At 35.2% G+C, this 72,089-nt stretch overlaps 1 protein-coding gene across 1 annotated transcript; it reads right to left on the reverse strand.

Moving 5' to 3' along the window:
* Positions 1 to 33,171: 33,171 nt before the first annotated feature.
* Positions 33,172 to 54,303, reverse strand: LOC146882286 (uncharacterized). The gene is made up of 6 exons (XM_085667335.1): positions 54,227 to 54,303; positions 54,059 to 54,125; positions 53,895 to 53,924; positions 53,221 to 53,291; positions 52,898 to 53,109; positions 33,172 to 33,361 (listed from the first exon to the last, which is right to left on the reverse strand). Exons 1-6 carry the CDS (start codon positions 54,296 to 54,298, stop codon positions 33,172 to 33,174), a joined length of 642 nt encoding a protein of 213 aa, XP_085523461.1. The 5' UTR covers positions 54,299 to 54,303.
* Positions 54,304 to 72,089: the final 17,786 nt, after the last annotated feature.

Genomic DNA, 72,089 nt, shown 5'->3' on the forward strand with positions numbered 1-72,089 from the left:
CAGACTATGAGTCGCCTAGCGGCACAGGGAATCACCGCCAGGCGCTGCAACTCAAAACACAGTGAAATGCACACAATGGATGAGCCGCCTGGCGGCTATGTATAGCCCGCCAGGCGGTTTCTGGAAAATTTCCAGAATTCAACGAAAACATGATCCAGTCACAGCACATGTTTAAATTACATAGTATTTTTCATACAATCCAGACCAACAATCAATATTAACGTAGAAAGCTCCCCTAACCTGGTTCTCCTTCGCTTAAGCTTGACAATTTGTAGGATTCCCTTTGATCTCTCACCTTCTTTGCTTCCTCCCTATTCAGCCACGTAAATTCACCCAGACCTCTCACACTCTCTCAGATTTTCGCTCTCTCTTTTAGGTATAGTTAACAGCTTATCAAACCTTAGCCCTTACCCTAATTTTCCTTTTTAAAGTGTGCCTAAACTAAGGGATTAATTGCTAAAACGAAAATGGCATTGAATAAGACATAATGTGCCACTCAATCCCTCCCTTGGCTGCCCTTCCAGCCTCCTTTGGCTGCCCACTCACTTAGGTTTCCTCCCCACCTTTCCATATTCACATCAAAACCAAAAATGCCAAAAAAATATAAAGTTTAATGTAAGTTCTCCAAGGCTTGAACCCATAACCATGCAATTGTCAAATCAATATCAGACCATTTAACCATGCAAGTGTCGAGTACGTTTGTCATGTGTCTGTTTGTCTTGTGTCTTTTTTTTTTGTCTCTCTTGTTATGTTTGTGATGTCCTTGCTTTGCTTTACTCTTTAATTTTGCCCAGGAGTGCAAAAGGGTAAGTGTGGTCGATTTTGATGAGTCATTATTTTCTTCCATTTCACTAGCCTTTGTGTACCCATTAGACAGTTGATTAGTGCTTAATTGTTCATCATTAGAGTGTTTTTCATCTGTTGGGCTTTATTGGGCCACTGTTCCGAATTTGGACTAATTTCACATTATTTGGCCTAATTTTTGTTTTTAATTATTTTTAGGTATTTGGGTGAAGCAATTTTGGAGCTTGGACATTAATAATTAGTTGAAGAAACTTTCCACATCATTGCCACATCATTTCCATGTCCTTTCCACGTCAGCAAAGTCAATGGGTCAACATTTGAAGCCCAGAGTGGCATTTTTGTAATTCTGCGGCCCATAATGGCAGTTTTGTAATTCTGAGTGGCATGGGTGATATGACCACGAATTAGGTCTGCATGAGGAGGAGGCAGCCGCTCTTTCTTCTTCTCCACTCTCAAAAACCTCCATTTTTGTTGTTTTAAAGCTTTGGAAGGTGACCCATGGTGGCACACACGAATTTTTCACGTTTTCCATTGGTTTTTCACGTTTTATGAGTCTTGGACAGCACATTGAAGTTGTATTAACGTTTTCTACCGTTTGGGTAACTTTATATTGAAGCATTTTCATTTTTTTGGTGGCTGTTTTTGTTGTTCTTCTCTTATCCCTTGCCCATTTCGTTTGCTGCACCATTTTAAGCTTTCAATATCAATTTGAAGTCATTTGAACGGTTGAATTGCAATTTCTGTTTCAGATTCGAAATGGGTGATTGTTCATTTTCCATGTCTAGCTAAGTTTTTCGTATTGGTTCCTTGAAGAAACTGATTTGAAACCATGAGGTTGATGTTTTGCAGTGCACTCCAATTCCTAATTTCTCTTCATCCTATTCAATTTCGTAGCTTTGAATGAAATGGAATTTGTGATGCTTAATCATGAGTTTATGTTTTCCACAATTTCAGAATCCTTGTCATGCTTAGTGAGTTCGGGTTTTGGCCACAGTTGCTTAATCTGTGTGTGAGTGTGTGAAATTGAAAGAAGGATGTGTGCTATGCTTAATGGCATAATGAAGCTGTGTTAATTTTCGCATAGTTGATTAATTCGGATTTCATGAGAGTAAATTGGATAAGAGACTTGATTTAGTAACCTGTGATTGGTTGATTTTCAGTGGAATCAAGGGACCAGTACGTTTTGAATTGTGTGTTTAATTCAGTTTTGATTAGAATTTAGCAAACTTGTGTGAATCTGCCAAACCCCCCCCCCCTGTGTTTTATTGTTGTGTTCATCTGGAAAATTCGCTTTGAATGAAAATATTGGTCGTTGGGAGACGACTTGGTTCACTTTCATGTACTGCATTTAATATGATTTAATTTGGTGGGGTACGGCCTCTATCAGCCCCCAACTATCGCTTGGCGGTAGATAATGCACCGCCAGGCGATGTAACAAGTCCTGGAAACTTCCCAATTTTTCCCTTTGTGCGAAGAACCCTTACATTTTTCCCAACCCATCTCACTATTCCACTAGGCCGAACCCTTATGCATATCCAGAAAATAAAATGCACATAGATGGATACGAATACTTAATAATCAGACATATAAATCAATTCCTAATTAACTTTTCTCCACCTCTATCACTAATTCCATGGTTATGCCACACCTTTGATATGAAATTTTATCACCAAATCCCATTATTCAATTTGCATTAGTAAAATCAAACATAGTATACACCAACCAATTCCAGAAATCGCAATGACTTCTGCATCACAACACCACAAAAATCGTGTAGAACATCGTCGCACCGCGTAACGGTAGTTCATCATCGCCAGGTGGTTCATAGCAGAACCCAGAAACTGGGTCAATTCTGATGTGTCGCCTGGCGGCACATTCATGCCAGCCAGGCGGTTTTTGGGCAAAAACCTAGAGTTTTGCGGAAAGCAGCGTAAACAGAAGGGGATTTCATACGATTTCGTTCATACAAGGCACAATAGATAGGAAACATACTCATCAATCACACATCTATATATTATATACATACATTCACCAATCAAAGTCATACCAGCACTTAAGCATGTTAGTTTTGAAATGGTTGAAAAGCCAAGAAGGGTGGGTTTGAATTGGCTAGTTAAAAATTTAGGCTATCTTTGCAAGCTAAAAACCACCTTTAATTGAATCAAATAGATCACCAAGTTAGGATGCAAACAATACAGAACTATACACTTTCAATCGATCAAAAACAAAGTTAACAGATTGATTTTACTAAACAGATTCTCTTCTAGTATAATCAATCGATTGAAACTGAAAAAATAGTCGACTGAAATACTGGGAAAAATGCAGAAATGCGAATTTGAATTTTAAACTAGAAAAAATGCTCAAGAATGATCAAGACCAGTTCCAAATGATCATACAAACATGCTCAATGCTACAGATGCCATGAAAACATGCAAGAACATGAAAAAGATGATTAAAGCACAAGTTCCTGAAACTTTAAAATGGAAATACAAGAGAGAAAGGTTGGAGAAGAGAGGACACCACGAATTTTTATACTGGTTCACCCAAACCTGAGCTACATCCAGTTTTTCAAGGCAACCTTAGCTTGACTTTGCACTATTTCAAAAGTTTTACAAAGTTTTACAGTTTAAGACTATTGCAGCCAACCTTTTAACCTGTTGAAAAACCATTCAACAGACTAAAAGAGACATTTTAACCTGTTGAAAAACCATTCAACAGATTAAAAACACAATAAAGACCAAACTACTTTTCTATTGAAGTCCTTTTTTTACAATTTTTTTGGATTTTGAATTTCAAATTTTAACTTTGCTCCCATATTTCATAGCTTTTGAAATTTAGAATTTAAATTCAAACTTTATTACTATATATTTTGAATTTCAAATTTGACAATATATATCCTAATTTAGAAAAAAAAATATTGAAATCGACATTATTAGTGATTTTTATATCTTTAAAAATTTTAAGAATGTATAATTTTAACTTGTAATGATATACCAATGTCTATGTTATAAAAATTATTTTTTAAATTATTGTTTAAGTTTGTGTAAAATGTCAAAAAATATGTGAAAAATATTTAAAAATATTTAAAAATTCATATTTAAATTTTACAATTATTTATTTATTATTTTACACTATATTTTAATTATTTTTACTATTATTATTATATTAGGACTAATATGTTAATATATTATTATATTATTAAGAACCATAGATCTTTTGTTCCTAAATATTATATTACTTGTTTATTTTCTATATCATATTTTTAACTTTTATTGTTTTTAATTGTGAATATTAATGTATTTCCATTAAATTTTTTTAATTTATCATTTTTTCATATTTTGATAATATATAAAATACGAACCTTTCTTATAAGTTAAAAATATTTGAAAGTTGTTTAGAGACATTATAAATTGAAAAACCTATGCTATTTTACAATTTTTTTTAATGTTAAAATTTAAATTTTATTGGTATATTTTTTGTTTAATTAATCAAATAGTACCACTTTCATTCTAAAGTTTCAGTTTGGTAATTGTTTTTAGAGAAAATGTTACTGTATATACTCCGAATTCCAATTTTCACAATATATGAATTTTAATCTTGCAATAATATTGAAATTGAAATAGTTAATTATTTCCATATCTTTAAAAGTTTAAAAAATTTATAATTTATAATTTTTACCTTATATTTTAATTATATTAATATTATTATATTTTATATTTACATTGTTACATATTATTATATTTTATAATATATTATTATATCATGGGTCATCAAATTTTTTGAATATTTGAATTTATATATTTTTATCAGAAATATTCAAGTATTTATTACAAAAATTAACTTTTTGTATATATTTTTCATTTTAAATGTTAAATTTAATTTTTTTATCACATTCTATTTCTTTTACTGTCCGTTACGATTTCAAATTTGAATCCAAAATTTATTAATATTATTATATGTATTATGATTAATTTTTTACAACTTAAAAACGATATTATTTTCAATGAATTAATTTTGAAATTTATTCTAAAAACACACGGAAGGAATATATTACCTAATATTAGCTACTGCTTGATGTTTACAAAAATCAACTGTAAGAAAAGTTCAGTTTCAAAGGACATTAAATGAAAAAAATTGTTTCCAATGTAAATTCAATGTGATGTAATATTATATAAAAATATAAAATGATAATATTACATTAATCCTACATAAATATAAATTTATTCTTAAATTAATATTTAAATTTAATCATAAATTGATATAAAGTTAAGAATACAACCATAATTAGTATTATTAGATCAATCAGTTTTCAAACACGTTAATAGAAGAAGATTTTGGTTTCCAATGCAATATTTTAAAACCATAATTGATATAAAGTTAAGAATACAACCATAATAAGTAATATTAGATCAATCGGTTTTCAAGCATATTAATAGAAGAAGATTTTGCATTTTGTATTAATCATTAGCGATAAATAAAGAAGCATATAACATCTCAAAAAACAACATGATGATATAAAATTTTTATATTTTTTATATACTTAAAATTGATAAATAATATTTTTCGTGAATGTCTTAAACTCTAATTATGTGTTTGATTGATACTTCATGATTCATTGAGTCCCACAAATCATGATTGTTGTTGTTCATAATAAATAGTCATAATTCAAAATGAAAAATTCTTGGAAGACGAAAAGTTTTCCATTTATTCTGTATATTTTTTACATGTATATTGAAAGACGTAAGTGTTGATTTATAAAGTTTATTCAATAAGCTACGTTAAAATTTAAGAAGATTTTTCAAAACTATATAAAGCTCTCTTAAAAAGGTAGGTGGATTTTTAAAATATTTTCCATTTAAAATTTTAATACAATAAATTCATATATAACATTGCAATGAGAAACACAAAAAGTTGTTGGTTTCTAATATTTAATGTTATTTAATGACAAAGACATTCATCTTTGAGAAGCCGTAAAAATATATCTTGGAAGTAGGTTGGAAGAAACTGAAAAGTTCTTTAAGAAGTTGAAAAAATATAGCTTGGAAGTAGTGTTGGAAAAAACTGGAAAATTGTTTTAATTCTTAACATCTTTATATTTTTGGAAGATGAAAAGTAGATTTTGAAATATATAAATATATTTTTCAGTAAGCTAGGTAAAAAAAACAAAGTCTTAATTTTTAATTTGGTAATTAAATATATTTAAGGTAACTAATTTAAAGAAACTATTAACTGATCAGATTTTAAGAAAAGTGTAATATGTAATGACTATTTTTAAAATAAATTAATAAAATACATAATTTTTCTGTAGAAGAGGAGAAAATATTAATACTTATATAAAAAATATTTGTTAGTTATAAATCTTTCTTCTACTTTGAACTTTTTAAAAGTCTATGTTATCATTAATGAGACAAATTCATGGAGTCAGAACTTTATTTTAATTTTGTTTGTTCAAAAATTTAAAAACTTGGATTATGCCTTTATAATTTGTATTTATTATAAAAATAAAATGTAGTTTATGATTTGCATTTACTTCACTATAAAAATTCTGAAATAGTAAATATTATTTTATCAAATAAGATTTAATATTATATTTTAAAGTATTCACTCTCGATTCTACAAAACATTTCAGTCATGTAATATTCATAAATTCCACACAAAATCCTAATTAATTTATTATATTACGTTCTTTAATTAGATTTATTTTATAAAAATTAGCTACCATCTCCAAGAAACTTTGTAAAAGTTTCTAAAGTTGTTATTTTATCATATTTACTTCAAAATATTAATTATGAAGACCACCAATGATGTATATTTTGGGACAATGCCATTAAAACTCAAAACAATATTGTTAGCTTTGCAATTGTATATAATTATATATTAGATTATATACTATTAGAGATTTTGGTATGGGAATGTGAGAAGATTTTTGGATCCCGTATAAAAGTTTTTCAAGAAGGTATGTAGATTTTTTAAAATATTTTCCATTTAAAATTATAATACAATAAATTCAAATATAACATTGTATGGAGACACTAAAAAAGTTGTTGGTTTCTTCATAATTAATGCTAATTTAAATTGATTATAAAAATGTGTTGGAAGAGACAAATTTTTATCTTGAAAGTAGTGTTGAAAGAAACTGAAAATTTGTTTTTATTCTCCTAAACATCTTTTAATTTCTGGAAGATGAAAAGTATTTTTTGAAAAGTATTAACAGCATATCTAGCAAGCCAAGTAAAAAAAAGTTTTAATTTTTAATTTGGTAAATAAATGTATTTAAAGTAAATAATTTTATTTGCATTTTTTATTAATAAGAAATTATTAATTAATCAGATTCAAAAAACTGTAATATGTAATATTATTTTAAAACAAAAATTAAAAAAATAACTAATTTTGTCTATAAAAAAGGAGAAACTATTAATAGTTATATAAAAATATTTGGTAGTTATCATTATGTATTCTTTTAATTTTAAATTATAAATATTTTTTGTACTCTGAAATTTTTAAGACGTGGGACTGGAATGAGGAAGCAAACAAATATATTTCATTCATGGATTTAACTTATTAAACTTTAATAAATATTTATTGAAGCATGAGCTTTATTTCAATTTTGTTTGTTGAAAAATTTAGAAAATTTAGATTTTACCTCGATTTGCATTTATTTTAAAAATAAATTGTAACTTATGATTTCCATTTACTTCACTATTATAATTCTTAAACAGTAAATATTATTATATCAAATAACATGAAAATTATATTTGAATGTATTCACTCTCAAAACTACGAAACATTTCAGTAAATATCATGTAATATTTTGTAAATTCCACACCAAATCCTAATTAATTTATTGTATTACCATTTTTAGTTTAATTTATTTTAAAAACAATAGTTACTTTCTCTAAAAAAACTTTGTAAAGGTTCCTAAAATGTCATCTTATGACACTTACTGCTCCAAAACATTAATTATGAAGACCACCAATTATATTTTTTTGGGACATGACACTCTCTTACTATAATAAATGAATGTTGTATATTCCAATACATGTCTGGAAATCTGATCTACACATATGAACCCATATGAGTATCCTTGAAAGAAGACAAGTTGTAAATTGTAGACGTAGCAGCGATCTTTGAGTAGAGATGTCAAAATGGGTTTCAACCCGTGAGCCAACCCGGTTCACCACGGGTTCGAGCCGGGTTGGGTTGAAAAAAATTCAACTTTTTCAAAAGTGGGTTGAACTCAACCCGGCTCACTTAACCCACGGGTTAAACGGGTTCGAGCCGGATTGAAGGTGGGTTGGCCCACTTAACCCACCAACATTTTTTTACAAATTTTTTTTAAATTTTCTTTTAATTTTTTTTTAAATTATTTACTACTCCAATTATATTTGTTCACAATTTCATATTTTTAAATGCTAGAATGTTGCTTAATTATATTTGAATTATTTGAATGTTTAATTAATTTGATTGTCAAGTTATATATATGTTGATACTTTAATCTTTATATATATGTTAGATAAATTTTTTTTATAAACCTGATGTTAAATCTGTCGCAGTGAACCATATTAGACATGTAGCAATCCTAGAAAATACCATCATCGGAAAAAATTAGTTAGATCTGAGAAAATAAAAGAAGAATATGAGTTGTTCGCTTGAGAAAGGTCAAAATGAAAACGAAATCTGCGTAATAAAACCATATGTCTCAGTGAACCATATTAGTTCTGTAAAAAAACGAAAAATAGTTAGATCTGACAAAATATAAGAAGAAAATGAGTTGTTTGGTTGAGAAAACTCAAAATAAAATCGACTTCTGGGTTTAAACCTGTAAAAAAACGCATAAAAAAGTTAGATCTGACAAAATATAAGAAGAAAAATAGATGTTCGCTTGAGAAAACTCAAAATAAAAACGACTTTTGGGTTTAAACCTGTAAAAAAACGCATGAAAAAGATAGATCTGACAAAAAATAAGAAGAAAATGAGTTGTTCGCTTTAGAAAACTCAAAATAAAATCGACTTCTGTGTTCTTACCTGTAAAAAAGCGCATGAAAAAAGTTAGATCTGACAAAATATAAGAAGAAAATGAGTTGTTCGCTTGAGAAATTCAAAATAAAATTGACTTCTGGGTTCTTACCTGTAAAAAAAACGCATGAAAAAGTTAGATCTGACAAAATATAAGAAGAAAATGAGATGCTTGCTTGAGAAAAATCAAAATAAATACGACTTCTGGGTTTAAACCTGTAAAAAAACGCATGAAAAAGTTAGATCTGACAAATATAAGAAGAAAAATAGATATCCACAAAAAAAATGGACAGATGAACGGCAAATCTCGGATGCATGTCTTTGTAAGCGTCAGTTGAAGCCTGTAAAGAAAAAAAAATGATGAACAGAAGAAGATGAACAGAACAAAGCTCAGAAAAAAATATAAACCATCTCCATAGTCGTTTTTTTGCGATTTAAAAACAACTCGATGAAAAGAAGAAGATGAACAGAAGAAGATGTTAGAGAAGAAGCTAAGAAAGGCAAAGAAACCATGATGAACGCGGAGAAACAAAGATAGAGAGAGAAAGAAGTGAGAAGGCGGTGCCAGAGAGAATGAGAAAGAGAGAGAAAGAAGAAAGAAGGTGGTCGCAGAGAGAATGAGAAAGAGAGAGAAAGAACTGAGAAAGAGGAAGGTGAGAAGACTGAGGAAGAGAGAGAAAGAAGTTTTAATTAAAACTTTCGGTTTTCAATTTCTTTTCCATTTTTTTTTCAGACTTCAAAATGCTGAGAGATTGACACATCAGCGTTTTTACCCTTTGTAGATAAAAATTTGAATTGAGAAGTAGGTCAGATATATTATTCAATTGAAAATCTTGCCTTTTGTTAGTTCCCAATTGTATATAGTGTTAGATTTGTTTTACAATCAGGACACCACTCAAGGAACTCGTCATGTCTATGAGTTCTACATCGCATTGAAGACCCTTTGGGAAGAACTCAATAACTACAAACCCTTTTCTTCTTGCTTGTGTCTTGTCAAAAATTACCACCAACAGGATTTCATAATCTGATTCCTCAATGTTCTGGATGAATACTTCTTTGTTGTGCGTTCCCAAATCTTTTTGACGGATCCTCTCCTTGCTATCAACCGCGTCTTCTCCATGGTTGTCCAGCAGGAACGCCAACTCGTTTTATCTTCACCTACTGAACCCAACGCCTTTGTGAATTCAGCTAATCACTCTTTCTTCGGCAAAGGGTGTGGCTCTGGTCCTTCTTCCGCTCTCAAAGGGGCCTCCACTAAGAAATGCTCCTATTGTCACCGTCCTGGACATACCATTGACGTGTGTTGGGGAAAGCATGGCTATCCCCCTAGTCATCCTCGATACCCAGGGAGGCCAAAGTTCAATCGCGATGCCTTTAGCTCTTCCTCCATTAACAATGTAGCTGTGATCGAACCAACTGAGGGAGGCAACAGTTTCGAGAAGGAGGGAGGCCCCATAACATTAACCCAGGCCCAATATCAAACCCTAATGTCCCTGCTCCAACCACAACAACAAAAGAATTCTTCTGATGTAACAGGGCCCAACTCTCTCGTTTGGCTAATCTTCAATAAGGTCTCTATCATCTATAAGTCAACAAAGAAGCCAAGGTTCTTTCAACAAACAAACCTTCCATTAATGAAAGTGCTACCAATACCATCTCAAACTCCAACCTTTCGCATTATAGATTAGGACATATCTCGGGAAACCGATTAAATATGTTATGTGAACAATTCCCTTTTATTCCAAAACATATTAATGAAAATTGTGACATTTGTCATTGTCATTTTGCAAAACAAAGAAAATTGCCTTATTGCCTTAGTGATAGTAGAGCTTCAAAAAAATTTGATATAGTGCACATGGACATTTGGGGGCCTTTTTCTAAGGCCTCCATTCATGGTGAAAAATATTTTTTAACTATCTTGGATGATTTTAGTAGTTATGCTTGGATTGTCTTATTGAAATCAAAATCCAAAGTGAAAATACATGTTCAAAATTTTATTTCTTTAATTGAAAATCAATTTGATTCCAAAATAAAATGTATTAGGACGGATAATGGTCCAAAATTTTTTCTTAAAGATTTTTTTGCTTCAAAAGGGATTATACATCACACTACTTGTGTTTATACTCCTCAACAAAACGGGCGTGTTGAAAGAAAACACCAACATATTCTTAATGTGGCACGTGCTCTCATGTTTCAATCTCAATTGCCCAAACATTTTTGGTCTTATGCAATAAAACATGCAGTTTATCTTATTAACCGTATACCTTCACTAGTTACAAAGAAACAAACTCCTTACGAACTTTTGCATAACCAAAAACCTGATTTTTCCATGCTTAAAGTTTTTTGTTCTTTATGTTATGCATCAACCACTGGGCCCAAACAGAAATTTGATTCTAGGTCTAGAAAAGAAGTTTTTCTCGGCTATCAATTTGGCACAAAAGGTTATATTATTTTAGACTTACAAAATAAAGACATTTTTGTCTCTAGAGATGTTATCTTCTATGAGTCCCATTTTCCTTTTAATAACAAACCCGAGGCCCAAGAAAAAGAAAAGTTATTTCCTCCACAAACAAAGACCTTCCATGACATTGATCCTCTCCAACTTACACCTTAACACAATAATTTTACACCTCAGGACCAACTTCCATCAAAGACTCCCATTTTACCTCAAACCTTACCTTCCCCAACAACCTCATCCTCTCTACAAATTTCGCCATCTTCTTCTCCATCCTAGTCAATCTCGCCACATATCTCTTCCTCACCTCATCCAAACCCTATTCCTTTCATACCAAGACAAACCACTCGTAGCTCTAAACCCAATGTTCGACTTATAGATTTTGTTTGCTACAACCTAGAGACCAAACCAAATCAATCATCGTCAACGTGTAGGTATCCTATCCAATATGTTCTTTCTTCCATTAATGAGTTTGAGCATCATTATGTCATGAACCTAACTTCTGAGATTGATCCCCTAAGCTATCAAGAAGTAATTTTGAAGCCTTGTTGGAAAGAAGGCATGAAGGATGAAATTGAGGCTTTAAAGTTGAACAAAACTTGGGAGATTGTGGAAACTCCTAAGAATGTAAAGCCCATAGGATGTAGATGGGTTTACAAATTCAAAAGGAAACTAGATGGGAGTGTGGAGCGATATAAGGCGAGGCTTGTTGCGAAAGGATTCTCTAGTGGTTAAAATGATCACCATGTGAGTTATCCTTGCCCTAAATTCCATAAACAATTGGGAATTGCAGCAACTGGATGTTAGTAATGCCTTTTTACACAATGACTTGTCCGAGGAGGTTTACATGAAGATTCCTCAAGGTCTATATGGGTACGAATCCTTACAGTGTTTCAAGCTCAAGAAATCTCTCTATGGCCTAAAATAAGCAAGTCAAAAATGGTATGAGAAACTCTCTAACCTTCTTCTCTCATTTGGTTATTCATAATCACATGCCGATCACAACTTGTTTATCAAGCATGAAAAAGGGGAATTTACTGGTTTATTGATATACATTGATGATATTGTTTTAACTGGCAACTCTTCCACTGAAATAACAAAGCTCAAACATATACTTCAATCCAATTTTCGAATTAAAGATTTGGGGGAACTCAAATATTTTCTAGGATTAGAAGTAAGCTGGTTTGATGATGGCATCTTTGTATCTCAACGAAAATGCTGCCTTGGGTTGCTTTCAGATTCCACTCCTATGGATAGTTCTCTTCGTTTAACATAGGATAATTCGAGTCAATTACTTGATGATCGCCTATCCTATAGGCGCCTTGTTGGGCGTTTGATTTACCTCACAACGACTCGTCCAGACATCGTTTTTGCGACTCAATAATTAAGTCAGTTCATGGCAAATCCTACAAAGTCTCATTTAGGTGCTGCAATAAGAGTTCTTAAATACTTGAAAGGTTGTCCAACCAAGGGGCTCTACTTCAAACGGAATTATCCTATCCACCTAATTGGGTTTAGTGATGCCGATTGGGCAACTTGCATATTCACACGCCGATCAGTCACAGGTTATTGTTTCTTCATAGGGAACTCTTTAATTTCTTGGAAAACCAAAAAATAGAATATCGTGTCTCGTTCTTCCTCCGAAGCAGAATATAAAGCCCTTGCTACTACTACCTGCGAGTTGCAATGGTTAACTTACTTCTCCATGATCTCAAAATCCAGTGTTCTAAGTCAGCAACACTTTATTTTGATAATCAAAGTGCTTTACACATTGTTGCAAATCCAGTCTTTCATGAAAGAATGAAACACTTGGAGATCGATTGCCATTTGGTTCAAGAAAAGATACAAGCAGGATTAATGAAACTTCTTCTAGTTCCATCATCTCGGTAACTTGTTGATATCTTCACTAAAGCTCTTCCCCCTTGGCTATTCCATGCAAACTTGTCCAAGCTAGAGATGGTTGAAACTCCTCTCCAGCTTGCGGGAGGTGTAACATCCCTAAGGAATATTACTTAATTAAATAAATAAATAAAAAAAATGAAATTAATACGTCGCGATATTATTATTCCCAAATGCGAAAAAAGTTAAAATGTTTAATCATCGCGCCAAAATCTATAAGCAGTAATAGAAAAAAAACATTACAATCTCCAAAAATATGAAATCATAAAAACATAATAAAAATCCCTAACTCTAATCCTAGCTAGCCCTCACTCCGTCGCCTAAGCATCCTCAGCATCACCTGTATCATCATCTGCTCCCGTGTAACGAATCACATGATCATCGCCAATTGTAACATCCCGTCAGGATATTACTAATTTATAAATAAATAATTGGAATAAATAAGACAACATGTTTAATAATACCTCATTTTCCCAAAACGTGGGAAAATTTAAAGCTTTATTAATTGCCAATAAAACTTAGAACGTCCATCACATAATTAAAATCCAATGTTATTAAGTCACCCATCCGGGTTTACAAATATTTCCAAACAAAGTAATACAAGTAAAAAGTTTCCCCAAATCAATCCCCTCTCCGCGCCTAAGCTGCACCTGAGCCACCTGCATCACCAGCATCTGCTCCCGTGTACCGCGTACACGATCATCGCCACACACACGCAGATAGGGTGAGCTTAGCAGATAAAACACATATATATATATACAAAGCTATAAAAACATATATATATATATAAATCAGTATACATACACATAACATCACTTAAATTAACTTTCCACAATGCCCTATATTTTTATTCCCTCAATTCAATCTCCAATACGTTTATTCGTGTTCTACTTCGTCTGCTAATTACTTCAAGGTGACTTGCTGCCATACCTATCGGCCACAACCGATAGAGCACGTGCGGGAATACATGCTACGGATCATACACCGCAACGCCAGGTAGAGTTCCCACATACGAACAAAGTCCGTATCGTCCCAAGACTACCAAACTCGTCAGCCAACAACTGAGGAGGGCAATCTATCTGGACCCATCCGTACTGGCCACAACCAGCACACTCATACCGGCCACACTCGCCAACCCGAGCCACAACTCAAGGGTTTCTCGTGTTCGTCCGCCATCCCGAGCCACAACTCAAGAGATGCTATTCCGAGCCACAACTCAAGGAATACCACGTGCTTAACCCCTATCCCGAGCCACCACTCAAGGGATACGTTCCGAGCCACAACTCAAGGAACTCCAACAACCTCACCTCTGAAGCACTACCAGAAACCTTGTAGAACACCCTACGAAGTCCAACAACTAGGACTTACAGCAGCCAAATTGCCTAGCGGGGAACACGTACCGCTAGGCGCCACAGCTTCCAGACCGCCTGGCGGGGGACACGTGCCGCCAGGCACTAAGCGCCTCATAAATCACAAAGTCTGCAACTACCGCCTGGCGAGACCGTTCCCATCGCCAGGCGGACGCTGTTCCAGAGACCACGAGTTTTCTCCGCCATCGCCTGGCGGAATCCCCCTGCCGCCAGGCGCCTCCTGCACCAGAACCCCACTGTTGCCTCTCTACCGCCTGGCGGACCTAGTTCTGTCGCCAGGCGCCGTATCAGTGCTTATGCAGTACTGGTTTTGGTCAATTACGCTTTGCATCTTGCCCTCACACCCATCATTAGTCCATTATACTCCTAACTCAGTGCAGGGTATGGTCCATTTAGGCGAAACTGTACCACTCTCTCACTCTATTACAACTCTTTAAAAATTACAAGCCAAGAAACTCACCCATAATTAGGTGTCCTTCTTATTTTCCCCAATTTCATACTGACACGCAAATTATTAAAACTCTAGCAGTACTAGAATATCCCGTGACCTAACATACTCCTCAAGCTCCCTATTACCACTATCTCAACCAATTTACACACTCCTCAAGTTCGCTTGTATAGTAAGAGGGAAATTATCTTTACCGTAATGAAACCTCTACACTCCAATTTACCAAGAGGCCAAACATCAATTATCCTATCAACACCCTCCCAGACCAGAATAACCACAAGCGCCCACGTCACTGTACTAGCGCCTGGCGGCTAGTCTCGTGCCGCCAGGCGGTGCATCAGAATTCTGGTAAAATTTCCAGAATTCCCACACCTTCGCAGTCTCACTCTCCCTTGCTTTTCATTTCCGATTTATCTCCATCATATCTCTCGCCATCTTCTTTATATATCGCCTTCCTCGCTACCTACACTCATACCTATTAAAATTATTCCAGCATTCCAATCACCGACCACTCTCACAACATCAAACCCCAATTGTTCAACCCTAACTGCTTGGTCACTGTTCCATTAAAGTTCCATGTCAATTTCACTCGAAACCAAAACACTTCCATACCAGATCCACTCATAAGACTCACCCCTTGATTCCCTCCCGAACAATTCACGCCAAACACTCAAGAAAAGCTTAAAATGAGTAGTTCACCCGTGCCGCCTGGCGATCATAACCAATCCCGCCAGGCGGTTCATCCCAAAAAAACCCCCAGAATGGCCCAGACTATGAGTCGCCTGGCGGCACAGGGAATCACCGCCAGGCGCTGCAACTCAAAACACAGCGAAATGCACACAATGGATGAGCCGCCTGGCGGCTATGTATAGCCCGCCAGGCGGTTTCTGGAAAATTTCCAGAATTCAACGAAAACATGATCCAGTCACAGCACATGTTTAAATTACATAGTATTTTTCATACAATCCAGACCAACAATCAATATTAACGTAGAAAGCTCCCCTAACCTGGTTCTCCTTCGCTTAAGCTTGACAATTTGTAGGATTCCCTTTGATCTCTCACCTTCTTTGCTTCCTCCCTATTCAGCCACGTAAATTCACCCAGACCTCTCACACTCTCTCAGATTTTCGCTCTCTCTTTTAGGTATAGTTAACAGCTTATCAAACCTTAGCCCTTACCCTAATTTTCCTTTTTAAAGTGTGCCTAAACTAAGGGATTAATTGCTAAAACGAAAATGGCATTGAATAAGACATAATGTGCCACTCAATCCCTCCCTTGGCTGCCCTTCCAGCCTCCTTTGGCTGCCCACTCACTTAGGTTTCCTCCCCACCTTTCCATATTCACATCAAAACCAAAAATGCCAAAAAAATATAAAGTTTAATGTAAGTTCTCCAAGGCTTGAACCCATAACCATGCAATTGTCAAATCAATATCAGACCATTTAACCATGCAAGTGTCGAGTACGTTTGTCATGTGTCTGTTTGTCTTGTGTCTTTTTTTTTTTGTCTCTCTTGTTATGTTTGTGATGTCCTTGCTTTGCTTTACTCTTTAATTTTGCCCAGGAGTGCAAAAGGGTAAGTGTGGTCGATTTTGATGAGTCATTATTTTCTTCCATTTCACTAGCCTTTGTGTACCCATTAGACAGTTGATTAGTGCTTAATTGTTCATCATTAGAGTGTTTTTCATCTGTTGGGCTTTATTGGGCCACTGTTCCGAATTTGGACTAATTTCACATTATTTGGCCTAATTTTTGTTTTTAATTATTTTTAGGTATTTGGGTGAAGCAATTTTGGAGCTTGGACATTAATAATTAGTTGAAGAAACTTTCCACATCATTGCCACATCATTTCCATGTCCTTTCCACGTCAGCAAAGTCAATGGGTCAACATTTGAAGCCCAGAGTGGCATTTTTGTAATTCTGCGGCCCATAATGGCAGTTTTGTAATTCTGAGTGGCATGGGTGATATGACCACGAATTAGGTCTGCATGAGGAGGAGGCAGCCGCTCTTTCTTCTTCTCCACTCTCAAAAACCTCCATTTTTGTTGTTTTAAAGCTTTGGAAGGTGACCCATGGTGGCACACACGAATTTTTCACGTTTTCCATTGGTTTTTCACGTTTTATGAGTCTTGGACAGCACATTGAAGTTGTATTAACGTTTTCTACCGTTTGGGTAACTTTATATTGAAGCATTTTCATTTTTTTGGTGGCTGTTTTTGTTGTTCTTCTCTTATCCCTTGCCCATTTCGTTTGCTGCACCATTTTAAGCTTTCAATATCAATTTGAAGTCATTTGAACGGTTGAATTGCAATTTCTGTTTCAGATTCGAAATGGGTGATTGTTCATTTTCCATGTCTAGCTAAGTTTTTCGTATTGGTTCCTTGAAGAAACTGATTTGAAACCATGAGGTTGATGTTTTGCAGTGCACTCCAATTCCTAATTTCTCTTCATCCTATTCAATTTCGTAGCTTTGAATGAAATGGAATTTGTGATGCTTAATCATGAGTTTATGTTTTCCACAATTTCAGAATCCTTGTCATGCTTAGTGAGTTCGGGTTTTGGCCACAGTTGCTTAATCTGTGTGTGAGTGTGTGAAATTGAAAGAAGGATGTGTGCTATGCTTAATGGCATAATGAAGCTGTGTTAATTTTCGCATAGTTGATTAATTCGGATTTCATGAGAGTAAATTGGATAAGAGACTTGATTTAGTAACCTGTGATTGGTTGATTTTCAGTGGAATCAAGGGACCAGTACGTTTTGAATTGTGTGTTTAATTCAGTTTTGATTAGAATTTAGCAAACTTGTGTGAATCTGCCAAACCCCCCCCCCCTGTGTTTTATTGTTGTGTTCATCTGGAAAATTCGCTTTGAATGAAAATATTGGTCGTTGGGAGACGACTTGGTTCACTTTCATGTACTGCATTTAATATGATTTAATTTGGTGGGGTACGGCCTCTATCAGCCCCCAACTATCGCTTGGCGGTAGATAATGCACCGCCAGGCGATGTAACAAGTCCTGGAAACTTCCCAATTTTTCCCTTTGTGCGAAGAACCCTTACATTTTTCCCAACCCATCTCACTATTCCACTAGGCCGAACCCTTATGCATATCCAGAAAATAAAATGCACATAGATGGATACGAATACTTAATAATCAGACATATAAATCAATTCCTAATTAACTTTTCTCCACCTCTATCACTAATTCCATGGTTATGCCACACCTTTGATATGAAATTTTATCACCAAATCCCATTATTCAATTTGCATTAGTAAAATCAAACATAGTATACACCAACCAATTCCAGAAATCGCAATGACTTCTGCATCACAACACCACAAAAATCGTGTAGAACATCGTCGCACCGCGTAACGGTAGTTCATCATCGCCAGGTGGTTCATAGCAGAACCCAGAAACTGGGTCAATTCTGATGTGTCGCCTGGCGGCACATTCATGCCAGCCAGGCGGTTTTTGGGCAAAAACCTAGAGTTTTGCGGAAAGCAGCGTAAACAGAAGGGGATTTCATACGATTTCGTTCATACAAGGCACAATAGATAGGAAACATACTCATCAATCACACATCTATATATTATATACATACATTCACCAATCAAAGTCATACCAGCACTTAAGCATGTTAGTTTTGAAATGGTTGAAAAGCCAAGAAGGGTGGGTTTGAATTGGCTAGTTAAAAATTTAGGCTATCTTTGCAAGCTAAAAACCACCTTTAATTGAATCAAATAGATCACCAAGTTAGGATGCAAACAATACAGAACTATACACTTTCAATCGATCAAAAACAAAGTTAACAGATTGATTTTACTAAACAGATTCTCTTCTAGTATAATCAATCGATTGAAACTGAAAAAATAGTCGACTGAAATACTGGGAAAAATGCAGAAATGCGAATTTGAATTTTAAACCAGAAAAAATGCTCAAGAATGATCAAGACCAGTTCCAAATGATCATACAAACATGCTCAATGCTACAGATGCCATGAAAACATGCAAGAACATGAAAAAGATGATTAAAGCACAAGTTCCTGAAACTTTAAAATGGAAATACAAGAGAGAAAGGTTGGAGAAGAGAGGACACCACGAATTTTTATACTGGTTCACCCAAACCTGAGCTACATCCAGTTTTTCAAGGCAACCTTAGCTTGACTTTGCACTATTTCAAAAGTTTTACAAAGTTTTACAGTTTAAGACTATTGCAGCCAACCTTTTAACCTGTTGAAAAACCATTCAACAGACTAAAAGAGACATTTTAACCTGTTGAAAAACCATTCAACAGATTAAAAACACAATAAAGACCAAACTACATTTAATTAATGCTTTAAGGTCTACGACATGAATTACAAGCTACAAATACACTTTCTAAATGATGTAACTACATGGAGAGCACATGTTCTAGCCTTGATCACCATGGATATCATCAAATCACCTTTCCTTCATCAATGTAGGCTTCATTCCAATGGTAATGGTTTCAAGATAGTTCAAAAGAGCTTCATTAAGTCTTCATCAAATCTTCAAGAAGCAAACCACATTGGCTTCACATGTCAACAATCTCCCCTTGATTTGATGAAGCCAACCTCTATTCCATCTATCTTCTTCTATCTTCCATTGCAAAAAAGCTTCCATTTGTTGGATACCAATTGATGAAGTAAAACCTTAGCTTGAAGCTTGTGAACCTGAAAAACATTTACAGCAGCAATACACACAAGCTAGCAAGTATACAACTCTAATCATGCTCCCCTTATCAATAATATGAGTTCAAATTTAGATTTGATTATTGATTCCAATTTTAATGCTTAGTTTAATGTGATTAATTATCCAATTTCCAATTTTTCCAATTATTCTCCCCCTTTGGATTCATCAAACAGAAGAAATGAATAAAGATAACAAGCATTGCATTTTATTTCATTAATACGGGAAGGGAATACAACCAACAGAAACTGAAAACAGAAAACAGATGCATAAAGCTGATACAATCAGTCGACTGAAATGAAAAACAACCAACTGAAACAAACACAACTCAAACTAAAAAATCACAAACACAAGGATGCAATGCATGATCCTAAACAGCTACCACACTCAGTCATCCTGAGGATCATTTCTGGTCTGGAATGAGTGGAGCATATCATGGATATCATGGATTTGGCCATCTAATGCATTGAACCTCTCATTGCAATAGTTGTGATGTTCATGTTGAGACACATTGAGCTCATGTAGCTGGTTCAGCACCATCCTCTTAAAATGTGAGTACACAGGGCCTCTATCCTCTGGAGGGTTGTAGGGAATCAAGTCCATAGGTCCAACAGTTGGTTCATCTTCTTTATTTGCACCACTTGGACCAGCTTCATGGTCATTTGCACCAACAACAACAACTTCAGTAGTTGTCCATCCATTTCCCACCTTGATAAAGCCCATTTTGTGCAGATTTTGGTTGGAGGTATGGTTCAATAGTCCAGTTGACTCCTCTAGCTCATCCTTTACATCAATGCTAAAGTATTCAATGATTTTAGACACCAAAACCACATATGGAAGCCTAAAATCCATGAACCTCTTGGCCTTGAGCATGTGATCACGAAACACATAGATCCAATCCACTTGAATGTTGTGTTGAATGCAGTACATGAGTATCAAATCTCCCTCATTCAATGTTGAATGGTTGCTACCACGCGGAACAAGGATTTTTGTGACAATCATACCAAGTAACCTTTGATCCACCTTGAGACCACCAACATGGAAGTGTTTGATTTCAACAATAGGATTTCTCAAGCATTGGCCATAATATTGCATCTTGTTGAATTTTGGAACAGCCCTAGTTTCACCTTTTCTCACTTGTACACCCCTTGGTTTGAGTCCAACCACATCTTTCCAAGCTTTCTTGTTGATCTCCATTTGGACACCCTTGATGCTGGACAGTAGGACATCATTTTTGAACTCCAAGTTGGTGAAAAACACCTTCATCAAGTCTGGATAGATTTTCCCTGAAAGTTCAAGGAAGGACTTCAACTTTTGATGCTTTAGTTGTTGGAATAGGTTTTCAAAGCCTTCAGCCCTTAGCCATGAGAACCTCAACACCTTAGGAATGCTGATCTGCTTCCTATTCATCTCAATAAGGAACACTTGAATGTTATCCTCATGATCTTCAAACCATGCTTCAATTCCTCCATGGCTTTCATGATTTGGAGACCTTGGAGTAGGAAGAGTGGAATGCTCATCATCAGATTGGATAGCTCTTTGGGAACGAAGAGGCATGATGAATGTTGGTATTGCCGTTTCTAAAAGATGTATGATGCAAATGCAGTAATACAAGTGCAGTATTTATAATTCAACAAACTGATTGTCAGAAACAATTGATTAAATGGTACAGATTTTTCTAATTAATTCGTTTTATGTTACCCAAATCAATTTAATGCGGTCCAAAATAGTATCTCATGCATTCATGATGTTTTCAATGTGTTTTTATGAGAGAATCAATCAGTTCAGATCATGTGAGCTGCAGGCACATTGGAATTGTAAACTAGAATGCTTTTTGGTCAAACAATTCAGTAAAAGTAACACATGGCTGATGAAATGGGCAGTTAAGAGTAGATAGTACGTGACAAAAAGATGCTTTCTTTGACTGAGTCAGCTTAATAATTCAATTCGTGAGTAAAAGCATAGTTTAAGTAAAATCAACATGTTAAAAAACAGAATCAATTGACTAAAACAACATCCGAGCATCAGAGATTAAAAACAGAATCTGGTTAAGTGAAATCAGCTGACTGATTTTGAAAATCAATCGATTGAAAACCGTGAAACTGAACTATATTTTTCCATATTCAGTTTTAATGAAATCAACATACTAAATTATGAAAATAGCAGATTAAAAATCATAGCAGATCAATTTTTCATCATCCAATGGCAGTTTAAGTGAAATAAACATGTTGAAATACAAAAACAACAGGTTGACAGATCATGAATTGTGCAAACAGAGGCAGATTTAAGTGAAATCAACACGTTGAAATGCAAAATCAACATGTTGACTATGACAATTTTTAACTTTTGCATACAACAAAGATTTTTATGAAACAATGCATGAGTACATAAGATTAACATGCTACAAACCCATCAGACCACATTCTTGATGTCTAAAATGCCTAGTTCAGTTCTTAGCTTGTTAAACCTCTCTCTAGCCAATGGTTTTGTAAACAAATTTGCCAATTGATTTTTAGTTTTAACAAATTTGATTTCACAATCTCCCTTTTGAACATGATCACGAATGAAATGATGCCTAATCTTTATATGCTTGGTTTTAGAATGTTGTATTGGATTCTTGGTTAAGTTGATTGTACTAGTATTATCACAATACAAAGGTACCTTGCTTAGCCTTACACCATAGTCTAAAAGTTGATGTTTCAACCATATGATTTGTGCACAGCCATGTCCAGCAGCAATATATTCAGCTTCAGTTGTGGAAAGTGCCACACAAGCTTGCTTTTTGCTATTCCATGAGATTAGATTTGATCCAAGCAAATGGCAAGTACCACTTGTGCTTTTCCTATCCAATTTGCACCCTACATAGTCTGAATTTGTTGTAAGATAGAGCAAGGACCTAATCAACCCTCTATATTTGGTTGAATCTACTGGTTGGCCAACCTCATCTACATCCATAAGGCAATTTGTTGCAATTGGAGTGGCAACTTCCTTGCAATCCTCCATTTAGTACTTTTTCAACAAGTCAAAACAGTATTTTGATTGATTTAAAAATGTTCCATGCTTGAGTTGCTTGACTTGCAGCCCTAGAAAGTAGGTAAGCTCACCCATCATGGACATCTCAAATTCTCCCTGCATAGCTGCAACAAACTCTTCACATAATGTGTTGTTATTTGAACCAAAGATGATATCATCAACATACACTTGAACAAGTATAACATCATTTTCATGTTTTCTAATGAAAAGTGTTTTATCCACTGCACCTCTGACATAACCTTTTTATAAGAGAAAATTGCTTAGCCTTTCATACCATTGTCTTGGTGCTTGTTTCAAACCATATAAGGCCTTTTTCAATTTGAAAACATGGTTAGGATAAAGATGATCCTCAAATCCAGGAGGTTGTGATACATACACTTCTTCATTTAGGAAACCATTCAAGAATGCACTTTTCACAACCATTAGATGCAATTTAAAGTTACACATGCAAGCATATGCTAAGAGTAATCTCGCAGCTTCTAGCCTAGCTGCAGGTGCATAAGTTTCATCAAAATCAATATTTTCTTCTTGATTATAACATTTAGCAACTAGTCTATCTTTGTTTCTTACAATATTACCATCTTCATCCATTTTGTTTCTAAAAACCCATTTGGTTCCAATTATATTCATATAATTAGTTTTAGGCACTAGAAACCACACATCATTTCTTGTGAATTGATTGAGTTCATCCTGCATAGCCACAATCCAATTACTATCATTCAAAGCTTCATTCACATTCCTAGGTTCAATTTGAGATACACATGCAACATGTTCACTGATAACGTTGTCGTCAAGGATCAAATTAATACTACTTATCTATAACAACTTCAGTATTGTTAAGAAAGTAGCCAAAAAATTAGTATAGGTTAAGTTAACCCTAAGTCGTCTCCCAACGAACACGGAATTGATTTTTAACAAGTTAGTTCTTATAATATCTATACAAAAGAGTTAGTCAAATAAAATAATAAAAATATGAGAGATAAAGATAAAAAGATAAAATAAGATATAAACAATAATAAAGAAAAATAGGTCGATTCCACTGCTTTTCAAAATAGGATTCATCATTGGTTTCCTAAAGATTATTGTTATTGATTTCTTGTTTAAGACTTCAAATTAATCAATGTAACTTCTCAATTAATTTGTTGGCGTCCTTACCTTCAACCAAAGTAACTTCTCAATCAAAAGCAAGAACTTTGTAGATTAATCTTAGTAAATTTAACCAAAGTAACTTCTCAATAAAATATTACTAATCCTAATCATGTCCATTCTTTTACCTCTTATATCTAGTAAAAAACTAATTAACCAAAGTAACTTCTTGATTAATTCTAATCTAAGTTTTCACCTTTAATCAAAGTAACTTCTCAATTATTAGCAAAAACTCATTCAATCATATGAAAGTTTCTAAAATTAATCAAAGTAACTTCTAAGTTAAAATTTAAAAACTCTTGGACTCATACGATTGTTATGTTATGTAGATTTAACACCGTGCTAACTTGCTACAATGTAAAAATCATTACTTTTACTAAATTAAGAACCAAAAGACATAGATGAAAATAAATCTCAACAAGAATCAAAAGAACAAACAAATTAATTGATCTAACCTCAAAATCCAATTAAGAAATTACAATGGAATCAACCCAAGAAGTTCAGCACTCCATAAAATACAAAATAGAAATAGAAGAAGAATAGAAAGAGAAAGGAAACGAAATTAGGCCCCCTAAGGGTTCCTAAACTTCGAAGTCCCGAGCTTGTTCTTCTGTTCTCCCTTGTACTGGGCTTTTCGGTTGCTAAAACCTCTCAAATATCTTTTAAAATAAAGATAAAGATAAATATTCAAAGATATTTGGAGAGATCTAAACTATTTGACAAATATAGTTTGGTTAATAATTTATGATATAATTAAATAAATTAATTATTTAATGATAATAAATTATTAATAAATAATATTTGCATTAATTTTCTCAATAAGCCATTTTTAATCCTATAGTACAAATTTGCAGAGACATCCAAAAATATCAATATTTGCAATTAAACCCCTCCTTGTTTGACCAGTCTTTGAACATTTGACCAGAGTTGACTGTTTGACCAGATTTTGAATGCTTGACCAGATTTGACCATTTGACTGTGCAATGACAGGATGACACGTGTCATTCCCTTCCCTCTCCCAAAATTAGGGTTTCCGCTCCCTTCATGGATTATGTCGCAGGTGCAATGGTTGCTGTTGCACCTCCGATCAAGCAGTTGCTGCTAGTTCTTCACGGTACTGATGCAGAACGTGGTGGCTCACGGTGTCTTCGCTCCAGCAGCATTTTTCGGCAAGGATGAAGCTACGCGTGGTGCGATGGTGGTGTTGCAAGTTCGCGTAGATCACGGGTTTTGCTCGTTGTGTGCTCGCGTGATGCCTCTCCGTTGCTACAGGTTCGATCTGGTGTGGACGTCGTGGTGGTGCGGGGGTGCGATGTTGCATAGCTCTTCGAAGGTGGTGAAGTTACTGCCATGGCTACTGCAGTTGCGTTCGTGAATGGTGCAGGCATGGAGGTTCTGCTCACGGTGGTTTCCAGCGAGAAGGTGATGTTGCTTCTGGACTCTCGCAAGGATGCAGGTGGTTGCGGTGAACGAACTCACGATGGTGGTGCAGATCTGCATTCTCGGGAACGGCATGATGGTGATGGCGCTGCTTTGGTGGTGCATTTTCCGGCAAGTGGTGGAGGTTTCTCGCGGTGGCGAAACAGTGGCTGCCGACGTTGGAATGTGAGGCTAGGGTTTGTGGTTTATGGGAGAGATGGAAGATGATGACGTGGCAGTGTATAATTGGTGCATATGTGTTTGCAAGGATTAATGCCACGTGGCTTGTCTTGGTTGGCCAATTTTAAAAGTTGAGGATTGCCACATGACAACATCTGGTTGAAATGGGTTTAAGTGGTAGGAGGGGTGCAACTTAGTAAAAACTAGGGGTGCAGAAAGAGTTTTTTGTGGTCCATTTGGAAATAGGAGAGTGTTTAAGTAATGTATGGGGTGCAAAAGTGAGTTTTTTAGAACTTGCTGATTTTAGCCTTATTCAAAGGTGTTTGTAACTTTAATTAATTTATTTTCACCTTGAATGAGCTTAATTTTAACTTCAGCTGCATCAACAAACGTTAAAATATCCAAAAATAATTTATGCAGCTAAAAATCACTTTTTAACACATTTTTATCACACAAGCTCAAGTAGCCTAATTGTTAGAATTATCAATTAAATCACTCTTTAAGAACATAAATTCAATTAAATACCCAAAATTAAACACTGAATAAGGGCAAAAATATGCACTCATCATAACCACACACTTATCCTTTTGCACTCCTGGGAAAAATTGAACAATTCCAAAACTTCTTCTGAGGTATTTTATTTCACATCAACACTAGATCAAAGGAATGAATCTTACTTGAGACAAATCAATATTCTAGAAATAAAGTTGTCATGCATACACAAATGGAAAAATTCTATTTTTCACACTTGAGTTAATCTTTTGAATTCACAAGACAATCAATTATGAAAGAATGCACTCAAGTTAAATGTGTATTTTCTCACCAAAATTCGTTTAAGTGTTTTTGGCTTGTGTTTTCACTCAAAATACCCATGCAAGTAAACACTCATAATACTTAACAAGATTCTAATATTTACAAACTTTCAGAAAAATATGCATTCAAAGATCATGAGGACTTTTCACATGTTATAATGGGGCCAAGGCAAAGGTAGGAAAAAGTTTAGGATTTTTGGGTTTTTGAAATAGTAATGTAGGAAGAATAATAGAGCATAATTTCAAAAACAACTTTTTTTCGTTGATTGCTGTGTTGCTCTCTCTTTTTTTTTAGAAAGCAATTATTTCAGCACTTTTTCATCAATAATTTTTCCTTTTGCCATTTTTATTAATTTGTGGGTGAGGTACTCACCCACACACTTTATTCCTCAACCATTCTTGAACACAATCCATTAGCTCCTTCTTTCTTCCTAAGGTAGAATATGGTCTTTTTCTTTTCATGGTTATGCAATAGGCTTAAAATAAGAAAAAAAGGTTTAATGCTCAAAGGGGCTACCAATGGATTAATATCAAGGTGGGCTTATTTGGCCAAGTAGATAAAAACAAGAAATGCATCAGTCATATCAAATCATGCATATTCACCTAAGACGCAAAACAAAAGAGTCAAGCTAAACATTTGAGTATAAACAGACATGAGCAAGTCACTCAAGAAAAAAAAGGAATGGCACATGGCAATCCATCCTTTACATTAAGGTTCAAGACTCACAAGGTCAAAAGTCTTTCACAAAAGATTTAATCAAGTAATTCTCAAATCAACTCAATTAGCAAATCATAGAAACAATCCACTCATATCAACATGACTTTTAGTTTTCCAGAATTATCATCATCCCAATTATTGAATCAAATCCTAAAAATCCAATGTCAATATGTTTTATTGAAAGCAGGGAAATGTTTTTGGTGGATTTCTTATGAGATATATTGTTTAAAAGTTTCACTTAGTAAAAAGTTAATACTTTCACAATTTTCTCAAAAAGAAATCACAATTCTTTTTTTATGAAAACAAAAACAAAAACGAAAAACAGAAAAAGAAAATCCTACCTACAGTTTGTCTCCCCCTCACTTATTTCAAAAAAATGTCCTTGATGGACTTATTTTGGGGAGGAAACGAAAAATTGTGACTTCTGGCTCAATCTGGCCATATGTCAAAATTTATTTTCTTTAATTTTATAAAGTACAAGTCAGCTTATACAATTTTATTAAAGAAAACAAAAACACATATTTTTAATTTTTTTTTAATATTTTTAAAATTAAAAACAGAAACAAAAAACAAACATGCATGCAATTTAACATTTTTATCAACAATGTTTTCAAAAGAATATGAGTCTAACCTCTTTTCCTTTTGAAGCAACCTTTCCTCTTGCTCCGCAGCCAAGTCAACAAAAATCACCACTAAAAACTTATTTGCATCATTCACATCAACAAACTTGATGTGTGGAGTGTGTGGCTTCAACTCAATTTGAGCATCATCAGGTGCATTTAGATGGTTAACAGGATCATCAGTAATCCTCATAATCTCACCTTGTGAGCAAAAATCTGCACTTGAAGTAGTTGAATCTGCTGCTTCATCATTAACCAAGTCAGTTGCAATAGTTGATGCTTCAGCTGCACCTTCGAATATCGTTGGCTCTTCAACTGCTCTTAGTTCCTCCATTGTATTGTTCTCACAACTTTGCTCCTCAAAAAGATCATCTATACTCATATCATCATTAATAGCTAAAACTTTATATTCACATTGAGCATCATCAACATATCCATCAGTAGATATTTATGAGTGAGAATCTTCAATTTCTTCATTAGAAATATCTTTAGCAAAATTGATATGTCCATCAGTAGACATATTATTATGAGCATCACTATATCTATCAGTAGATATATCAGTGTGATGTGATTCTGGTGTTGGTTGATCTAACATTTGAATTGTGTACTCATTCACATCAATGCTCAATTGTTCCATCCTTTGATTCATGCTCCTTAACATTATCATTTCATCCCTTTGCTCAACTATCGTCTTCATAAGTTTTTCTAAGGTGGCCTCCATAGCTTTGTCTTTCATTAGTTGACTTAAATCTTCTAACATTTGTTCAGTTCTAATGGCCAACTTTAGAAGCATATCTTCTATTTCTTAACAAAGTGCTCTAAATTTTGGGATTTCAACAAATCTCGGATGGCATTGGAGGGTGGTATTAACAGTACCAAGTAATTCTAAAAAATTGTTGTTACTTGCATCCTCCATCATTTCATATAATACTTTATCATTTCCATACATTCTTGCTCAATATCTTTGCATCGTTGATCAGCTCGCAACCTTTCATCTATGATGTCTAATTTCTCTATCAGTCCATCCATTAATAACATAACTTCCTTATAGAATGGTCCATTGATTACTGAAACTTGTTGTGATGGTGCATGTTGTTGTTGTTGAGAACCAAATGGAACATATGATGGATGGAGTGGACACACAGGATATGGTTGTTGCTCATGGTAGGATTATTGCTCATATTCCAAAAAAGATGATCTAGGATATAGATAATTTAGTTGACGTATAGTTAACCTACTTAAATCAGGTACAAAAGTAGGTATGACAATTTGCTGCTGATAATCATATGGATCATGTGGTTGTTGTGGATAATAATTATAATTCACTTGAAAATCACACTATAGATTATTTTCATATGAAAAAAGATTTTCCATTGTTGAAAGAGGCTTTCTGAAAAGAAATAAGTTGAAAGCTTGTTGAGTAGACTTCCAAGAAAGAGAGGTGCGTCTCAATGGACAACTTAAGTACCTTGTCTTTCCTGAGCCAAAGTGTTCCCCAACTAGTTTCACAAATTTCCCAACAAAAGTTCCTCAAACAAAAATTATGCTTAAAAAAAATAAAGTAACTAAAAAAATAAAATAATTAAAGAAAATAAAATAAATGTTAGAAAAAAAATTAAGATAGAAAAAATGTTAGTGATAAACAAAAAATAAAATAAAATCAAAATAATAAAAAATAAGAACTAAAATGATAAAAATTCTAACCGTGTTCCCCGGCAACGACGCCAAATTTGATAACGTTGTCGTCAAGCGATCAAATTAATACTACTTATCTATAACAACTTCAGTATTGTTAAGAAAGTAGCCAAACAATTAGTATGGGTTAAGTTAACCCTAAGTCGTCTCCCAACGAACACAAAATTGATTATTAACAAGTTAGTTCTTATAATATCTATACAAAAGAGTTAGTCAAATAAAATAATAAAAATATGAGAGATAAAGATAAAAAGATAAAATAAGATATAAACAATAATAAAGAAAAATAGGTCGATTCCACTGCTTTTCAAAATAGGATTCATCATTGGTTTCCTAAAGATTATTGTTATTGATTTCTTGTTTAAGACTTCAAATTAATCAATGTAACTTCTCAATTAATTTGTTGGGGTTCTTACTTCCAACCAAAGTAACTTCTCAATCAAAAGCATGAACTATGTAGATTAATCTTAGTAAATTTAACCAAAGTAACTTCGCAATTAAATATTACTAATCCTAATCATGTCCATTCTTTTACCTCTTATATCTAGTAAAAAGCTAATTAACCAAAGTAACTTCTTGATTACTTCTAATCTAAGTTTTCACCTTTAATCAAAGTAACTTCTCAATTATTAGCAAAAACTCATTCAATCATATGAAAGTTTCTAAAATTAATCAAAGTAACTTCTAAGTTAAAATTTAAAAACTCTTGGACTCATACGATTGTTATGTTATGTAGATTTAACACCGTGCTAACTTGCTACATTGTAAAAATCATTACTTTTACTAAATTAAGAACCAAAAGACATAGATGAAAATAAATCTCAACAAGAATCAAAAGAACAAACAAATTAATTGATCTAACCTGAAAATCCAATTAAGAAATTACAATGGAATCAACCCAAGAAGTTCAACACTCCATAAAATACAAAATAGAAATAGAAGAAGAATAGAAAGAGAAAGGAAACGAAAATAGGGACCCTAACGGTTCCTAAACTTCGAAGTCCCGAGCTTGTTCTTCTACTTCTCCCTTGGTCTCTTTATATTGGAATTGGACTGAGCTTTTCGGTTGCTAAAACCTCTCAAATATCTTTTAAAATAAAGATAAAGATAAATATTCAAAGATATTTGGAGAGATCTAAACTATTTGACAAATATAGTTTGGTTAATAATTTATGATATAATTAAATAAATTAATTATTTAATGATATCTAATAAATTATTAACAAATAATATTTGCATTAATTTTCTCAACAAGCCATTTTTAATCCTATAGTACAAATTTGCAGAGACATCCAAAAATATTAATATTTGCAATTAAACCCTCCTTGTTTAATCAATCTTTGAACATTTGACCAGAGTTGACTGTTTGACAAGATTTTGAATGCTTGACCAGATTTGACCATTTGACTGTGCAATGACAGGATGACACATGTCATTCCCTTCCCTCTCCCAAAATTAGGGTTTTTGCTCCCTTCATGGATTATGCCGCAGGTGCAATTGTTGCTGCTGCACTTCCGATCAAGCTGCTGGTGCTGGTTCTTCACGGTACTGATGCAGAACGTGGTGGCTCACGGTGGCTTCGCTCCAGCAGCTTTTTTCCAGCAAGGATGAAGCTGCGCGTGGTGGGATGGTGGTGTTGCAAGTTCGCGCAGATCACTGGTTTTGCTTGTTGTGTGCTCGCGTGATGCTTGTTCGTTGTTGCAGGTCTGATCTGGTGTGGACGTCGCGGTGGTGCAGGGGCGTGCTGTTACAAAGCTTTTCGAAGGTGGTAAAGTTACTGCCATGGCTACTGCAATTGCGTTCGTGAATGGCGCAGACATGGAGGTTCTACTCACGGTGGTTTCCAACGAGAAGGTGATGTTGCTTCTGGACTCTCGCAAGGATGCAGGTGGTTGCGGTGAACGAACTCACGATGGTGGTGCAGATCTGCGTTCTCGGGAACGGCATGAAGGTTATGGCGCTGCTTTGGTGGTGCGTTTTCCGGCAAGTGGTGGAGGTTTCTCGCGGTGGCGAAATAGTGGTTGCCGGCGTTGGAATGTGAGGCTATGGTTTCTGGTTTGTGGGAGAGATGGAAGATGATGACGTGGCAGTGTCTAATTGTGCATATGTGTTTGCAAGGATTAATGCCACATGGCTTGTTTTTGTTGGCCAATTTTAAAAGTTGAGGATTGCCACATGGCAGCATCTGGTGTAAATGGGTTTAAGTGGTAGGAGGGGTGCAGCTTAGTAAAAATTGGGGGTGCAAAACTGGTTTTTTATGGTCCATTTGGAAATAGGAGAGTGTTTAAGTAATGTATGGGGTGCAAAAGTGATTTTTTCAGAACTTGTTGATTTTAGCCTTATTCAAAGATGTTTGTAACTTTAATTAATTTATTTTCACCTTGAATAAGCTTAATCTTAACTTCAGCTGCATCAACAAACGTTAAAATATCCAAAAATAATTTATGTAGCTAAAAATCACTTTTTAACACATTTTTATCACACAAGCTCAAGTAGCCTAATTGTTAGAATTATCAATTAAATCACTCTTTAAGCACATAAATTCAATTAAATACCCAGAATTAAACATTGAATAAGGGCAAAAATACACACTCATCATTCACAAAATACAATTCTACGTCTAGTAGATACTCCCTGTTTGATATCACCTATGATGTTGTCCTTTGATAAACATCTAGGTTGGATCCAATCCTTGGGCAAGTTGTTGTCTGCAGATTTTTCAGTCGACTGTTTTGCCTTTTCAGCCGACTAATTTCCTGCAGTAGTGGGCTTTTCTGCAGCAGAAATATGCTCATGCAGTAGATCTTCTTCATCTGCATTCTTTGACACTTGATCTTGCAACTTTGGGTTAGTTTCATCAAATACAACATGCATAGACTCTTCAACAGTCATCAATCTTTTATTATATACTCTATATGCATGTGATGAGTTCAAATTTTTGCCCTCATTTAATATTTAAATTTGGGGATTTAATTGAATTTTCTATGCTTAAAGATTGATTTAATTAGGATTTGTGATTATTGGATTTATTGAGTACGTTTGGTAAAAATGGCGTAAAAATTGATTTTAGTTGCATAAAATATTATTGGATATTCTAACGTTTGTTAATGCAGCTGGAATTTATTTTTGGTCAATTAATAGTGTGATTTTGAAATATTCAAAGTTACAAAATAAGTCCAAAATCAAGAAATTCTGGAAAAGAATAAATCAGGAGCTAAATGCACCCCCAGATTTTATTTGCACACTCCTCCTGCAAGTGGACCACAAAAACCTGTTCTGCACCCCCAGTTTTCACTAAGTTGCACCCCTCCTACCACTTAAACCCAACTCACTCAGATCATGCCATGTGGCAATCCTCCACTTATTAAATTAACCAATCAGATAAAGACATGTGTCATGATCTAGCAACTCAAAATTCAGCCAATAACATGTTGCCACGTCATCACCTTCAACCTCCCAAACCCTAGCCTCCATCTCCTTCCATCACCATGGCAGCCGCCGTCGCCATCTCCTCGCCGGCCACCACCAATCTGCAGCAGCGGCGGCGCCACCATCTTCCTCCATCAAATCGCGACCATCTTCTCTGCAACAACGTCTGCACACCACAAGAACGCAACAGTTCGCGCACCACCATGGCAGTTCTGCAGTAACAGCAGCAGCCAATCCGAACACCACCACCGCGAGTTCTTCTTCCCGCGAGCATTCAGCCACCGCGACGTAGCACCTCCATTTTCTCTCCATCATCTTCTTCCATCGTCAACCATCAACGAGACAGCTCCATTTCCATCGTCAGCCACCGCTGCAGCAAGAACTCCACCATCTTCATTCACGCCTGCACTACCAGCAGCGCCATTCAAGCCACGATAGCCACGACAACCACAGCTTCACCACCATCTTCGAATAGGAGCTGCGTCGGAATCCATCTACGCCAGCGAATCGCGCCACCACCAGCAGCTAGCATCGTCTCCGCACTGTTGCAGATCGTGAAGGAAGAAAAACGCAGCACTGGGAAGGAGATGAACAGCCACTGAACCGCCACAAATCTAAAAATGCGAAACAGCAACAGTGTTCACGCCTCCACCACCGCGTCCTCGCCAGAAAACGGCAGCAGCCGCCGTCATTGCACCTGCGCAGCCAAGGGAGGAAGGAGGAAGGAGTAGCAAACCCTAATTCTGGAGAGGGAGTACACTGCCACGTGTCAGCATCTGATAGGACAGTCAAACTGGTCAACTCTGGTCAACTGGTCAACTCTGGTCAACTGGTCAAAGTCAACAGTCAACTCTGGTCAAAACTGCAAATACGGTTAAATGAGAGGGGCAGAATTGGAAATTGGACAGGAATTAAGTTGCTAATTAATTAAATAAAAATAAAAGATTTTAGCAATTGACAGATAAACCCCAAAGTCCAGTGGAAGCCTATATAAAGAGACTTAAGGGAGTAGAAGAAAAACTTACAATTTACAACTTAGAACTCTCTGGTTTTGGCAGATACCGTCTCCAACACATCTCTCATTTTTTCTTTTATTTTCTTTCCTTCATCATATTATCATGTATTCCATCAAAGCCATGGAGGGCTAAGCTTTTAGGGTTGATTCCACTGTAATTTCTTAACTGGATTCTTAGGTTAGATGAATTTATGTGTTTGTTATTTTGATTACTGTTGTGGTTTTTGTTTATCTATGTCCTTTGCTTCTTAATCGAATAGAAAATAATGATTTTAAATCTACATGCATGCTAATCATATGAGTTAAAAGGTTTTTAAATTAAATTGAGACTTTACTTTGATTTTGTTTAGAAACTTTCATTTGATTAAATAAGTTTTTGCCAATAATTGAAACTTTAATTTGATTAGAGGTAATTACTTTAACTAAAATTAGTCAAGACTGTACTTTGATTAATTAAGTTTTCTATTTGGTGAAGAAACAAAGGAATAGACATGATTAGGCATAGTAAAATTAATTGAGACTGTACTTTGATTGAATTTACTATGGACAATCTAACAATTCTCACTTTTAATTGAGACTATACTTTGATTAAAAATGAGGATGCCAACAAATGAATTGAGTCTTTACATTCATTGATTTGTAAATCAACAACAATCATTAATTTAACAATAATCTCTAGATAACCAATGAAGAATCTTATTTAGAAAAAGCAGTGGAATTGACCTATTTACTATTACTGTGTTTACAATCTTCCCTGTCATTTTCTTTGCACATCAAAATCCCCCCTATTTTTATAGTTGCTAGTTTTAATTGCATTTTTAAGAATCAAATATTTGAGATGAATTCCGTATTCGTTGTGAGACGACTCAGAGTTATCTTAACCCTAACTATTTTGTTCACTACTAACTGGCAATACTCAAGTTGCTAAAGTAGTGGTAATTTGATCGCCTAACGACAGCGATATCAAATTTGGCGCCGTTGCCTGGGAATACGGTTAGTATTTCTTTTATTTTGATTCTGTTTTTTTTTATTTATTTATTTTATTTATTTTTATTTATTTATTTATTTTACACATATATGTTTAATATAGTTTGTTATTTTGTAGTCTCTAGTTTTCTTTTAATATATCTCAAGCAAAGTTCTATTTTTGTTTTGATTAAGAATTTCTTTTAAGAATTTTTTTTTTGAGACTAGTTTGGAAAACTCTGTCTAGGAAAGACTTGGTATTTAAGTTGTCCACTGTGACGCACCTCTCTTTCCTGGGAGTAGACCCAACGACATCTTAACTTATTTCTTTCTTGAAATCTTTCTCCAAAACAAGAATAGGAAGAAAAAAAAAACACATAGGGAAACACTTTCAGGTGGACTGCATAGTGCATGACTCGGGCCAATCCGAGTCAATTTTATCAACTTGATTTAGAACTTGAAAGGAACTTGCGTAAATCACGTAGGAGACTTGAACTCAGGTGTTCTACTGAAGGAGCACCATCATCATCTGAACCTACCACTAAAAGTGTACAGCTAGAATCACCTCCGGTGATTAACATATCCTCTGATCCATCACCTGAACCAGAAATTCAAGAAGATAGAATGGAAGAAAGAACAATAAGAGAGTTGGCTTCACCGGATGCAGCAATTACACAAAACATGTGCATCCAATATCCAGATGGAGAATGTGAGCTAAAGTCTGGGTTAATCCATCTTTTACCCAAATTCCATGGATTAGCAGGAGAAGACCCATACCATCATTTGAAGGAATTTCATGTTGTTTGTTCATCCATGAGACCTACAACAATGATAGAGGAACATATCAAGCTTAAGGCTTTTCCATTCTCATTGCAAGATGCCGCTAAGAATTGGTTATACTGCCTTCCGCCAGGATCCATCAATACTTGGGAGACTCTGAAAAGATTATTTCTGGAAAAGTTTTTTCCAGCATCTAGAGTTGCTGCTATTCGCAAAGATATTTATGGGATAAGGCAACAAGAAAGAGAAAGTCTTCACGAGTATTGGGAAAGATTCAAAAAGTTATGTGCTTCCTGTCCGCATCACCAAATAAATGAGCATCTCCTCATTCAGTACTTTTATGAGGGATTGAGTATCATGGATAGACAAATGATAGATGCTGCAAGTGGAGGGTCATTGGTGGACAAAACGCCAACAAATGCAAGACAATTGATTGAAACTATGGCGTCGAACCATCATCAATTTTCCACAAGGAGTAATTCTATAACTCTATTGAAGGGAACCCATGGAGTAGAAGCGTCATATGTTGCAGATTATAAGAAAATAGAAGGGAAGTTGGATGACTTAGCGGCCATGGTAAGGACCTTGACAGACTTACAGAAAAAGCCTATCCCTTCTACTTTATGTAGAATTTGTGCTTCTACTAATCGTCCTGCGGAGGCTTGTTCTATGTTAAAAGAGACAGGGACGTTAGACAATGAACAACCTCAGACATATGCTGCAAACATCTATGGCAATAATAGACCACCTCGGCAGCAATACAACCATGATTTGTCCTCCAACAAGTACAACCCAGATTGGAAGGAATATCCCAGCCAGAAATGGGGAAATCAACAGCCTCAACACCAACAAGTCTATGTTCCACCTCAACAGAGGCAACAACCACAACCAGCTGCAACCTCTAGTGACTCAAACATGGAAGCAATGATGAAAATGATGGCTGACATGATGAAGGGACAAATCAATGAGTTGAAACAGACGATGGAAGCAACAAATCAAAATTTGCAAAATCAGATTGGACAAATGGCAAATGAGTTAAATCAGATGAAGTCTCAACAAGGCTCAAGCAATTTGCCTGCACAAACAGTAATTAACCTGCGAAATGTAAGTGCTATTACTTTAAGATCGGGTAAGCAAATACAAGGCCTTGGGGACGCACAAGAAGATGAAAATAAGGACGATGAAGTTGTACCTGATAATGAAAGTGAAGATCAGATGAAGTAACACAAGCAACATCTGAAATACCTGCACCCATTGATAACTCCAGGTTGGTATCCCCTAATACTTCCTCTGAAAATTCTCCTCCTTATGCTCCTCCTCCTCCCTATCCAAACCGTTTGAAACCAAAAACTAAAAAGATGGAGGAGTTAGACAAAGAAATCCTGAATACTTTCAAGAAAGTGGAGATAAACATCCCTTTGTTGGATGCTATAAGACAAATTCCTAAATACGCCAAGTTTCTTAAAGAATTATATACACATAAAAGGCGTATTATGGACAAAGAGGTAGTGAACATGGGAAGAAACATCTCTAGCTTAATTAAGAGGCCTGCAGTCAGAATGCCGCAAAAGTGTAAGGATCCAGGTATGTTTTCTGTTCCCTGCATTATAGGAAGTACTAAGTTTGATAATGCTATGTTAGATTTAGGAGCTTCCATTAATGTAATGCCTTTATCAGTTTTTACTTCACTTCATCTTGGACCTCTTAAGTCTACTGGTGTGGTCATTCAGTTGGCCAACCGTAGCACAGTTAACCTTGCAGGTGTGCTAGAAGATGTGCTTGTCCGTGTGGACAAGTTAATTTTTCCTGCAGATTTCTACATCTTTGACATGAAGGATGATGAAGGAATGAGTTCAACCACAATTATCTTGGGAAGACCATTCATGATGACAACACGTACCAAGATAGACGTGCATGCAAGATCCTTAACTATGGAGATAGGAGATGAGAAGGTGCAGTTCAACGTGCTAGAAGCCATGAAGCACCCGACCGAAGACCATTCTTTGTTTTGTATTGATTTATTGAGTAATGTAGTGAACAATTATGCTTTTGGACTTTTGGACGTTTTATCTGGTTTTTCTTCTTCTTTGGATTTCTCTTTTTCAAATATTTTGGGCTCAATTTTAGACGAAAGAGAAAATTGTAAAACAGGTGATGTTAAGGATGCGGTGTCACTATTTGATACCTCTGTGGCGTCCAAGTGTGATGCTGAGGTGGCTGAAATTACCTTAGGCAGTAAAATGTTGCCATCTGTGGAACAGCCACCCACGTTGGAGTTGAAACCTTTACCATCTCATTTGAAATATTTTTATCTTGAGAGGGATGGGAAACTCCCTGTTATTATATCTGCCTTGCTTACTGACGAGCAGGAACAAAAGCTATTGCAGGTTATCAAAGATCACAAGCGAGCAATAGGCTGGACTTTGGCAGATATTCCTGGTATTAGTCCTTCTTTCTGCATGCACAGAATACTCTTGGAGGAGGATGCTAAGCCAGTAAGGCAACCTCAGAGGAGACTGAATCCTCAAAAGATGGAGGTTGTGAAGAAAGAAGTCACCAAGTTGCTACAAGCAGGTATTATATATCCTATTTCTGACAGCACTTGGGTGAGTCCTGTACATGTGGTCCCCAAGAAATCTGGGATCACCGTGGTCAAGAATGAGAAGAACGAGTTGATTCCTACTCGTATTCAGAATAGCTGGAGGGTCTGTATTGATTATAGAAGACTAAACCAGGCCACCAAGAAGGACCACTTCCCTTTACCATTCATGGACCAGATGTTAGATCGATTGGAAGGTAAGTCTCATTATTGTTTTCTTGATGGATTCTCTGGGTATTTTCAGATTTGTATTGCCCCAGAGGATCAACATAAGACTACCTTTACTTGTCCATTCGGTACATATGCTTATAGGAAAATGCCATTTAGCCTTTGCAATGCTCCTGGAACATTTCACCGATGTATGATCAGTATTTTTACAGATTTGCTAGAGCATTGTATTGAGGTTTTTATGGATGATTTTAGTGTATATGGTTCATCTTTTGATCACTGCTTGTCTAATCTTGCTAGAGTCTTGGAGAGATGTGAAGAAACTAACCTTGTTTTAAATTTTGAAAAATGTCATTTTATGGTGGAACAATGTATAGTTTTAGGTCACGTTGTTTCCAAGAATGGTATATCTGTAGATCCTGCTAAAATTGATATTATTTCACAATTGCCTTACCCCTCTTCTGTGAAAGAGGTTCGATCTTTTCTTGGACATGCAGGATTTTACAGGAGGTTTATCAAGGACTTCAGCAAGATAGCCAACCCTCTCTCCAACTTGTTGCAAAAGGATGTAGTATTTGACTTTGGAGAGAGGTGCAAAGATGCATTTGATACATTGAAAAAGGCGCTTACCACCACTCCTATCATCCAGCCACCTGATTGGACATTACCATTCGAGTTGATGTATGATGCATCAAACTTTGCAGTAGGAGCGGTGCTTGCACAAAAAGATGGGAAGCTATCACATGTGATATATTATGCTTCCAGAACATTGGACACAGCGCAGGCTAACTACACCACGATTGAGAAGGAATTATTGGTTGTTGTGTTTGCCTTGGACAAATTCAGACCGTATATACTTGGTTCTAAGGTAATTGTTTATACTGATCATGCAGTATTAAAATTTTTTCTGAAGAAAGCAGATTCGAAACCAAGGTTGATCAGATGGATGCTACTGCTCCAAGAGTTTGACATTGAGATTCTAGACAGAAGTGGAGCACATAACTTAGTAGCCGATCATCTTAGCAGGATTGAAAATGGAGAAGATAACATTCCTATTAAGGATGACTTTCCTGATGAAGTCCTCCTAGCATTGACTGTTGTGAAAGGTATGTTTCCTGAACCTTGGTTTGCTGACATTGTTAACTATTTGGTTGTTTCTGCTATTCCTCCTTCCTTCTCCAAATATGAAAGAATCAAGCTAAAAAGTGAGGCAAAGTACTATATCTGGGAAGACCCAATCTTATGGCGCATTGGTAGTGACCAAATCATAAGGAGGTGTGTTCCAGATATCGAGATACCTCATGTGCTTGAGTTCTGTCATTCGTCTCCTTTTGGTGGACATTATAGCACACAAAGAACAGGTAGGAAGGTGTTGGATTGTGGATTATATTGGCCTACTATTTTTAAAGATGCACAGAAGGTATATGAAAATTGTGAGCAGTGCCAAAGGGCAGCCAGATCCATTACAAGAAGGGATGAAATGCCTCAACAACCCATGCTATATTGTGAGGTATTTGATATTTGGGGTATTGATTTTATGGGTCCTTTTCCTCCTTCTTTTGGGTTTTCTTATATTTTGCTTACTGTAGACTATGTCTCCAAATGGGTGGAAGCCATAGCTACAAGGACTAATGATTGTCGAGTTGTTTTGAGTTTTGTCAGGTCTAACATTTTCTGCAGATTTGGGATACCACGGGCCATCATCAGTGACCAGGGGACTCATTTCTCTAATAGGCTACTTGAGAACATGTTGAAGAAGTATGGGGTGACACATCGCATTGCTACACAATATCACCTCCAAACTAATGGGCAAGCAAAGATCTCTAACAGGGAGATTAAAAAGATACTAGAGAAAGTAGTGAAGCCTAGTCGAAAGGATTGGGCCACAAGATTGGATGATGCACTTTGGGCACACAGGACAGCCTACAAAGCACCTATAGGTATGTCGCCCTTCAGGGTGGTTTTTGGAAAGGCTTGTCATCTACTTGTGGAGATTGAACATCGGGCCTATTGGTCGTGAAAGCATGCAACTTGGATTTGGAAGAAGCAGGAAATGAGCGAAAACTTCAGTTGCAAGAATTAGAGGAGATTAGGCTTGCAGCCTATGAAAACTCAAAGTTCTACAAAGAGAAAACCAAGAAGTTCCATGACCAAAAGCTTGTGGCAAGAAAGGATTTCAAGGTAGGCTAGAAGGTGTTACTATACAAATCCAAGTTTGGCCACATGAGTGGTAAGTTGCGCTCTACTTGGGAAGGACCATACATTGTTACAGCAGTCTTCCCTTATGGAGCAGTGGAGATCAAGGAAGAATCCTCAGCAAGAACTTTTAAAGTTAATGGGCATCGTCTTCGGATATTCAATGAAAATCAAGATATGCTGAACAAGACGATGGATGGGATGAACTTGACTTCTCCCTCATACCTTCCACCTTGAGCAGGTAAGTACACCTCATACTTTTTCTTTGCATTTTATACATATTGAATACATTGAGGACAATGCATGGATAAAGTGTGGGGGTGTGGGGAGATTTCCCCCTTTTCTGATTTTGTTTTTTATTTGTTTTGTTTTTCCTTTTCTAATTTTGTTTTCTGTTTGTTTTTATTTAAAAAAAAAGTTTCTGTTTTCAATAAAGCATATTGACATTGGATTTTGGGATTTGATTCACTAATTGGAACGGTCATAATTATGGGAAAATAAGAGTCACGTGCTATGAATGGATTGTTTCTGTGATTTACTGATTGAGTTGATTTGAGAGTTTCTGGAATAAATCTTTTGTGAAAGAGTTTTTGACCTTGTGAGTTTTGAGCTTTATTGTAAGGATGAACTACTGTGTGTCATTCCTATTTTTCTTGTGTGACTTGCTCATGTCTTGTTTGTACTCAAATGTTTAACTTGATTCTGTTGTTTTGCATCTTAGGCGAACATGCATGATTTGATATGACTGAGGCATTTCTTGTTTTTAGCTACTTGGCCAAATAAGCTAACCATGACATTGATCCATTGGCAGCCCCTTGAGCTTAAACCTCTTTTTCTTGTTTTGAGCATATTGTTAAACCTTAAAAAGAAAAAAACCATGTTTGTCCTTACCTTAGGGAGAAAAAAAGAGCTAGTGGATTATGTTGAGATTGGTTGAGGAATAAAGTGTGGGGGTGAGTATTTCCCCCACAAAGTTATAAAAATGGCAAAAAGGAAAATAATTGTTGATGACAGAGTGTTGAAATGAAAAATGATTGTTGTCTGAAAAAGAGCAACAAAGGATAAAAGAGAAAAAAAAGAAGTAAGGATTGATTTTGAAATTATGCTCCATAATTCTTTCTTCCCTACTATTTCAAAAACACACAAATCCTAAAGTTTTTCCTACCTTTGCCTTGGCCTCATTATAACCTGTGAAAAGTCCTCATGATTTTTGAATGCATGTTTTCTGAAAGTTGTGAATATTAGAGTCTTGCTAAGCATTGAGAGTGTTTACTTGCATGGGTATTTTGAGTGAAAACACAAGCCAAAACACTTGAGCGAATCTTGGTGAGAAAATATATATTTAACTTGAGTGTTTCTCTTTCATAGTTGATTATCTTGTAAACTCAAAAGATTAACTCATGTGTGAAAAACAAAATTTTATCCATTTGTTTGTGCGTGACAACATGATTTCTAGAAGATTGATCTGTTTCCATTTGTATTCATTTCTTTAATCCACTGAAAATATGGAATAAAAGACCTCAGAATAAAGTTTTGAAATTGTTCAATGTTGCCCAGGAGTGCAAAAGGATAAGTGTGGGTTTGCACCTGCGCAGCCAAGGGAGGAAGGAGGAAGGAGCAACAAACCCTAATTCTGGAGAGAGCGTACACTGCCACGTGTCAGCATCTGATAGGACAGTCAAACTGGTCAACTCTGGTCAACTGGTCAACTCTGGTAAACTGGTCAAAGTCAGTAGTCAACTCTGGTCAAAACTGCAAATATGGTTAAATGAGAGGGGCAGAATTGGAAATTGGACAGGAATTAAGTTGCTAATTAATTAAATAAAAATAAAAGATTTTAGCAACTGACAGATGAACCCCAAAGTCCAGTGGAAGCCTATATAAAGAGACTTAAGGGAGCAGAAGAAAAACTTACAATTTACAACTTAGAACTCTCTGGTTTTGGCAGATACCGTCTCCAACACATCTCTCATTTTTTCTTTTATTTTCTTTCCTTCATCATATTATCATGTATTCCATCAAAGCCATGGAGGGCTAAGCTTTTAGGGTTGATTCCACTGTAATTTCTTAACTGGATTCTGAGGTTAGATTAATTTATGTGTTTGTTATTTTGATTATTGTTGTGGTTTCTTTTTATCTATGTCCTTTGCTTCTTAATCGAATAGAAAATAATGATTTTAAATCTACATGCATGCTAATCATATGAGTTAAAAGGTTTTTAAATTAAATTGAGACTTTACTTTGATTTTGTTTAGAAACTTTCATTTGATTAAATAAGTTTTTGCCAATAATTGAGACTTTAATTTGATTAGAGGTAATTACTTTAACTAAAATTAGTCAAGACTGTACTTTGATTAATTAAGTTTTCTATTTGGTGAAGAAACAAAGGAATAGACATGATTAGACATAGTAAAATTAATTGAGACTGTACTTTGATTAAAAATGAGGATGCCAACAAATGAATTGAGTCTTTACATTGATTGATTTGTAAATCAACAACAATAATTAATTTAACAATAATCTCTAGATAACCAATGAAGAATCTTATTTAGAAAAAGCAGTGGAATTGACCTATTTACTATTATTGTGTTTACAATCTTCCGTGTCATTTTCTTTGCACATCAAAATTCCCCCTATTTTTACAGTTGCTAGTTTTAATTGCATTTTTAAGAATCAAATATTTGAGATCAATTCTGTATTCGTTGTGAGACGACTCAAGGTTATCTTAACCCTAACTATTTTGTTCACTACTAACTGGCAATACTGAAGTTGCTAAAGTAGTGGTAATTTGATCGCCTAACGACAGCGATATCAGCATGACTTTGTGTAGCATAGCCTAGAAAAACACCTTCATCCACTTTTGCATCAAATTTGCCAAGCCTTTCTTTGCCATTATTTAAGATGAAGAACTTACATCCAAATACTTTTAGGTGACTTAAAACAGGCCTCCTCCCTTTGAAAAGTTCGTAAGGGGTTTTCTTCAAAATTGACCTAATCAACACTCTATTTAAAACATAACAAGCAGTGTTGATTGCATCAGTCCAACAATACTTAGGTAGTGAGTTTTCATTTAACATAGTTCTAGCTAGTTCCTCAAGTGACCTATTTTTCCTTTGAACAACACCATTTTTTTTGTGGGGTTCTTGGTGCAGAAAAATTATGGTTGATACCATGCTTTTAACAAAAGTGTTCAAACTTTTCATTTTGAAATTTCCCACCATGATCACTTCGAATAGACATTATCTTGGAACTCTTTTCATTTTCAAGCATCTTGGCAAGTCTTTTGAAAGTATGAAAAGTGTCATTTTTGGCAGCTAAGAACAAAGTCCATGTGTACTTAGAGAAATCATCAACAATGACTAATGCATAAAGATTGCCACCAAGACTCATGGTTCGAGATGGACCAAATAGATCCATGTGAAGCATCTCTAAAGGTCTTTCAGTTGAAACAACATTTTTGGATTTAAAAGAGACCTTAGTTTGTTTTCTTTTTTGACATGCTTCACACACTCTATCCTTCTCAAACTTGAGTTTTGGTAGTCCTTCAACCAGCTGATTTCTATTCAGCCGATTGAAATGTTGCATATGTATGTGACAAAGTCTTCTATACCATAACCAAGTATCATCCTCTTTTGTAAGCAAACAATGGATGCTAAATGATGCATGATGCAGGTCAAGTAGATATATATTATTGGCTCTTTTGCCTATTAAAATAATACTACCATGTGCATCATATATCAAACAACTATTTGGTTCAAACATGACTTTAAAGCCTTTATCACATAGTTGACTTATACTTATCAAATTGTGTTTGAGTCCTTCAACCAGCAGCACATTCTTGATGTTGAAAGAGGATCCATTGCCTATGACTCCATTTCCAAGGATTCTTCCTTTGTTGTTGTCTCCATAGGTTACAAACCCTTCCTCCTTCAACTCCAACTTTGAAAATTTGGTTTTATCTCCTGTCATATGTCTTGAATAGCCACTATCAAGGTACCACAAATCTTTCTTATCACCTTTCATGACCTGGAAAATAGATTTGGATTATTTGGTACTCTTTGATAGGTTGGGTCCATCATGGTTATGCCTTTCTAGATCCTTTTGGGATCCATTTCATAATCCCTTTAGGAACATCATATTTTCTAGCATGACGGTTCTTAATAACATGACCTTTTTGCATACAATAGTTGCATGAAATGAATGGCATGTCACTTGGCATACTTTTTGAAAAGAAACTAGAGAACTTCTTGTTTTTTTTTGAAAAGAAGGATTAAAACCAAGTTCAGCTTTGCCAAACATACAATTTTGTGAACCAAGAACAGCCTCTAAGTTTGCTTCTCCTCTTGTGAACCTTGCACAGGTCTTTATAAGGTATTTCACTTTATTTTTCAAAATTGTGCAATTTTCACAGGATTTTTCAGCTGACTGCTTTCTAAAACAGTCGATTGAATTACTGTAACTCATTTCCAAATGTTCAAAATCAGTTTTTAAATCAGCTGTTTCTTTTTCCAGTTGACTAACTTTGTTTTCCAGCCAATTGTTTAATCCTTTCAACCGATTGTTTAATGCAGAAATCTTGTTTGGTTCATTATGCAACTCTTCAAAATCATGCAACAATTGATTATAGTCATTTAAGTCTAGAGAACTTACTTGGCTTGAGGAAGATGACTCATAACCAGCCATGAGATACAAGTTGGCTTCTTCACTCTCCTCTTGTGAGGAGCTACTTGTTGTTGAATCATCATTGTCCTCCCATGCAATGTATGCACGTTTCTCCTTGACTTCTTCTCATTTTTCCTATCAACACTCTTCTCCTTTTCTTTGTTAGCATTTGGACATCCAATTTTGATATGTCCTTGTTTTCACAATTATAACATGTAAAGTTAGAAGAGTTTGATTCATTGTTTTGGAAGTATACCTCTTGGGATTACCTTTGATACCTTTCCTTTTGAGATACTTACCAAACCTCTTGACAAAGAGATTCAAGTTATCACTTTCACCTGATTCAGCCATTTCATCCTCGAGTTCCTCATTTTACTTGGTGCTAGTCTTCAAGGCTATGTTCTTAACCTTTTTCTCACTTGACTCAAGCTCATTAAGCCTTTGCATCTCAATCTCATGCTCCCTAAGCTTACCAAACAATGGAGTTGTAGTAAAAGTGGATAGATCTATTGTTTCTGAGATAGTCGTGACCTTTGGTTGCCAAGATCTATCAAGACACTTTAGCACCTTGATGTTTAACTCTTCCTTGTCAAATTCCTTACCCAAACCTATGAGATGGTTGACTATGTGAGTGAATCTCTTTTGCACATCCGCTATGGATTCTCCTTGTTTCATCTTGAATAGCTCATATTCTTGAATCAAGCCATGCTTTCTTGCTCTCTTAACATCATTGGTTCCTTCATGAGTCACTTCAAGAACCTCCCACATTTCCTTGGCACTCTTGCATTGTGAAACACGCAAAAACTCATCCATGTTGAGAGATGAAGTGAGGATATTCTTTGCATTGCAATCATATTGAGCTCTCCTCCTTTCTTCCTCATTCCATTGAGTCCATGGCTTATTAACCTGCACATCATCAACAATATGCTTAGGAGTATATGGTCCATTTATGATTGCATCCCATATCCCTTGATCTATTGACTCAATAAATATTTTCATCCTAATTTTCCAAAATTGGTAATTAATGCCACTAAATATAGGAGGTCTATGAATTGAGGCACCTTCACCAAAGGGTAACTTGTTTTCATCCATTTCAAGTATTTCAAAAACAGATTTAGGACCTTGATCAAATTTCAAGAACCTTGCTCTAGATACCAATTGTTAATTTTGAAATGGTTGAAAAGCCAAGAAAGGGGGGGTTGAATTGGCTAGTTAAAAATTTAGGCTATCTTTGCAAGCTAAAAACCACCTTTAATTGAATCAAATAGATCACCAAGTTAGGATGGAAACAATACAGAACTATACACTTTCAATCGATCAAAAACAAAGTTAACAAATTGATTTTACTAAACAAATTCTGTTATGGTATAATCAATCGATTGAAACTGAAAAACAGTCGACTGAAATACTGGGAAAAATGTGGAAATGCGAATTTGAATTTTAAACCAGAAACAATGCTCAAGAATGATCAAGACCAGTTCCAAATGATCATACAAACATGCTCAATGTTACAGATGCCATGAAAACATGCAAGAACATGAAAAAGATGATTAAAACATAAGTTCTTGAAACTTTAAAATGAAAATAAAGAGAGAAAGGTTGGAGAAGAGAGGACATCACAAATTTTTATACTAGTTCACTCAAACCTGAGCTACATCTAGTTTGTCAAGGCAACCTTAGCTTGACTTTGCACTATTTCAAAAGTTTTACAAAGTATCCACCCTTACACTTCCAAAATATGCAAAAACACTACAAAAGACTCTTAAATCACACAAGAATCACACCATCACAGCAAGAACCCTCTTGCAGACCTGGAAAACCACTAGGCACACACACAAAGCTTAAGAAAGATCAAACCTTAGTGGTAGCACAACCTAGCCTACCACAAACCACTTTCTCCAAGCTTTAAACCAAGCCAAAAGCTCCAAGAATTGATCCAAGATCAATCTTCAGCAGCTGTAACACCTATGATCACGAAGGAGAGAGTATCCAGAATAAAATCGTGCTCTAAAATGATCAACTTACCTCTCTTTCGAAAATCACAACTTTTATAGTCAAATTGTTACGAAATTCAGTAGGTTGATTTTCAAATCAAACGGTTGATTTCACTTGACTTAAGTGAAATTAGTCGATTAAAAACTAAATCAACTGATTAAATTTGTTATAGTTTAAGACTACTGCAACCAACCTTTTAACCTGTTGAAAAGCCATTCAACAGACTAAAAGAGACATTTTAACCTATTGAAAAACCATTCAACAGATTAAAAACACAATAAAGACCAAACTACATCTAATTAATGCTTTAAGGTCTACAACATGAATTACAAGCTACAAATACACTTTCTAAATGATGTAACTACATGGAGAGCACATGTTCCAACCTTGATCACCATGGATATCATCAAATCACCTTTCCTTCATCAATGTAGGCTTCATTCCAATGGTAATGGTTTCAAGATAGTTCAAAAGAGTTTCATTAAGTCTTCATCAAATCTTCAAGAAGCAAACCACCTTGGCTTCACATGTCAACAAAGCACACTTAATCATCCATTAATAATCATACTATTAGAGAATTAAAAAAACCAACCATGAGTGACGTATATCTCTAGCTTCAGACGTCCAATGCGAATCTCCACCGTTCAAAGTGAATAACAACATGTTATGAATCGCCTGTCAAAATTTCATCTAAATCGAACGATTAACAAATCAGGAAATGTAGTTTTACGAAAACTGCGCAAACCATAAAAATCTGTGGCGCCAAGCGGTATCAAACCCGCGCCTGGCGGTACCTGTTGCTCGAAAAGTACGAAAAATAGAATTTTTGCACAATATTCGCATCGCCTGGCGGAGTCACCCCTTCCGGCAGGCGGTTCATCACAAAAAACCCAGAATTGGGTTCACTCTCATGCATCGTTTGACGGTATATTTGAAGCTGCCAGGCAATTTCTAGAAATTTTCCAGAAACGCGAAAACAACATGCTTTTGATCATGCAGAGCATCATATTCAAACATTACAACACGATAATAATCACAGATAATTCATACACATAAAGGAACTCCCCTAACCTGGAATCCCTGCTCCCAAATGGTCTTCCCAAGCCCTTCTTTCAAGAGGTCCAAGAACCTTCCTCTCCTCTATCAAAATTCTTAGCTTCCACTCTTCCAAAAGCATGTTTTGATGTCTCTAAACCTCTCCCTTTAGCACCACGAAAATGCAGTCCTAATTCCCCCTTTAATTCCCTTCTCTCTCAAAGTTAATGTCTCCCTTAATCACCCTTTACTACGAAAATGAAAATTAATTAAAATTGGCTTAATGGTTATTCAATAACCATTAACAGAATGTCTCTCACCCATTAGGCTGCCTCTCTTGGCAGCTAGGGTTCCTTTGCCTTTTCATGTCCATGCCAAATGAAATTTTGGCAAAAAGAAAGTTAATTTCATTCTTAAGAAGGTTTGAACCCACAACCATTCAATTACAAAGTCAATGCACAACCAATTCAACCAATTCATGTTTCGTGATAATTCCTAAAATTTTAGGATTAGATTATCACTAATCACATTCAAACATATCCTTAAAATAATGCACAATTTAAAATAATTTTTTACAATTTGACGTACTTAGGACTTGAACCCAAGCCTTCTCACACAATCAAGTACTCTTAATCATTTGAGCTAGTACTTTTCCATATCATAAAAATTCGCATTAAATTCCATAAAGGCTCCTATTACCCGCATTTATTAAATAATTATTTATTTAATTATTTAAATTTTTTGGGTCTTACAGGAGGCTAACAAACTTGTACAATATTCTTTTTGTAGCAAACTTGCAATCTTGCACCACTACATATTTTTTCGTTCTGTTATTTTGTCCTTTCTATTTCGTTATGTTATTTTGTCTTTTCTGGTATTAGAATTCTAGAATAAAAGGGGTTGTATTTAGGGTACTGATTGTATATAAATATTGGATGATCTTTCATTGAATGTACACTTTTTGATTATTGCCAAACACTGTCACCTTTTATCATCCTTTGTTATAGAAAGTGTTGGAACTGGACGATGATTAGAGAACTTGCTTTCACCCCTAAAATAGTTAAGTTGTTCTATAAATCTGTGTGATGGTAATGTAGTTTACACAAATTTATATCCATAAAAAACTTTACTAATTATAAATGTAAACTTGAAAACTTAATATTCTACCGATGCCATATTTATGATCTTCATGTAAGTTAAACCTCAACCCCTACTGGTTACCTTCAAAGTTGTTTTTGTATATTTTTCTGCTAGAGGTCCACTTTAGTAACCTCGTTCCTGTTCTGTGCTACAGGTTCCAGTTCTTAGATCTACTCTTGGAGTTGTCGGTCCCGTTGGTTTAAGAGTCAAAGCCCGATATTAGCTCCTTTCCAGGTAAGGGAAGCTAGGCTCCTGAGTTTTAGTCTATCTTGGGTCTGTTTTGGATGTTACTTAATGTTTACATATGTTGTACGTTGTTGTGAATGTATGGATTGCCTTGTGTTGTTGTTTTGGACGTGAAAATGCGAATGTTACAGGAAGGCAGGGGTGAGATCTGTTGCTCTCGCCCAAGCGAGACCGACTCGCCCAAGAGAGACTAGCAAGGCCAGACTAGGGTGACACACACGAACTCTCGCTCAGGCGGAGTGCTCTTGTTTTGAGCGAGGCACTGTCTCACTCAGGCGAGAGACGCTCGCCTAAGCGAGAAGGTGTGAAAGCCTTGGGGTGCCGCTGCAGTTTAGCTCAGGCGAGGAACCTCACCTTTGCGCGAGGGGTTGTCTCGCTCAGGCAAGGGAGGGCTCGCCTAAATGAATGTGCGAGGATCTCCCAGGGCCTCTGTCGCGATCTCGCCTAAGCGAGAGTGTGTAGCTTAAGCGAGGGGATCCCTCTCGCTGAGCGAGGGCTTCTGGCTTAAGTGAGGTCCGCTACAGGCCGTGCTATTTTCTTCGCCTAGTTGTTGTGATTTGCTTAATTTATGGTATATTTCATTTATTGCATGAGGCATGTGAAATGTATGACAAAATCTGTGACTATGAACTGGATTGATGTGATTCTGTGATCTTGGCATGGGAAATGAAAGTGATGGTTGGTAATCAAAGTGGCATGGTATTGACATGAGATAAAATTATATATTCATGAGTTGGGAAGAATGAGATAGTACGGATTCAACATGGAATGTGAATGAAGATGGACCACATAGGTTGGTATGGGGTTTTAAACGCATGAATAATATTGTTTGGTTGCTTAAATATGTTTGGTATGAGGTCAGTACGTAATTCCTTGAACATCCCTAGGTGGGATTTCAGGGTCGTGCTTTAGTGGTCAGAACGTAATTCCATGGCTCTTGTTAGTGGGTGTCCATGGTGGTGCCCCATCTATATAATTTGTTGAGGATTCAAGGTAAGGTTGCATCCTGACACTCTAAGGAGTCAGTTAGTCTCACTTAGAGCAAACTGACTCTTATGGTGAGAGTAGTAGGAGGCCTGAAACTCATTAAGGGCTAACCTTGTGTGGGGGGATTGAATCATTGTAACACTTGTAACATATACCTCGGGGGTGAGTAGAGTAATCCACCATAAGTGCAAGAATCCGCTGAATCTGACCAGATTATATGTATCCGGATGAGTCGAGTCAGAGTCTAGTGTATTGTTTGAGGAGTCATAACATGTTTGGATGCTATATACTGTTTGGTTGTGAAATGGCATGTGATTGCTTGATGAACTGTTTCTACTCTAGCTTACCCTATTTGCTTGTTTGGTTGTCTTGTGTGTGGTTCTTCTCCTTTTGCGATGATCATCAATTTATTGATGTGAGCAGATGCGAGAGGTTCTCGCGGTTAATAGGGAAATGGTGACTCGGCTGCTTAGGCCGCTTGGATTGGATCCTGCTTAGTGGATTTTCTTTTAGGGCCATGACCCATGTATTAGCTACCCCTTTAAATTCCCGATTTTTATTACTGTTGATTATTTGTATCTCGTTCAGTTTGTCACTGTTACGCGTTTGGATAATTGTTAGGAGTTACTTTGAAACTTCATGACTGCGCTACGATATTATTCTAGTGTGACGCTTCCTTTAATTACATCATTAATTAAATGGGGTATTACATATATAAATTTGGATTCTAAAGTATAAACTATAATACTAGAAAATATTTAGAAATGTAATTTCGTAACAGAAAAATGATCACATTACACTACGAAAAAATTGTTTTTTAGTAACCATTATTTAATAGCAGTTAAATAGACTGCTAGAATTATTTTCATTTCTGTTAATTTTTTTCTTCACCGCTACAAATTGTTTTGTATTATTTTTAACTTCTCGATTAACTCTTCGTCTTTTAGTGTCTTTCTTCATTTTAATTGTCATTTTGTTTCTCAGATTACCTTTATGATTCCTCATATTCTTTCTTTAGTTCGTGGATTTCTCTCCACATTCTCTTAATCCCAACGTCGACAACAACCACTGCCATGCCCCTTTTCCATCGTAGGTTGAATCCACGACAACCACCTCACTGTCGTTGGCGATGCCAAGATCGTCTTGACAAGTGGTGCAAGGTTAGTAGGTAAATCGGTTGATTTCGCAAAGGATGGTGTGAGCGTGGTGGACAATTTCTTCATGGGAAGGAAGGAGAACTTGAAGCACCATTTTGGGAACCCTAGATTCGAGCCTTTGCCTAATCAACTTCTGAAATTGTCAAACAAGTTAGCAATCTAACTTACGTAATAACTGAGTTTATTTGTTCTGTATAGAATGAAAATGCCAATGGAACAATTGCCATTGTTGCTCACACCTTAGTTTTGTAACTGAAATTGTGGTCTCAAAGAGTTTAGTAAAACTTTGTTTTCAACTCTTCTAATATTACCTATTCGTAGTTTCCTTAGTTTTTAGCTATAGTCGACCTGTTCTGTTATGAGTTTAGTACATTCCTAGATGTATTGGTTCTTACTTAAGTTGACTTTGTTGACAAGTTGTTCTTGATTTTCTTCACTATCTTGTAACTTCCCAAACAAAAGTAACTTCGATTGATCATGTTCCTCAAAACAATAGGTTTGTTGTGGTAAATAAAAAGGTAACATCGCTAGTGTTTAACATATTGCACGACCTTCATGAAACTTGAAAATGCTATAACTCTTATAACATATATGTTTTTTCTTTTGACATTAAATTTTGAATCCAACTCTTCAAATATTAGTCCTCAAGATTACATAATGATTAGCATTTCTTATAACATTTCTTATAACATTTGTTAAGCACAATCATTTACATATTAGTCCTCAAGATTACAAAATAAAACACTACTGCAAATTATGAGAACTAAAAGATATAAACAGTACTAGCTAAGAGTCCCAAAATGTTGTTATATATATATATATATTTATTTATTTATTTATATATATATATATATATATATATATATATATATATATATATATATATATATATATATATATATATATATATATATATATATATGCTGAGAAAGGAAGTGCCCAATCATGATCATATTTGAATCAAACTCTTAAATTATAGAACTTTGTTTAATATCATATCATGAATGCTGATAGTCTTAATATTGCTTGTTCAAATTTCTGAATGAGATTATGTGCTGGGGGTTGAGGCTGCAGGGGTAAGTTTTATGATGAAGAAATGAGTATGTGTGATGGAACAAACTCTTTCTGGTGTGAGCATGGAGGAAGTTGTGAGGAAATTGTTCAAGGAGAGAAATATTCATGCAAATATTTCACTATTCATTACTTTGTTAGATGAAAGGGACACAAGCCTAATGGAGGCAAGACAGGTAGAACACTAACGACAATGTCTAAGAAACTAAACTCCAAAAGAAACCTTACTTGAATGGCCATAGTACTCCCCAAATGTTTTCCACCACTTATTACAGTGAAGGCGGGAATAAGAAGTGTTGGGTTGGTTTTTCCAAACAAGTCAGTAATGTGCTTGTAAAGTGGTACCTGGTATGCTTTTGCTTTTATTTTCATGATATCGTGATTGAACATATATACTTATTTCCATATTAAAAGTTAAATGAACTTACAGAAATATTAATTGACAGTCATACATACCTTCTTTTTAGTAGCACCAACTTTACAAGCAGCAATGGACACAACTAATATAGTAGTGGCTCCAAGTTCCCCTGTAAATAACATTAGAAACAAAAAAATATAAATGCACCACCAAAATTATAATAGATTCATTAGTCCATAAAATCAGATAACATAACAAAGCATTCCTTTATCCAAAATACATTAAGAATTGGGACCACTTCTAGCTTTTAAAACGCTTAGCGGCATATAAAGCGCCAATGAAAACTTTTGCACCTTAATAAACCATCTAGAGCAATACCACATATGCTAACATCAAACATCAAAATTTGTATTCTTCTTCCATGACCCACTTCAGTATTCTGGTAAGAATTAAATAATTTTTATTTCAGTTTGGTAATTAAATTCATATAACTCTCCAAATAAAGTTTTAAATTAGGTGATTGCCTTTCTCTTATAAAATTAGCATTTGCAAAGCATAGTGAACCGGGACTGATGCGAATCACCAAAATGCTCAGAGTGCTTGTGGCCATAGTATATAGACTAACATCACAAAATGCTTTTGTTCTTGGAACTTGGCCTAAAACTTCTATCCCTGGCCTGATTGATTGTATCAGTATCTTTGCAATGGAAATTGACAATCACGGAACAAAACAAGGGAACTGAGGGCAAAATCAAGAGATAAATAAACGAACCTATTCGTGGTGAGAATAGTGAGAGACACACTGAAATCAAAAGACATAATTGAATTGAGACGAAAATAAAAGAATGGAGATCGAAAGAACGACAAAATTGAAAGCAATGAAAATGAAATCAAACAACGACGAAATTGAAAGCAGAGAGAAAGGTGTTTATTAACTAATTTCAGGGAGAACAATGGACTCGAAAGAGAGAACGTCTTCCTCGTAAGACACAAGCCACAACCTCTTATGACACGAACGATAAAAGCAAAGAGATGAAGTTAAAATTGAAATCAAAAGAGATGGAACTCAAAAAAACAAAAATGAAATTGAAAGTCACGGTTTACCTTAAGTGAAGAGCACGAACCTCTTTCTTTTCCTAACAACGAGTACATTCTTCCTTCTTCCAAAGCAAACATGTTTCTTAAGCCATAGAGAAAAAGAAAAAGTCACTTCCTAAAATACTCAAATTAAAATTTTAAAAATTACAAGATAAAGAAAATAAGTTGGCAGGGAAAACCTCTTATACGTAAGGGTTTATAAAACCCCAATTATGTATATATTTTAGTGGAGGTTCTTGAAACCCCAATTAAAATTATAAATTCTTGTAGTGTACTTTGGTACTTGAATAAATGAGATGAACCAGAAGAGGCCTAAAACCTTAACTCTAAAGTTAGGTTCCCACACATGAAAAATAATAAATGAAAAACATTACTTATCAACATTGGTAAACTTGAATTTTAATTTCATAATAGTTTATTTCAAATAAAACGTATATTAAAATACATAACATAGTAATTCAATATTATATGATGTCATAAATAAATCTTAATATTTTTTACTGTAATATTGTTATCATTAGATCATAATATTAAATATTATTTTTCAATATTTTTTTATAGACGTCTAATATTATCATCTTTTTATAATTACTCTAGTTTACTATATTATGTATTTTGTTTTACATAATAAGGAAGTTGTTGGACGAGGCCAACAATCCACTAATTTGTAGCTTGGGCTGGACCTATCCATGAAGCGGAGTGGAGATAGGTATTTATGTTTTTCTATCTTGTTATCATGTAGTCATTGGTATAAGGTTATGTTAATGTCTCCAAAACCTATTTTCATTTTTTAAAGTGTATTTTTTGTGGCTATTTGTTTTCAGGCATATGTACTAAAGACAACATGCACCTGTTGTCTTTATGTTGACCTTTGGTTTTTTGTTATTGCTGTGGATGAGCCGACAAAGGGAGTAATAATTCAGGTTGCAGATAGTGAGAAAACCACATATATCAGATTATTTCTGGAGTTCAAGCACTTGTGATTTGGATAATGGCAACATTCAATCTCAGAGAAGTATCTTGTCTCACTTGGTTAGTCCTTGTTGTTCATTATATGGATTTAGATAGATATATTATTAAAATATTAATTTTTACCGTATACTATTGTATATTGTTTGCAAGATTTACTTTCCTTATTTAAGGGGAAAATAAAGACATACATGTTTCTTATTTCAGGTCTTCTTCTTTGGAATGAAAGTAGGCTTCAATGGATTGGAAGTGAAAAATCTAGCAAGCCTAACCAACAAAAACGTGAATCCAGACTGAAGTATGTCAAATGCATTTCATTTGGTCCCCAATTAACTGAATATTCTTTAAGCCACTCTAAATACACACGGGCCATGATCTTAGCTTATTCACTTTATATTTTTTGGGGGCTGGTGGAACACTTAATGACTGTCGAAAGTTTTTATTTTCCGGTTAACATGATTCAAATTAATATATTTTCTAGTTATATATATGGCCTTTTACAAAGCCAAAGTCTCCATCATATTTGTTTTCCATTTGTTATAGTTTCTTCCATGTAGATGACTTCTTAGTCATTGTGTTTGTTGTGTAGTTGGAATGCAACTTACGAATGTTTGCTTGGGACTAGAGAACCTTTCCCCAAGTCCATACCTTTATCTGTAAGTGAACATTTCCTTAAAATTATGTTATTTCCTCTTAATTTATTTCATTTGATGTACAATGTTGGCATATTGTGGGACAACGTGTATATTATGTTTTGAATGTTGGGTTTTTAATAAACTTAAATGTATTAATCATTATAGGTAACCAGTCATTGTAAAAATTAGCCGTTGTGAGTGGTTAAGGGAAAAGGGAAAAGTTGTCTAGGATAAGGGAAAAGTTGTCACATTTTTACTTGAGTCACTAGGTGAGTTCATTGTTTTTATCTAATGGCTACTTTCTTTAAAGATCAGAATTTTGTTATGTAATTAAATGACACAAGACTTATATTTAGGAAATGATGGAGAAATCTATTGAGAGGAGATAGAAAAAGCATGATAAAAGATTGTGAATCTGCTGCTCGTTCAAGAGCAAGGAAACAAACGCTCTTTCATGTTATGTGAGTCTTTAATCTTTGATTAGTGTTTCCCTTAGTAAAAATCCTAATCCTGAACCATAAATGTTATAAACAGGCGTACATAAATGAATTGGAGAATAAAGTATCGGGTCTAGAAGAGGAAAATAAATGACGAGGAAATGACAGGATTAAGCGAAGTACATCTGTATAAATACTTGGGTATAACACTTTACTATAACTATATTCAATCCACATCTTGAAAATCTTTAACATTAATATTTTGAACAACATGATTATACAATCATGTGATTTTTCGATGTTTTCTTTTCCAAGCCAAAGGGCACTACTTTTCTTCCTACTTTTGCATTATCCTTGTGTTTTAGGATTTTTGTGGAAGAAACTTATTTCTATGCATTGTGATGCACAATTTTTACACCACTATTATATTTCTCCATAGATTTTTTTATTTTCTAGCAAGCATAAAGTGGTGTAATAATCTGTCCTTTTTTATATTTCTGGGCCAAGATCAGCACCCCTGCATTTATTTTCTCAACAAATTAAATGATTTGATTATGTGTGGTTGTTTTGGTGGATCACATTTCTTCTGTACACAAATCATTGATCAATCGCTTTGGACTATAATATTTGATTCTAGTATATTGAAATAAAAGCACTAGATGGAAAAGAATCCTAAGCATGCAAGTTAAATGGTTATAGGTCTGGTGAGCCAAGAGCCTGTGTTGTTTAATGACACCATTCGAGCCAATATTGAATATGGCAAAGGTGAGGATGCAACAGAGGCAGAAGTTATAGCTATAGCAGAATTGGCAAATTCTCACAACTTCAATAGTAGTTTGCAGGAGGTAAATTATAGTGTCCTATAAACTCACTTTTTATAAAGACTAGTGCAACTATATGCACAAAATTCCGAATTTGCACTAGTTTTTAAGACACATGTGGTGTTATGACCAATGTATGAATTGGTCAGAGCAATATTTCATATATGCAGGGTTATGAGACAATAGTGGGGGAAAGAGGGATTCAACGATTTGGAGGGCAGAAACAAATGGTGGCAATTGCTCGAGCAATATTGAAGAATCCAAAAATATTGTTATATGAGGATGGCTTGATGGTGGTAATGACAACTCACCAATGACTAATGGTAAGTTTGAACATCACAATCTTGTGCTCTTTCGCTCTACAATCCATGACTAGTTACAAAAGCACTGATCAAGTGCATTATTTTTCTTCCATTTTAATTGAATTGTATATCTATTGTTTATTGAAATATCTAGGAAAGAAAGTTATCATTTCATTTTGTTAGCTTGTATCAGGTTCTTTAATCACACTTTATACCTATCCTCTTGTATAGGTTAGATAACAACGTGATTATCCTACAATAGTTGTAAAGTACACATTATATAGGATATATATCAAAACGATCCTTTCTATGATTATCTTTATTTTTTGGTTAGTTGTATATAAGGAAATTTTGATTCATGTGAAAGATTTGTCCAAATTTGATAGCAGCAACAATGATAATAAAATGAGAATCTCAAATGGTCATGTGGTTGGATATCTCTTTTTGTATGGACTTATTTGAAGCAAATAGTAAGATAGTGAAAACAGCTTAAATGTATCTGATTTATATTATCTGATTTGTGGCAGCTTTTAACCGTAAAAAATGTGATATATTTTGTGGCGATTTTTAACTATCAAAACCTGAAATATTTTGTAACGGTTTTTAACCGTCAAAATCTGGTATATTTTGTGACGGTTTTTAACCTTTAAAATATCATAAAATATCATAAAGTAAAAGTAAATTTTGTAGCATTTTTTTTTCTTTTTTGACAGCAATACCAGCGGTTATTTTTGTTTTTGTCACAAACAATTTTTGACATGCGTAATTCTAACGGTTTTTTAAACTGTCAAAAATTTCATTTGTGACAGTTTTTAATCGCTAAAACTTGTAATTTTAACCGTAAAAAGTATCTCTTTTTTTTGTAGTGTTAACTGGGATTAACTAGCAAGAGTATAAACATAAATAATATAGGCACTACAAGAGGTTACATTTGAACTATTCGCCTAAGTTAACAATTACAGCCCACGATAGGAATGGCAATTCAAAGAGCACTCAGAGAATGAAGGCAACCTTTTTTCTTGTACATTAAGAACACAAATTGGACAGAAATGATATAAGGAATAAAGTTTTTGGCAGAGTGAACTAGACAGCGAGAATTCTGACTTTTGGAATATATATAAAATATCATTATAATATTTATATAAAATATTCGTCTTAATTTAAAAAGGTAAAATTATTCGGATTTAAAAAGAAATTAGGATTAAATTGAATTAAAATAATAAATATAGAAAACAAATAGAGATTTTTCATATAAAAAATTGATACGTGACAAAGCAATAATTTGATTCATGGCAATATTTTTTAATTAAAAATTTTAAATTAAAATAAATTAAAAATGAAAAAAACATTGACATGTGACAGAATCTTAATTTGACACGTATCAGTTGTAGTTTTAAGAAAAATAAGTTAAAAATTAAAAAAATTAAAAAAATTAAAAAATTACGCACTGACACATAACACACAATTAATATTGTCAGTTATGCCCTAATAAAATTAAATTGGAACAAATTTTCAAAAATAGGACCCAATTGGAATCTCACGACCGTTCGGACAATAGCCAATTGCCACACTTGTAGTCATGGAGGAGGTGCATGATAGGATTTTGTACATGGAGACTCACACCACCATAGAGTTAGAACGTCTTATTCGTTCATAAATAAATTTTTTAATGTAAAATTCTACCCTATACTACATAATTATTCATTATTAAGTTTTTTTCACAAATTGATATTCAAACGAAGATTGTTAAAATTCACAAATAATGAGTAATTATTTAGTTTTACATGTACTATTAATAATTTTATGCAAATAATACACAAAAATTTTGTAGGTATTTCCTGCAAAATATAATTCTAAAACAAATGCAAAAATATATTTTACTAAAAATATTTCACACAAAAATATGTAGGTATTTTTGTGAATAACTTTTTGCAAGAAAAATTGTAGGTAATATCTTTTTGCAAATAATTAATAGTAATATTTTTTTTCAAAATTGTAAGTAATATCTTTTTGCAAATAATTATAAGTAATATTACATTAAATTCTTAAATATTTCTTGCCAAATATATTTTACATGAAAAATCAAAGGAATTTCATGCTAAAAAATTTTCAAAGAAAAATCTGCAAGAATTGTTTGCTGAAATTTTTCGATAAAAAAATTTGCAAGTAATGAGTATTTTTGTAGTAGTGTTATGGGTCTAATTTCTTCCTCTATCCATTTTCTCTTATTCTATTTTGATGTTAATTTTGTTATTTTGATTTCATGGAGTGTTAAGTTTCTAGGGTTGATTTTGCTGTAATTTTATTATGGATTCTGTGGTTATAATGAAATAATTTCTTTGGTTTTTTATTATTATTGAGGTTTTAATTTTTCTCGTCTCTTAGTCAAATAAAATGTAATGATTTTACAACCTAGTTAATTAGTAAAGTGTTTAAATCTATATGCATGCTAATCATGAGTTAAAGGGTTTGTAAATTCAATTGAGACGTTACTTTGATTTATTTTAGAAGCTTTTATGTAATTAAATAAGTTTTTACCAATATTGAGATTTTACTTTGATTAAAGGTAATCAATTTAACTAAAATTAGTAAAGACTTTACTTTGATTGATTAAACTTCTTATTTGGTGAGGAAACATACAACATGATTAGGGATAGTAAATTTAAGTGAGACTGTACTTTGATTGAATTTAATGTGGATTATCTAAAAGTTCTTATTGTTAATTGAGACTGTACTTTGGTTAAAAACAAGAATGCCAACAAATTATTTGAGGCATTACATTGATTGATTTGAAAATGTAAGACAACAATCATTGAGCAATAATATTTAAATAATCGATGATTAATCCATTTTGAAAAAGTAGTGGAATCAATATATTTTCTTTATAATCTTTGTTATATCATTTTATATTTTTGCAATTTTATTTCTTCCATCATTTAATTAGTCTTTTATATTTCTTTATCTTCTATTATTTTTATTTGATTTAACTAACCATTTTGTATATATTTTATAAGGACTAATTTATTAAGAATCAATTTCGTGTTCCTTGGGAGACCTTTGAGTTATCTTTATCCATCTTAATATTTTGGCTACTTTATTAACAATACTAAGGTTGTTATAGACAAGTAGTATTAATTTGATCATGTCAACGACAATGTTATCACTCCACAACCTCAATTCCTTTTTCTTCTCCATTCAACCTAACAAATTCATCACACTACAGTGCCAACCAACTCATAAACTTCAGCCTACAGAATACACATCACTCTTCATATTTTTGTAACCCCTTCCCCAATCATTTTTTTCAGAAAACCCACACACAAAAACCATCAATTCCTCTCCATCAATAATCATCTACCTCACACACGTTTCATTCATCAATGTGCCCTTTTAGCCTCCATTCCCTTCATCCATTCCATTTTTCATCTTCACAATAAACCCAATCATCATCATTGTTTTCACCATTATAAAAATTTCATTCTTCTTCTTCTTAATTCATCATTGGTTTTCACAACAAACCATTATAGATTCCATTCATTTTTATTCATCATCATTTTTCACCTACCCATAAACAATAAAAAACGAAAAACATAGACCCAACATACCATTATTTCCATCCATCACCAAAGCAATACAAGATAATGAAAACACAAATAAGAAAATTAAGAAGCAAAGAGGCATTACATTGGTGCGCAGTGGCGGTAACCAGTGGTGCGACACAAGTGATGTCTCTAATGGCGGCAGCGACGTCTCAAATGACCATCTGTTCATGGCCCTGACGTTTGTGAAGAAGAAGAAGAAAAAGGCCATGTCACAACACCCATCTCAAATAAAAAATCACCACGTCATGAAAATTGTCTCGTTTATACAATGTGTCGTTAACAATTTAAAACACTGTTAGAAAAAAAGGGTTCAACTGAACAACATTAACCAAATTGAAACTTGATTTAACAAAAAAAACTAGGACCACATTGAAACAGATGAACAAAAATAGGAAGCAAAGTAATATTTAAGCTTGAATTTTAATTTTATTTTTTTATGGGTAATAAATACTCGTGGGTACTGGTAGTTGGAAGAGAGATATTTTTCTCATCCCTAGTTGGAAGAGAGGTGATTGGCGTGTGGGTAGATGGAAAGAAGAAAGAAAGTGGGAGAGAAAGAGACGAACATACAAGCGTAAGGAATTGGAGGACTGTTTCAAACATGCACAGAATGTAACAAAGAACATAGAAGATGCCTCCATTGTACGTCATGTTGGGGAGAGAGAATTCAGAGTGGAATTGTGTGGTTGATTGAAGCATCAGAGCTGAATTGGGAGAGAGTGAAAGAGGCCATTGGTGATCAAGGGAACACTCATATTTCCAATTTTAAGCAAACGAATCTAGGTTAGGGGAGCTTTACTCGTTAAATTTTTTGTTTAAGAATGAATTGCATGTTAAATGTAGTATAATTATGCATGAACCCCTTCTTTTTTGGTTAACTTCGAGTTTTTGAAAATTTCCAGAAACCGCCTAGTGGGCGATGAACTACCACCAGGCGACTCATGTAAGACCCGAGAAATTTAATTAATTAAATAATTAATTGATTAATAAATGCGGGTAGTGGGAGCCATTATGATAATTATGTTAGCTTTGATGACGTGTAATAGTACTAGCTCAAGTGGTTGAGAGTACTTAGGCATGTTGAACGGATTTGGGTTCAAGTCCAGTGTATGTCATTTGTGTGTTATTTTAATTGCTTATTATTTGAATAATAAACGCTTGGGCATGATGATTGATAATACAATCCTAGATTTATAGGAATTATCACGAAACATGAATTGGTTGTGCACTTGCTTTGAAGTTTGACGGTTGTGTGTTCAAACCTTGGCTAGCACATGGCTCTTTAATCGTTTATCATTTTTTTGCTACATTAGAGACACTCTTGAAACCCTAGCAGCTATAAGGGAAGCCAAAGAGGTGAAGCCTGAGTAGTTACCTAACATGAAATCACAAGTTAATGCCTTTAATGATCATTTTCGTTTTTGGCAATCAATAGACTTAATTCTTAGGTTAGGAATTGTTAGAGAGATGGAGAGTGTGGTTTATGAGTTCCAATTCGTGGGGAGTGCTAGGGAGGTTTTTTAAAGCATGAAAATGTGATCAAAGGAAATTGTGCAAAGGTTAGGAAGGGTCTTGAAGTTAGCGCAATGTTCGGTGCAAGAAGGAATTCTTAGAATGCTTTGGAGCAGGATTTCCAAGTTAAGGGAGCTCTTTTATGTGTATAATTGTTTTATGATGTTTGTGTTGCATAATGCGTGCATGTGGTGCCTTGGTATGATAAAAACCTTCGTTATTTTAACGTTACTTGACTTTTTCCAGAAACCGCATGGTGGCATTGAAGGTCTGCTAGTCGATGCATGAATTATGTGTTGTTTTCTAGGTTTTTGTGATGAACCGTTTGGCGGCAAGTTTTTCGTACTTTTTGCGCAGCAAGAACCACTAGGCGCTGGTTTTATATCGTCAAGCGTAGGGCTCTTGATTTTTTGGTGCTAGGCACCATAAGTTTTTCTGGTTTGCGTAGTTTTCGTAAAACTGCATTTTCCAATTTGTTAATCGTCCGATTTAGGTGAAATTTTGACAGGTGGTCCATAACATGTTGTTCTTCACTTTGAACGGTGGAGATTCGATTTGAGGTATGTAGCTAGAGATATATGTTACTCATGATTGCTGGTTGGGAAGTCTTTAAAATGTATGAATAAACTCTTGATAATTTCAAGTAACTACTAATGTGGCATGAGTTGGAAGCATGAGTGGGTTATATTGTAAGTCTCTATGAATTTGAATGTTTCTTTGGGTTAGTCACATGTTGAGAATTGGTTTATTGGTGAATGCATGTGTATCATTATAAATTAAATTGTTGCATAGGAGGTGTGAAGTGCTATATTAATTTGCATTGGTGCATAGAATCTTGTGCTTAAGTTGTTAAAGGGTTGCTACTTTATATTTGATTTGAGCATGCATATTCATAAGTTGAAATTGAATGCTAACATGGATTTAAATGGTGGAGTATATATATATATATATATATATATATATATATATATATATATATATATATATATATATATATATATATATATATATATGAATAAATGAGTTATGTGCCTATTGTCTTATTATTTTATAATTTCATATGAGCATGGTTTACTTTTGGGTTCAAATTGAATGTTAGCATTGATTTAAGATGTGAGTATATATGAATTATAAAGGAGAGGAATTTGTGCTTATACTTGAAAGATTCATATGTGTTGTGATGTTGTAATTTGGAGTATATGAATGTGTATGTTGATTTCTGGATGTTTGAGAATTGAATGGTTGAATGATAGGAAACTAATTAGAGTACCTAAAACCAGTAGTGCCACATTATTGGTGTAGCGCCTGGCGGTGTAGAGTTGATCACTAGGCGATAGTCATAAACAGGAAAGTCTTGTGAGTTGTGACGCCCGACGGTGATATGTTTTGATTGGCTTGTTGTGTTGGTCCTGGTCTGGGATATGCTTGACGTTGTCATGAGCGGGTAGGTTCATGACTGGTGATGAACACGTGATGATATGAGTGAGGAGATTCATATCCTGATACTCTCGTGTGGGGATACGAACGGGGAGGTTCATCTGTTCTGTGCTCACACTTGAGAGATGCTATGATTGGGGAGGTTCGTAGCTACTGGATCACGTGTGTTAGACTACGGGCGGGGAGGTCTGTAGAGTTGGACTACGAGCGGGAAGGTTCGTAGAGTTGGACCACGAGCGGGCCAGTTCGTGGAAGCATTGGAATCCCTAAGGCCAGCTTGAGTATGTACCTTGTGTAGCGTAGTGTGCTTTTCTTGTTTTCGTTATCATGATGTGATGTGAGACTTGGATCAGGAGATGTTGTGCCATGAGCGGGTAGGTTCATGGATGGTGGTGAACACCTGATGATATGAGCAGGGAGGTTCATATCCTAATACTCTCGTGTGGGGATACGAGCAGGGAGGTTCGTATCTTCCGTGCTTATACTTAAGAGATGTAGCGAGTAGGGAGCTTCGTAGCTGGTGGATCACGTGTGTTGGACTACGGGCGGGGAGGTTTGTAGAGTTGGACTACGAGTGGAGAGGTTCGTAGAGGTAGGACTACGAGTGAGGAGATTCGTAGAGGCAGGACCACGAGTGAGGAGGTTCGTAGAGGCAGGACCACGGGTGGGAAGGTTCTTGGGAGCATCATATATCCTGAGTCCATGGTCAATTATTTGTGTGAATTGAAGGTTGAAAAACCTTGGGAAATTAAGATCTTGGCCAAGAATTAACTAGAATAAAATAGATGGGTGTATCTTGATTTTTATTAACTTGTATGTTAACTGTTTATGAGCTTACCCTATCTGCTTATGTTTGGCGATGATTGTGTAATGTGTTACACGAGAGCAGATGATGTTGCAAGTGGTGTTGGTGAGGCATAGCATTAGAGAGAGGGTTAGCTGGAAAAAGCTTTTATTGGAGTTTTATCATTATTGTTTTTATGAACTTTGTAAACAGTGTTTTACTGATTTGTGAATTAGGATTTTGTATTGGAGTTTCATAAATTATGGATTTTTGGATAACTTCTGATGTAATAAATGTTTTAAAATTTCCCGCATTTTTACGAAGCGAAGTATAACAAATGAGGTTTTCATCATATTTTTTAATTTTATTACTTAAATTAGTAATATTCGATCGGGATGTTACAACTCACCATTGATATGATAATTCTGGGTTCCTGAAAAGGAACCGCCTCGCGGCAGAGTCCTGGCCCCCAGGCGACGCAAGCCTGCAACCCATTTTTTAGGTTTTCTTGATGAACTTCCTAGCGGTGATGAACACCCGCCAGGCAACGCGAGTCGAGGTTACCCAATTTTGATTTTTTTCGTGTTTTGGGAGAATTCTGATCGGGGAGAAATCATGTTCTAATTGTTGTGAATGATTAGACATTATATATCCTTGAAATTCGTGGAATTGGGAGTTATTTGGGATGAAAAATCATATGAATATTATTTTAGGATTGATGAATTGGGGATTATTATAGTGGCACTATTTCAAGTGGAAAATGTGTATGGATTCGTATATGGGAAGTGTTAGGGATGAATTGTAATCCTAAAAACTGGAACATATCCTATGGAGTCATAAATTGATTGAAGTCAGAGTTGTTGAGTATGGGCTAAGGTTCGTAGGTGCAGGGAGAATCTTGGGGTACTTGGAATAACAGGAATTGCCTAGCGGCACCCTGGATGTCGCCAGGCATATACCAAAGTAGAGTGGGTTTTGGTGTTTTGGTGGTTGGGAAACTAATATGGGTCACGTGAAGTACAATTGTAGGGGTTGAGAATATTATAGGAAATGGGTCTAAGCTGAAAACTGGTGGTAAATGTTATTAGGGTCTAATGTGATGTATTGGAATTGGAATAACTTAAGGTAACGAGGAATGGTAATTATGGGGAATTAGTTAGATGATATAGGAAATCATTGTAATGGGCTGGTGGTAACAGGGGTAGAAGTTTATAAATACATATGGAGGAGATTGGATATATCAAGTGAACTTGGTAAGCCATGGGAGAGGTCAGTATGTTGAGTTAAATTTGACATCTGAGTACTGGAATGATATCAGTAGCGTTGTTAATTAATGGCGAGGTTGGGTTCATATCCCTTGTAGAAGGAATATAACTAACTTAAGATTAAGTGATGTTAAGGATTTCTAGTAATGTGAGGAAATGGAGAATTTCTTGACTTAGTAATTATGATGTTGGTAGGGTATTATAGGCACTCTTAATGTACAGGGAGATGAAAAATTAGCTTGTTGAGTGAGTAAGTGAAGGAGTGGGTGAGTAACGGTGCCTGAACTTGAATCAATTTTAGTATTGCACAAATATTGATATCGCGGTTAGCGGTATTACGTGAACCGCTAGGCGATAGCGGTGATTCTAGAAGATCACCTGAACTAATGGTGCCTGGCGGTGGAGGTCGTCCTGCCAGGCGAGGTTTGCAAGTTAGTGTGTTTTGAGGCGCTTGGCGCCTTATGGCACGTGTCCCCCGCCAGGCGGTCTGGAAGCGAGTTTCGCCTAGCGGCTCAGGAGTAGTGCCAGGCGATAATGTAGAGGCCAGACTTACTTTTTCTTGCTTTGGATGTGCGTTGTGTACAAGGCTTCGATGATATCTCGAAGATCGGCTTGCTGGTGTTCCTTGAGTTGTGGCTCGGAACGTATCCTTGAATTGTGGCTCGGGATAGAGGTTAAGCACGTGACATTCCTTAAGTTGTGGCTCAGAATGACATCTCTTGAGTTGTGGCTCGAGTTGGCGAGTGTTGCCAGTGTGAGTGTGCACGTTGTGATGTGTACAAATGGGTCTAATTAGATTGCCCTCTTTAGTATTAAGATGATGAGTTTGGTAGTCTTGGGACGTTACGAATGCTTATTCGTATTGGGAACTTCACCTGGTGTTACAGAGTGTGGTCCGTAGCATGGTTTCCCACACGTGCTCTATCAATTTTGGCTGGTAGGTGTGGTAGCAAGACACCTTGAGATACTCATCTGAAGACGTAGAACACGGTTAACAGGGGAGTGGCCATGTGGTATGGAATCAAAGGATGAAATTCCTTTGGTGGGATTGTAATATATATATGTTGTATATATGATTATTTTGATTATTAGCTCACTCTATCTGCTTGTGTTTGGCGAACGTGTACATGGTACACAGGAGCAGATGATGTTGCAGGGTGGATTTGGTGAGGCTTAGAGTCGGAGCGGGCTAGTCTGAGAGAAGAATGTATCAGAGTTTTTTGATTTATGTTTTAAATAAATTGTAATATTTTATATTACTAAACTATGATATTGACCATGGATTTTATATTTGAGTTAATAGAGGATTTGCGAATACTTATTAATGTTATAAAGTTTTAAATTTCCCACGTTTTGGGAAATGATGTTGACGTATTATTTACTTATTATTTATCTATTTTATTATTTCAATTCGTAACTGAAAATGGGTACCAAGAGTCAGTTGACACTAAAGGTTTTTCGAATACCGAACTCACTGCAAAACAACTTTTTATGTGTTATACCGAGCTGTCATGAGTATGACTTTGAGAATATAGCAAATTCTAAATCTTCAAAAGAAGTATGGGATATATTGGGAAAGGCATATAAAGGGGATAATGATGAAGGATTATTTTGTTTCCTTTTAAGATTATTGAATATGGTGTGAGTTGATTAAGAAAGCTAAGTGAAATTCCCATTGGACATTAAGATAGCATGTTATCTAGATGTGAAGGTTCCTTTCATAAAGCTCAAGAGAAGAAGATGATGGATTTATTCAAAAGAAAAAGGAAATGGAAGGCACATAAACCATAGAAAACCAAGAACAATTAAAGGAAGAAGGAAATATAAAATGGAAAGGAAAGGAATGGTAAAAATGTGATAAGCACGCCACTACAAGGCTAGGCTAGAAGCCATGGCAACCTTGAAGATGAGTGGATGTGTACCACCACTTTCTATGCAAGATAAGTCTTAAAAGTATTCAATCCCTAGGGAGGAAACTTTCACAAATGGTTGAGACACAAGAGCTTGCAAAAGGAGATTTTAAACAAAGAATTGAAAAAGAAGTTAGAGGCAATGTGTAAGATCCGCGAAATTTAATTAATTAATTACTAAATGTGGGTAGTGACAACTTTTATGACATTAAATATTGGCTATTGTGATGTGGAATAGTACTAGCTTAAACGGTTGAGAGTACTTGATTATGTGAGAGAACTTGGGTTAGAGTCCTGTGTATGCCATTTATGTGTTATTTTAATTGTGCATTATTTGAACAATATAATTGGACGTGGGGAGTGATAATATAATCCTATATTTATAGGAATTATCATGAAATATGAATTGGTTGAATGGTTGTGCATTAAGTTGACAATAGCATGGTTATGGGTGTAATGTTAATTTTTGTTTTAGCCATTAAACCAATTAGAAATTGAATTGAAATTGGCATTAAGGGCAAAACTAGGGAGAGAGAAGCCTTCTAGAGTTAGAACAACAAATTATGCTGAAATTTTAGTGTTAAAGTGAATTTGGAGGCTAATTGAAGAGGATAAGAGCTGATCAAAGGGAATCAAGTTCTACCATCAAGAAGGAACTCTAACATTGCCTTTTAAACAAAGAAACCAGGTTAGGGGAGTTGGCTTCCGTTCATTTTAAATTGTTTAGTTTAATTGTATAAATTACATGTATTCTGGATGATTCAATATTGCTTAAGTTGTGAAACTGCGAAATTCTGGAAAAATTCCAAAAACTGCCTAGCAGGCCTTCAAAGCCGCTAGGCGACTCATCTTAATTCATGTGCATTCTGGGTTCCTTTAAGGAACCGCCTAGTGGCAAGCAACGTGTCGTCAGGCGACACATCCCTTATCACCCAGTTTCTGGGTTTTTGAATGAAGGGTCTGGCAGTGATGAACTCCCGCCAAGCGACGCGAGCCATTTTGGTTCGATTTTAATGTTTTTAGCTTTCTAGGCTATTTTTGATCAATTGAAAAGGTGTTTAATCATAGATTGGTTTAAAAGGAAAGGGATTATGGTAAAATTGTAATGGGATGCGAAGGAAATTAATGAAAATGATAGATATGCATATTAGGGTTTGAACATTTGAGGTTTTTGCGTATTGGTGTAAATTACGTAGGCAAAAATCATGAATTTCTGTGTATTGGAGGCCTAACATATGATTAATAATCATAAGCGTATGATGGAAGTGAATTGAGTGGGAAATTTATAGACTAGAATGAGTTATTAGTGATTAAAATTTCGCGCATGGTGCATGACCACATCTGGAAATTTTCCTAAAAGTGATGCGCCAGTGATTTTTGGTGGCTGGTGCAATGTGGCTCGAGTTGAAAGGTGCACTTAGGAGGTCAAGTAGAATGGAATAAGGGAAAATTGGTTAATGTGGAATTATGGTATATCGTATGATTTAAGACATAATAATAAAGCATGATGTTGTTTTAAGGGTTGAAGGAATATAACTCTTGAAGTTATAGCCTGAAGGTAAATATAGTGTAAATCATGGTTTGGACAAGCTAAGCAGTGGACTTCTAGAGCCTTGACTATATTCTCTGGGTGGGTTCAGATTATGATTTAATTATGGGAAAATGCTTAGGTAGTTGTGTATGGAAAATTGCATATGTAGTTGGTGTTAGAACACGACTTGGAATGGTGATCTATCCAGGAGGGACTGACATGGAGTGAAAATAACTAGTACACTAAGATGCAACTTGGTTAGTGATCTTAGACAACATTCAGAATGGTCAAAAACCCGTTAGCTCGTGTATTGGTGTGGCGTCCGGTAGTGGTGTTTGAACCACCAAGCGACAACAAAAAATCTAGAAGGTCTTGAGACGTGTGGCGCCTGGCGGTGAAGGACGTCCCACCAGGTGACACCTGCAGACATTGAAATCAAAGGCACTTGGCGCCTGAAGGCATGTGTCCCCCGCCAGACGATCTGGAAGTGGGTTTCACCTGGCGGGTATGGAGCAGCGCTAGGCGATAACATAGTGGCAACAACTTTGATTGTGTTCATGTGCATGGTCTACAAAGCATTGGTGATACCTCAAAGGTCGGCTTGCTGGTGTTCCTTGAGTTGTGGCTCAAAACGTATCCCTTGAGTTGTTGCTCGGGATAGGGGTTAAACATGTGGCATTCCTTGAGTTGTGGCTCAGAATGACATCTCTTGAGTTATGGCTCGAGATGATAGATGAAACACGAGGAACTCTTGAGTTGTGGCTCGGGTTGGCGAGTATTGCCGGTGTGAGTGTGCGTGTTGTGGCGCGTACGAATGGTTTCATTTAGATTGCCCTCCTAAGTATTAAGTTGATGAGTTTGGTAGTCTTGGGACATTACGAATGTTATTCGTATTGGGAACTCCACATGACATTACAGAGTGTGGTTAGTAGCATGGTTTCCCGCTTGTGCTCTACCAGTTATGGCTGGTAGGTGTAGCAACAAGACATCTCGAGGTACTCATTAGAAGATGTAGATCACGGGTAACATGGTGGTGGCCATGTGGTATGGAATTAAAGGATGGAATTCCTTTGGTGTGTTTGTGATATATATGATGTACATGTGTATATATATTTATATATGTTTATGTAATTGTAAGCTCACCATATCTGCTTGTGTTTGGCAATGATCGTGTATGTGGTACACAGGAACAAATGATGTTGCAGGTGGGTCTGGTGAGGCGTAGAGCCGGAGCGTGGGTAAGCTGGGAAATTATATTCACAGTTTTATTATTTTATGAATTTTAAGGATTATGTAAACGCTTGGATTATTGAACATGGTTTTTATATTTGAATTTTTAAATCGAGGATTGGATATACTTTATATTGTAATAAAGTTTTAAATTTTCCCGCATTTTGGGAAAGGGTATTTCAATTAATGCAGTTTATTTAAAATCTCTATTTTATTGTATTAAAAACTCATAATATCCGGTCGAGATGTTACACAATGTAGAGTTACATGCAAACTTAGAAAGAAGAAAACATGTTTTGCATAAGCAGCGTCTGGAACTCGATCAGGAAGTTTTATGTTTGCAAGAGTAGTTACGTGCCGAGAAGGATCTTAGAGTTGCACAGAGGTGCAAGATGAAAGGTGGCGACTTGAAATGGATAATGAGTTTTGTGTGAAGAAGGCATGGGAATTGTCAGATCTCTTGAAAAAAGCTCAACTTATTAGGAGGAAGCAATTACTGTCAAGTCGGCTACAGACACAAGACCCAACAAAGGACACACTAGTACAAATATAAAGACGCGGTGGCATTTTTGTGATTTAAATAAACTTTTATGCCCCAATTCTCTCATCAACTGAAGCCTATGATCGTTTATGCCTCGATTATACTCCCAACCGAGGTAGTAACACTGCCAAAAATTCCAGCTTTCCCACTTTTTAAAATTTTAAAATGACGAGACAATTTTATGCCTCGGGTTCCACTAAACTAAGGCATAAAATTCTTTACTGCAGCGGGCGTGTGCACCCGAGGCGTATAAGTGGCAGAATGTTTCCACATGCCTATATTTTTTTATTGTTTTGCATGAGAATATGCCTCAGTTATGCTTTGAGTCGAGGCTTATTCGTGTATGTGCCTTGGTTTCGAATCAACAGAGGCAATAAAGTTGGTTAGGTTTGAAATCCCAAATTGCAGCATTGTTCCAGCATCTTCATGCTTCGACAAAAACATAATGGCGTTGGTTTAGTGAAGAAAGAGAGTGCGCCACCACTTCGGTTGCCCCTCCACCGCACAGGTTGGCCATCGAACTGGCCATTCTTGTGGCTCCTCCATTGCCGACGTGAATCTCGCCACTTTGTACGGTTCATGGCTCAATTATTTTTTTGCATTTTTTTTGTATGTTGTTGAGTTTTCATAGTTGAATTTGAGTTTGTGATGATTTATGATAGAAAGTGGGTTTGTATTTTGATAAAAATTAAGTTTGTAAATTTTTTGAAGCTTTTAAAAGTGAGATTGTTGATGATGGAAAATACTTTATTTTAAAGATGGGATTGATGATGATGAACTATGCAATATACTTTGTTTGCCTTTTGAAATTATGCAAAATTATGGTATATGCAAAATTGTCAATTTTGCTTGCTTTTCCAAATTTTATAACTTAGCTTGGATCCTAGGATTGA

Source organism: Vigna unguiculata, chromosome 10 (genome assembly GCF_037176805.1).
Source record: "Vigna unguiculata cultivar grain cowpea cultivar isolate G323 ecotype 2 chromosome 10, ASM3717680v1, whole genome shotgun sequence".
Lineage (NCBI taxonomy): Eukaryota > Viridiplantae > Streptophyta > Magnoliopsida > Fabales > Fabaceae > Vigna > Vigna unguiculata.

What these genes read in the sequence shown, in the direction of transcription:
- LOC146882286 (XM_085667335.1), bottom strand. Translation starts at nt 54,298, where the DNA reads ATGTTTGCTTTGGAAGAAGGAAGAATGTACTCGTTGTTAGGAAAAGAA. An exon ending in GTTCGTGCTCTTCACTTAAG is followed by an intron (nt 54,126 to 54,226) that starts GTAAACCGTGAC and finishes TCGTGTCATAAG; the next exon opens with AGGTTGTGGCTTGTGTCTTA. An exon ending in TGTCCCTTTCATCTAACAAA is followed by an intron (nt 33,362 to 52,897) that starts GTAATGAATAGT and finishes TCGCATTTTTAG; the next exon opens with ATTTGTGGCGGTTCAGTGGC.